The sequence below is a fragment of the Dromaius novaehollandiae genome, chromosome 4 (assembly GCF_036370855.1).
Source record: "Dromaius novaehollandiae isolate bDroNov1 chromosome 4, bDroNov1.hap1, whole genome shotgun sequence".
Classification (NCBI taxonomy): domain Eukaryota; kingdom Metazoa; phylum Chordata; class Aves; order Casuariiformes; family Dromaiidae; genus Dromaius; species Dromaius novaehollandiae.
Genome location: NC_088101.1, coordinates 61,724,824 through 61,796,912, shown reverse-complemented (window position 1 = coordinate 61,796,912; position 72,089 = coordinate 61,724,824). Strand labels below are relative to the sequence as shown.

The following is a 72,089-nucleotide window of genomic DNA, read 5'->3' as shown; positions in this document are numbered from 1 at the left end:
TGTCTCAAACATGCTGCACCTAAGCCATACTTCACCACCTAACCCTATGGCTGAGGTACTTTAGGGTAAATGGCTTCTGGCCTACTTGGTTCTTGGATGTGGGACATCTAAGAAAAACTTAAATTACTGCTGTGATACTTTCTTTGGTGTTTCTAATATCTGTTTTCTAGAGGGAGGAATTCTCACCTGTAGTGGAAATCTGCCTAATATTATAGGGAGTGTAGCATCCTGTCTTCCTTAAGCTGACTCCTGCAGTTTGGTATACTCTTGGCCTTCTAGGCTGAGTTCACACCAGCAGTATTCCAATTTTTGGATACTGCAGTGTGGTAGTATTTACAGCAGGCTTCACAGTATTCCTTGTGGATTTTGAGTTAAGTTGGTAATGTGATGTCTGCAGTAAGCAGTACAATGGAGCAGGAAGAAGATAAGGAAATGAGGAAGGAATACAGAGGGATAAGCTGCTTTTCCTTGCTGTGAGCAAGTGACACCTTGTATACTTCTAGAAAATGAATAAAATTCTATAAACTCGGTCTGCGTATAAAAGAGGAAATCCATTAAAAATTGATGTTTTATATCAGATGCAGATGTAACAGTGAGCCAGTCATTTTCACCAGATACTGTTTTCTGGTATCTTTGAAACGTGTCATTAGATGCTGCTATGAAAGAAAATGGCAAAGGCCAATAACTTTGTGTTTGCAGGCCCACGAAATATGTCAGGACGCTTGTTAGGGTTTTCTCCTTTCTTCTCCATCTTAACCTTTTAAATTTTATATCTTGCTAGGAAATTCAACAAGTGAAGACTCTTGAAGAACTAGAAGCCTTCATGCTTAAACATGGTGAGAATATCATTGACACACTGGGAGCTGAAGTAGACAGACTTGAGAAGGACCTAAAGGTAAGATGTAGCTGTTTATTAGAGAATGTTTATTGTGTAATACATTTTAAACAGTATCACTGCTTCTCCTTTTGAGGATTGTCTTTGATAATCCGAACGCCAGACTTCTCGCTATAGTTTTGTTAACTAAATTCTGACAAGCAGCAAGCTCTTACTTTGCCTTTGATCTGTTTGCTATGTATTTTGGTCAGAGTTTTTTATCATTGTACAACACACATCTCATGAAATGATACCTGATTGTGTTTTCATCAATGCTAGGGTAGTCTCAGAATGTCAGCTTGTTTACAGGCTTTTGAATTCTGTTTTAGTTATAAAGAAGCAAATTTCAAGTGGTTTTTAATCTGACAGTTAGCATTGTTTCAGAACTGATACCACTGTGTGATGAGGGCTCTAATTACTTGACCTTTTCTGCTCTTGGTAAAGCAATATAATGTTTATTGCTTTGTGGGTCTGTCATAACTTTTTAATCATTACATAAACAAAAATCCATAATCCTTTTTTCATTCTGAGTTTAAAAATCCTTTGGTTGAGACAACAGAGGATTGTTGCATTTTTGATTTCTAATTATTATGTGGCCATTAAAATCTTAATCTGAGAACTAGCTGTGGGTAATCAGAATAGCTTGCTTGCTTTCATTTTCTCTTTGTATGTTCCTTACATACTGTAAATAGAAACAATTTTGTTCTGAGTAGTTTTAGGACAAAAGATCGTCTTTTAAAAATCATATTTAATACATTATTTGTCTCAGTCTTTGGAAATTCTAGTGTTACATCACTGATGTGGATGGAGACTTAGCTGTGGTTATATATGACTCTAGGCCTGTGCTGGTACCTACCTGACTGCTAGTTCTGGACAGAATTGGAGAAGTATGAGATTTTTAGTATTCTCTACTTCTGAGTGTAATTTTTTTAAACATGTTTGGATCCCAGACCAAATGCCAGACCAAACCTGGAGTAGAGTTTGGGCCTCAACGAACAGGTGTGTGTGCGCACCCTGTGTAGGTGGAAAAGATGGTTATTTTGCATGTTCATGCCCTCTTGTGGTTGACCAGCAGAGGGAATATACTGAATCGTCTAAGGGTGATATATAGTCACAAAAAGTTGTTGGTGAAAACTTTTGTATAATATCTATTCTATACGTTTCCATAGTAGGTGTTCTGATTTAATATTTCTTTGCAAAATGCAAAGTTGATTTCCTTGATCTTATATGGTTGAGCATTTTCCTTGCCCAGAGTTGCAAGGCATGAGGCCTGCCAAATGTTTTCACAGGTTGAGGTCAGTTTTGTAGTATTTTCTAGAGTGAATACAGAACTGTAAGTATACTGATTGCCAGACAGATACAGTCATTCCACGACTGCCTTTTGCCTTCATCAGGAGACACTGCTCAAGAGCATGACCTTGGCTGCAGTGTAGAATTTTTGAGAAATATTCTGCTTTTATAAAGTTTCATCTCCCCAGAGTGGTGCTGTTTAAAAATCAGATTATTGAGTATAATTGCATCAGGAGATCTAGTTCTTCATGGTTTTTGAGCAGCAGGCGCATGACTAATAATTTTAAACATGAATACTAGTTTTTGGTGTATACGTGGATTTCAGTGGTTGTGTTGTTGTTGAATATGCTTTACTAAATATGCTAGTCAGATTCACATGCTGGATGACTTTGAAGTCAGTGGCTTTAAACCTCATGTGGATTGTACAACCCATGTAATGACCATAATGTTTCTACAGTATCAGAAGATGCATATTTCTTAACAGAAACAGTATTTTGAATCTTTGTAAATAGCTTCAATGGCATGGAACAAATTATTTCAGCAATTACCTGGTACTCAGGAAAGTGCTTGTTAAACATATGTATGTCATTTTAAGAAAGTTTTCTTTGGACAGTTTTGCATAAAAACTGATTGCCTTTTTAAATCAAAAGAGCTGCTTCATATTTTTTAATGCATAAGAACTAACTTAGCTGTGAAGTTGAAAAGTGTTTGTCAAATAAAAAGAGATTTAGTCTTTAAAATTGCTTATAGCATGGGATATATTTATTGAAGTTACTCTTCATTTTACCATAGTCCTTATGTTACCAGAAATAGAGATTTGTTTTCCATCATTTGTATCCATGCACAAATAAGTGTTTGAACATATTTAATAAAAATATTTTTTGTTTTGCTTTTTTTCCCCAGCAACGGAATCCTGATGTTCGTCATGTGGATTTGGAAATACTATAGACTTGACGGAAGAGGTCTTTAAGTTGCTACCGTTTTGGAAAGAAGTTGTGTAAAGGAATGAAAAGCTTCTGAAACTGCAGTGACCTCAGTACCATACCTCGCTTACTTTTGCTGTAGGCATCCTGGACTGTTAGCGCTGCTTCTGGAAGAACATTAGAGTTGCAGGCAAAAATTCCTATGGCAAAATCAATTTCAAAAAGCTACTTCACTTAATTTCCACAAGAGAATCTGTCTGAGTGAATTAACTGCAATTCAGAACTCGAGACTTGAGGTTCAGTTAGGCAAATATTACTGCCTGAAAATGTACAACATGCCTAGTTTTCCATTGTGTCCCTTTGCAATCAGTTTGCACTTTGTTAGTTTCTTTCAAGATATCATTAAAGGTTCTTGGGAGATATTAAGATTAGCTAGGAAGACTTTGTTCCAGTGGAACCTGCCAACCTTGAAGTAGTTGTTATTTTCCAACTGTGTAATTTTTTCACAGTTTTTCTTTCCTATGAGATGAGTTCTTTCTAACAGGCACTGGCCTTCTCTCAAGTACCATGACCTGGAAATCTGCGTTTTGCCACTGTTGCAGTTCACAACAGCACTTAAGAAAATCATTTTCTTTCCTCAGTGGAGTCAACTTTGTGTGACTAGCCAGAGTATGTTGAGTTACTGTGAAGAAATTACTGTGTAGGGATTTCGGTGAAGTTCCTCTGTTTAGATTTTGTTCTTTTTCCCCTAATTGTATATTACTTCTCTTATTTGTAAATATCTTCAGATGTAATCTGGGAGATATTTATGACAGTGCTTATTAAAATTTACCTGGCATTTTTGGCTTTTTATACTTTTAATAGGCTGTATTGCCAGAAATGGTCTTTGCTAGAGACACATTTGGGAGTTATAATAGTCAAAAATGTATTAGAAATATTTATAATTAAACAGAAATGAATACATTGTATTTTTAATTTATTTACCTATATGCATTATCTGTTGTCTGAATTCTGAACTGCTTGCTTTGTGTTTTTTAAGAATCAGCCTTGCTTGTCTGGGAGAATGAAACCAGTAGTCTTCAACAATCCTGAGATGAAGTGCTTAGAGCTTATAAGTTTGAAATGTGCAATTCTAGCACTATATAAAATAGACTTCTAGAATAAGGCTTTCTGCAGCAGGCACCCAAGTCAGTGGATTCTTTGAAAGTCAGTCTTTTAATAAAGTCTATGAGTACAGATCATGCAAACCTATTAATTGGAATGTAAATGAAATGACTACAGATAAATAACTGAGGAAAATTATTTATACACTTCAAAATATTTCAGTAAAATGAAAATTGCTCATGGGTGAGAGGTGGCAGTTAGAGCCTCCTAGTGACTCAGTTGCTGACTAATTTAATGACTGACTTGCTGAGAGAAGAAATATTGATATGAAGCAAGTTTTCAAAAATCAATTTGTTAATCTTAAATTATAAGCATTGCAGCAAATAGTAATTGTGGAGACCAATATGTCAGGATTGGATTAAAAGCTTTGTAATGTTTTTCATGTAAAATGACAGCAGTGAATTAGAAGAATTTAAAATAGCATGCCTTTTGACAATTGAAAAGCACTTTGCATGCTGGTCATTTTCAGTAGAATAACATTCCAGTCTTTCGTTTTTTTTAAAAAGGAGACTTCACATACTGTAATTTTGGGTGACTAGTACCCTTGTCCATAATTCCTTTTCACTAGTGACTTCTTCGTAGTGTATTAGCTTATTATGGCTAATCCAAAAGAAAGCTGCATTTACCTGTTTTTCTCCTACTGTAGAACTGGTTAGTATACTTAAGCCTGATGATCTGAAATGCATTTAGTGAAAGAGGTTAAAGGTAATTTGCAAATGTACTGTCTCAAGTAAATAAGAGATATGTTAGCATGTTATAAATCATTTATCTGCCTCGCCCCTGCCTATGTGAGCTTCAGCTCATCTTGGTATGCACTCTGCTGATGACAGTCTCATTCATGAAGAGCACTGAAATGTGATAATGCATATCTTTTTTCCTTCTTCCTTGAATATTTAAATGGATTTTGAATTTGAATAGACACTTAAAAATTGTTATTCCGAAGATATTAAAAGCATGAATAAAAGGGGTGAAAATGGGCAAACGTTCTTACTGTGGGGGATTAAGGGAGAGAGGAAATGTGATGTAAATGGTTTGTATGCTGGAGTTAGCGATGAATAAGTAGAGTTAGTCTGCACTTTGCAGGGCAGAAGTTTCATTCTAAATACTGAAATGTTCCCATATCATGTTTAAGAAGAGACATGAGCGTATGTTCTTGCAGGATGTCTGCTCCAAAGCCTGTAAAAATGATACTTTCGTACTTATTAGAGACGTAATTTGTATGAATTCTGACCTTAGTTTCCTTATCTGAATCAGAAGCATATCCATCAACACACTTTCTGTTAATATTCTGAGATAAAATTCAATTCCTTCTCTCCCAATTGCATTATTGATTATATCATCACGATGTGTTAAGTTTAAGAACCTACAACTTGAATGTTTTTGGTAATGTCGTAATTGCATAGTTTCAGGACCTTCTTTTGTTTTTAAAACTGACCTGGATAGTGGTGTGTTAGAAGAAAAGGCAGACTGACTGGTTTTGGCAGTCCCTTATGGGTTTGCATATCTTGCAGTTGGATGAAAATATTGGTTCATTGAGCCTGTCAGTTTGTTTAGAAAGGAAAGGTAATTTCAAGTTGCTAGAGTTTAATATATATTATAATTTGCAGATTGCCTTTTAACAGATTTGACTTTCTTTTTGTTTAAACAACAGCGGTCTTTATAGTCTAAAACTTGAGGTGATGTGGGTCCAGTACTTAATTTACTTTTCTTTTAGTGTTTTGGAGGACAATTTGTAGATAGTCCATTTACATGACAGAATCCTCTGAATTAAAAAAAAAAAATTGCAAAGTGTGGAGGAGTAGAGTTTTTCTTTATCACAAATGCAGTTACTTAATGTTCCTTTTAAATTCATTTGAAGGATTGATTAAGGAAAGGGAGTGACAGCTAACAAATTTATATTCTAGGATACTTTTCAGTAAAGCTTTAGTATTTTAAAATAATTTATTTTTGTAGGGTGTTTTGGCCTTGAGTATTATTTATTCACATTGTGTTCAAAGTACTATTGCCCTCTGCTTTGTGAAAAGATTGCTTAGATGTTGCATGATGTCTCGTAATTCCATAAAACTTTTGCTGCTTAAAAAAGAAAAGAAAAAAAAGTTGTAACACTTCAGTATGTGGAGTGATCTTAATATATTTTTGCTGGATGCTAATAATACATACTTTTCTATATGATGATTTTCTATAAAAGATAAAATTCTGAATTCTTTGCCCCCATGAATCAATTTCAGGTCTAAATTGTCTCCTTTATGCACTGTGAAATTCAACATGTGCTGCTTTTCCCCTTTCTAAAGTAATTTAACTAAACAAATATATGTGTGGGTGTGTGTATTACAGACTGCAGTTGCGAACAACTATGTAAAACATTCTCCACTGTTACCTAAGGATTTATTAAGCATGGTGTACTAGTAAATCCTTTAGTGAACTACCGTGTTGCAGAGGCACTGTTTGCTGTGTGTCCTGGTCTAATAGCAGCAGGGACTCAGGGAACAGGAAAACATTTTTAATGACAAGTTGCATCCTTTATCCTCTGTGGCTCATGCTTAAGCCAAAGGTATTTTTAGGCTCCTTTCTTGAATTCTCACACAGATTTCTTTTAATAACTCTCACTCTTACCTGAGTAAGAGTAATATCCTTACTTTGAGAGGAGGAAGCCATCGTGGGCATCTTGTATTTTAATAGCAGGGCTATATACTGCTCTTGGACTTTAGATTTTATACTAATTGCTTGTTTATTGATAATTTATTTAGAGCATGATTGCTGTTTTGAAAGCTCCAAATCATGTTGGCAAAAATTACCAGGTTTTTACACTTCTGCTAGGTGCAGGTTGTATAATATATATCACAAAAAATGAATTTCTTTTAAAGAGATTTTTTACTTACCATTGTGGGGGGCCGATGGAGGACATGAAAGAATTTTAAGGATGGTTTGTCTAGGTAATACACTGGTTGCAACTCTGTTCTTATTTGTTACCATTTTAGCTGACATCTGTTTTTTCCTTAACAAAAATTACTCATTGTGGAAGTACTTCTATTAATGATGAGTGCATTAAATACAGGTTACATGCAAAGAGTTTTTAAGCTCTTACGTGTTGCAAGAAATGTTGCGGTTTTTTTAAATTTTCAATCCTTTTTCTAAAGTTGATTTAGAGGTCTGTCTTACAGAAGAATCCACAGAAGCGTACTGTTGAAGACGTGAAAGAAAAGTACTTCATTTTGTGGTCATATGTTCTTAAGGCATTCTGGCTTGGCAGAATAGAACAATTGATTAGTATTGACTCCTGTACTAAAATTGAAGTTCTGTGCTTGCCTAAAGGTGTACATTGCAGAAGTGAATATAAAATGAAAATGCTTCCCTCCCCACCCCCCCAAAATATTGTGCTGCTTCTGTTCTTACTGTGAGCCCTAAATAGAAAGTACAACTGACATCTCTTTTGCAGTTTACCTGCTTAATGTAAATGAGAAATTGAGATGTACGAAAAAGATTCTTTTGTAGAGGGGTTGGGTAGCTTAAAGAAGTAATTTTTCCTTTCTTGTTCGTGAAACACGGAAATAATTGATATCAAAAGTAGACTATAGCTTTATTACAGGTAAAAAAGAAAAAAGAATCCATGCACAATGGACTGATTTCTGAAATGCATGCTCTTTGAGGAAAATAAAATGGGCCAGGAGCTCTGAATAGTTATGTGAACTGTAGAAGCTGCTGTCAGTCAGGCTTTGTTGAAGTAAAACAAAAAAAAAAAGAATACAAGGAAGAAAAAACAGGATGTTGAACATTTGGGAATAGGAAAGGATCAACACAATCTAGAAAATGTGGCCAGAAATGAGAGGCTGATTGAAGAAGAAAATGTTAACAGTAAGAAATGGCATTTGATTAGAATGCATCAAACAATGTAGTATTATAATTGTCTTTCTTTTAGCAATATTAAGATAGCTGGGTATGTCCCCCCCCTCCCAAAGGCTGATTCCCCCCCCCCCCCCCATCTCTGATCGAATTAACATCAGTGCCTCAGTTTAACTGTTTCCTAATACGGTATTCAATCGTACGGGTTTAAACCTGTTTTTCCTCTGAAAACTTAGTTCTATCCAAGAATGACGGTATAATCTCAGTCTGAAGATTTGTTGATGAATTGTGTATTTGGTGAGTGGAGGCCGAGTAATTTTAATTCTGGAAAAGGGAGTTGGAGTGGATGAAAGAAATAATGAATTGCTTTTTTCAGCAAAGAAACAACTGAAGCACAGTACAGATGATGTTTTGGAAAAAAAGGTGCAGTGTTCTAAGGACTGCAGAATTGTTAGAGTCAGCTTGCAAGCATTGTTGAATATGTTAGTCCTTATTTTTGGGTTGCTTAAATGTCTGTGGATAAGCAAGTTTTCTAGTTAAATCATCACGTTCTGCAAAGAAGTTAGAGAACATTCAAAGCATCATGTAAAAGGGATGTATTTTTTTTTTTAATACCACAGACAAAAAACAGATTGTGGTAGATAGAAGAACAGTTTTTCTCCCTAACCTGTATTACAGCAGGCTCTCAAGGACAATTTGTTTTTTGTGTGTAAATCAGAACCGCCAATTAAAATATAAAATCTTAGTTAATTCTTACAAGTCTTACACTAACAGTAAGCCTGGACAAATTTTTGTATTTCTAGCATTCATAGTACTGTTAGGGAGGTGTCTTTCCTAAAATACTGGAATATAGCCCCACACTCTTTAGCCTAAGATAAGTTTGATTTTTGTAACCTAAATTTAGACTGCGTTTATTAAGAGAGTTAGAGTTATTTCATATAAAAGCATTGGAGGTTGTGATCAGCTGCTTCAGATCTGAAGATGGAAGAAAAATGTACAGTGTTGCAGAAATGACAATTTATGGGTTTTTGGTAAGTTTCTCTTCAAAGTAAAGACACTGAAGAGAGGTGAGAAAAGTGTCTGGAAAAATGTCTAAAGCATTTGACAAGCAATTACCAAAATTGTGTTAAATGTGAAAGCCAGCAGCGAGGATTTTCACTGGTGGTAGAATTTTCAGTGAGTAGTCTCAAAATTGAAATGTGCTTTCCCATGCAGCCTTTTAATCAAATGTATTCTCCCTCCATTCTTATGCTTTCATGTACTGCTTTTTCATTCTATGTCTAGGTTATTTCACATTAGTGTGAGGAAATCATTAATTTGTGAAGTGTAGACATTTAAGTATTTCTCTGCTTTTTTTTTTTTTTTTTTTTTTGTAATTGGTACATTCTGTAAAAATCTCTAGAAGTTGTAATTATTCAGTAAAACGTTACATACGTGGTAAAGGTTGTGGTCTGTTAATTTCAGCAATTTTATATTTTAAAGGTAAACAATAGCACTGGCTTTATGCAGTTGATGTTGGTTTGCTACAGTTCTGAATTCAAAGTGCATATTGCAGTATATTATGGATGCATGACAAAGGTTGTATCCATCCACTTGTACTACTTACTAGTGCCTTTGCGATGTCAGTATATTAAAGTAGCACGCACTAGATACTTGAGCAACCTGTCTAAGATAGCCAAGGTATACTTACAAATACTTACACACAGTAGTATACTTCATTGGCAACTGTGCTTTTAAGCCTATTCTCCTCTATCCCCAAACAGTGAAAGTCCTTCCCTGATATAGACTAAACAGATCTTTGTCTGGCTCAGATGCCCACTGGTACTGTCTTCAGTTTGGACTACTAGTTCTGGTTCAGATCTCAAGGTGAGGTGAACAACAGGCAGTAGAAGAGTCAGGTATGTGGAGAATTTCTTGGAGAGGTGGGGTTTATATATTATACTTTTGGAATAACTAATTCGACAATCCCAGCAGAGCTGTCCCAGCCTCTTAAGAAAAAGCTGGAAGTTGGCTTAGAAAGGCTTTAATGTACTGGTTCCTTAAAGTGCCTCTAATACTGATGAAAGCTGTCTGGTAGATCTATCCAGTTATGGAAAGAACTGTTGAGCTAAAAAAAAATCTGGATGTGGTCATGAAGAGGAAACATACAAATGCAAGAAGCTTTGGCAAGAAAGTGGAGGAATAGGAAAAAAAGGTGGAATTTTTCTCTCAGTGATACTGATTTCAGAAATAAGGTAGACAATAAGGTATTTCAGGAAAGGTAAGAACATTGGCCTTCATCTGAACCTTGATAAGTTGATTGTTACAAGAAGTTCAGATTCTTCAACACATGGAGATGATGCTTTGGATATGAGTTTTTTGGATCCAAAGGTAAATGGGGATATGACTTTGTCACCTCAGCATAGACCATTATTGGGGGTGTTCCTCAGTGCTTACTTAACAATTGTATCTTCTGCAGAAGCCTTTTGATTGTGAGGATTGTTAGATAACCTCATTGCAACACTGGGTCTGGCATTTGGCCATCCTGGCTTGTCATGTGGCCTGCATTTAAATCACAGCAGGTGCACGTGTGCACCCACTTCAGGTCTGGCCTCCGGAAGATGAAGAAATCCAATAACCAGGTCTTGGAAAGCATACAGCATCTACCTTGATTTAAAAAAGCCTTCTCTCAAAGAATTTTCTTGCAGTAGGATTATACATTAAGGCGGTGTTCAGACTGATAAAGACCGCACGTCGCAAACTCATCTCCCATGCTAAGCAATGCAAGAGAGAGCACGTTAGCGCGCTCTCTTCTCTTGTGATGTAAACTGGAATATCTTAAAATTCTTGTTTATTTTGGTCTGTTTGTGGCATTCATTGAAGGGCCATTCATAAAATAATGATTAAATGTTTGGTGACAGGTTGAATGGGGACCTCACAGCTGGTTGGTTGGAGAAAACCGTAACAAATTTGAAGTTGAAGAATCAATTTTTGTCTTAAGCAAAAGATTCAGAAAAGTAAGCTTTCCTTTCTATCAATTTAATTTAATTTTTTTGAAAACCAGCGGAGAGGGTCATGATTTCTGCCTTCAGAAAACCCATGACAACTTGGCCTCTAATAAGTTACTCATATTAACTTAGTTAACTATTGGAATAGTTGTTAGTTATTTCAGTTTTGCTGTATTGAGGCTTAGCTTTCAATACTTGGGATCTTCTCTAGGTCTTTTTAAGCCACCTGATACCTAGGAAAATGTTATTCAGAGCTGTACACTTTCAAAAATCTTGGTTAATAAAGGATGATCTTTAGTGCTTTACAAAAGTTATTTTTCAGAAATACTGATTTTACAGCAGTTTGCTATTGGAATAAATCAGGCAGCTCTGAATACACAAAGCGTTCAGGATCAAAATGTTCTTCCAAAGCAAGCTATGGTAATAAAGAGAATCTATCTTGAATTTGATGCACCACATACAAATATATTCATATGTGAACTTGTGTCTCTGTACATCCTAATTATGTGTAAATATCTTTGGGTGTGGATTCACACCTCTTCATTGATTGCATACTGTGGGAGAAGATTCTAATGAATATGGACATAAAGAAGGAAATGTTAATGAAAGGCAGTAGTTTCAGTAGTCTGTGCATTTGAAAAGACCAAGTTTGTGCCATTCTGCCCTACATTTTCTGCTGACTGCAGTCAGAGGCAGCACAGAGAAAGGTTGATCGGACCTTGGCTGAACCCTCTATGGCTCTTGTTTTTTTAGTCATTTAGACTAACTGACACTAGAGGAGGAAGGTAAGGAAAACTGAGCAATGAAACTGTAACCCTCACAAGTATATTATTAAACAACATCCGAGCCTTGCAAGTGGATATATGAGCCGCAGAGTATATTACAGCGCAATTTAAAGAAGCTAACAAATGGAAGATGTTCAGTTCACAACAGGGAGAAGCTTGAATAGTTTTATAAGATAGAGGAATTGCTTTAGTATCCTCAGTCTCCAGTGTACATAAAGGAAAGTTTTCAGGTGACTTGGGTAGAGATGGGGATGTGTGATTTTTTTTCATTGTTCTTGGCTCACCTTTCATCTGCTTGAGGTACCTAATTTTGACTGCTGTATGCTCAGGATAAATCTGAGGTGTGTCAACACTTATCCTTTCCAAAAGCTGATGCTTAGGCAAGAAGTCCTGGGCCTAGTTCAGATGAAGCATTCCTCAGAGGAAAAATGCCCCTGGCAGCCCTCAGTTGCACCTGGCAGCCCTTTTCCAGCCCTACTCTGCTGTAGGAGAGGTCAAACTTTTGTAACCCCAGCCAAGCAAAAGTGAGCAAACAATGAAAATCATATCCCTCCATCTCATGTGTCTTTCTCAGTCTCTCAACCCTACTCCTGGGTTGAAGCCCTGGCATGGGCACAGCACACCAGGCGAGCCCTGAGGAAGGGCTCCTCAGGGGAGAATTCTTTTTGCACCCTTTAGTTTCTTTCAGTAAATATTGGTCTATTAAATAGATGCAGGAGAGAAAAATGTAAGGAGTGAGAGAAGACCAGCTTTGATTTTGATTATAGAAGATAGGCGAATGCTTGTATGTCTTGATTCACAGAGATAGGAAGTTGCTTGTACTTAAGGGAACGGGAGGATCAAACATCAGTTTTCAGAGAGGTGTTGTCTAGCTTCCTTTCGCCTTGCTTAGCTGTGTTAACAAAGCTAAAGAAAAGGATATGGTGCTCACATGCAACAGCAACTTCCATCAGTTTTGAAGATGGTTAAATGTTGAGTGGGAAATTTGAGGTAAGACCCTTGAAATATAAGACAGAGAATGGGATGAAGCCTTTGAAAGGATCACTATCTGCATTAGCTTGGAACCCAAATTTCACTTTTCAGTTCTGCGTGAAACTCATGAAATGCAAGTTTACTACCTGGAAAAAGGAATGAGGGACCAGAATTCCTCTGTCTTAAGAGGAATTACTACTGAAAGGCTGTCCTAGGATAAAATACCACATTGCAAGAAAATACCCTCTTGTTTGCTGTCTTTTCCTGTGCTGCCTTGAAGATGTTCCCTTTCCCTTTGGTAGTAAATATTAAGCAATGCTTAAATGAAACAAATGTTATTACAAACTGCTGTATCACTTTCGAAGATATAAAGCAAGTCTAATTTTTCACATGTGTAAGAACAAAGAAAAAGGAAATGAGAGACATCTTTTATTTTAAATTTACATTTTAAAGGGGAACCCTCTAAGGCAGTACAAATTAGGTACCTGAACTCTTGTTGTTGTACTTGGATTCTTGTTGTGTCTCTCCTCTGATCAGGCCCTCTATGTAAGTGTTAACATATATTTTTTTTAATAAGTGATAACTTTTTTTTGGTTTGTTTGAACTGAGCGTTATAGTTGTGTCCTAAACTGCTCCTACTCTATCTGCATGTAAAAGGTTAATGGAAGAGATGTTGTTTAACCCTCCCTTTCAGCTAGTCTTAGACTCGGCTTGATCAGAGCAATATACCACCCACAGGGTGCTTGGCAAAGGACCTCACTGCTTCTTCTGGTTAGGCCTGCTTGGTGCTTGTGCATTTTGATATGCCACCCATTCTGTGCCTTCCCTTCTATTCTTGGGACTGATTTCTTTGGTATTAATCAGTGGTATTAACGAACTTTGGTCTCCAATTGGTTTGATACAGTGGGTTTGGGATAGATGGAAATTCATTCCAAAAGTACAGCAGCTTTCCAAGAGCTCTATAGGCTTGGCAGACTTGGCAGTCCTTTCTGGATCATCAGTGATGTTCTGGCTAGGACTTGGTGGGTTTTGGAACGTGTTAAGACTAATCCTTTTTTCTTGAAGGTCAGGAAGCTAGTCTCTCCCAGGAACAGTCTTCCTGATGCTATGGATTGGAAAGCTAGCTTGTGTGTTTTCTTCAGTTTTCTTCTGTCAGGAGATTATATTAAAATTACTTGCTTCTCTGCTTCTAATTTTGGATTATCCTTTAGAAAAAGATCCTTCTTTCCATAAGTTCAATAAATATTTCAGTTGTCAGCTACTTTGGTTTTACGTCCTTTGCAAGAAGACTTTAGTTTTTCATTCGCATTACTACAAGGTTTTTAGAAGATTTAAATAGACTTTTTCTGCTGTATCACTGACCCTGTTCCCAAATGGGAACTAAATTTAGTATTAACTTTTCTAATGGGAGAACCCTTTGAAACATTAGGAAACCTGTTTCCCCCCTTCATTTTTCTGCAGACTGCCTTGTGTTTGGAGTGGCAATTATACCTGCTAGATGAGTGGGAGAGCTTAAGAGTTTTTAAGGGCAAAGGGTTTTCTAGGATTTCCCCAACATTGTGATGTAAGTTCATGTCAGATTTTTCTCTTGAGTCAGGTAATTAATCTGCTGGTGTGTATGTGTTTTTTCCCCTCAACTTCCTACATCTGCACCAGAAGCTGCTTTTATACACTTCAGGTGTTGAAGCATTCTTGGAGAAGGGGTTTTGTGTTCACAGAGCAAGGTCATATAGAATGACCTGCAGTTTTCCAAGGGACTTCATGCTGCAACACACAGAATTTCTCCCTGGAGAGGTGTTCATATATGAACTTATCAGGAAATAACTGACCCAGAGCCTTTAATTTAACTAGGCTCTGCTCTAGGAGCAGTCAAGCACCATCACTGGGGTTGCTTTGCTGTATCAATAACTGAGATTTATAAGATAGTTATCTGGATCTGTATTCACACTTTCCTCTTGCTGAAGCACCTGGGGACCGTTTACAGTCACCCACAGTTTAAGTGAATATAAAGTAAGTGCCAGGTAAGGAATGATGAGTTCTTTGTGTTCCTTTTTGAGATATCATCCACGTATCATGTTCACAAATCTTCTTCTTGCATGTTTTCTGCTGAGCCCCATCACTTGGTTTTTGCGATTTTGCAAGGACAGGCTTGCCTCTCCCTTTCATGGCCACCCAAGGCTCTAGAGCAGGAGGGGTTTGGGGCACCTGTGAATCCTCTGAGAGTAGAGAAGAGCCCTAACAATGCATAGGTAACACCTGCAGCACAAGTGCATACACATGTGGTAGCTTTGGCAGATAAGCAGCCCATTTTTGTTTTACCCCAAATGTCATGCCTCTCTGAGTAGGAATACTCCTTCTGGTGTGCTTACCTGCCTGGTGCTGGAGTAGCGAGGGCTGGCTGCTCCCTAAGGAATGGGGATAATGCCAGGATGATGCCTCCCAGCAGGGCCTCACCAGCCAGGCCCTGTCCCACTGCTTCCGAGGGAGCCAGGCAGCCCCAGCAGGGTCTGGATCGTTGGGATAAGGTAGGTCTGTGTGCATGCCAGGAAGCTGGTCCGCGGGTCAGGATCACGTCCAGTGATGATTAGGCAGGCTGAGGCCGGACTGGGGCCGGAGCCAGCACTGCTGCGGTGTCATGGGGCAGGGGCTGAGGGCTCCGGGCTGGGCAGAGTCGGGGAGGCCCAGTCTCAGGTCAGTCCGTATTCATCTTCCTGTCTATATTTATCTTCCTTTCCAGGTGAGAATCTGAATGTTTAAATAGAAGCTTTTGTTTGTCTATTTTTTTGGTTTTGTTTTTAGGAGCTGAGCCTTGGCTTTGATAGCAGCAGCACAGCACCACCACTGTCGAGCAGGAATGTGGTTGTTGGCCTGTGAAACCTCCCAAGTCAGTACTGATTTTGTGTCCCCGTGCATGCCATGTGATACAGGAATGGCAAAGCTATGAAAACAGACCATTGTTAAGGCAGCAAATTAAGGACTCTGAAATGAGGAGAGAGAGAACAGACGCTGCTCTGCAAACGTACCTTGGTCTCCTCGTGCCTGGGATCCCCCCTTCTCCTATCCCACGCTGCTGTTGCCTGATGCCCAGCCTCCTGCAGGGCATGGTGCTCCTTCCTGAGCACTAATTCTCACAAAAAAAACCCTGAGAAAAGAAGTGGAATCATCCCCGTTTCACAGGTGAAGAACTCGGGCACAGTCTTCAGTCTTTTTCCCTTTGGAAGCCTGCTTTGCCTCCGGAGCAGCCACTTCTGCCGAGGTGAATGAAACGTGGCTCCCGCTAGGGAACAGCAGTTGGTTGTCGCGGTGCATCAGCACAGGGAAGCAGAGCTAAGGTGCAGACAACGTGGATTCTTGCATAACTGAACTTTTGAGGGCTTGATATTCTAACTTCAGTAATCTTGTTTTAGCAGAAAGGTTTTTATAATGTAAGCTTCCTGGAGCTTTATGCAAGTGAGGTAAAAAAATAAATTTCTTCATACCCATGGGATTCAACAGCTGACTTGGACCTTAAAGGTCCACCTCAGGGACATCTGCTACTGGATTGAATACATAAACGACATTAGTGGTTGGCCGTGCTTCTCAGAGCGGAACCATTTTTTATCGTGGGGCATCGTAATGGAGCAGGAACATGGTTAAACCATATCTGCCTTGCCGGTAGGTTTAACAGGTATTTAGTAGAGAAGCGATAAGATGCAACATTACTGAATTACACTCCCAAACTGTGCTGCCTGTGCCCTTCCAGTTTTTCCCAGGCGTGGTCTCCTCCACCCCAGGGACTGCTTCCCTATCTCTTCTCTTTGCCTGCCCAGCCCCAGCCTCTTCCTCTCACACTTCTCAGCCTCTCAGCAGACTCCACTGTTAGACCTAATCTCTCTGGGGATCACCAAACCTTTCCAAGCTTCACAAAACCAATTCCTGCTTCTAGTTCCTTCCATGCCTAAGCTCTCGCCTCTTTCTCTCCTGGGGAACAGCATGCAGAAGCTGTAAGAGACTGAAGGATGTTACTGAGGCCGAAGTAGAGATGCTAAAACTGCAGTCACTACAAAACGAGTGTGAGTTATGATTTTTTTTTTTTTCTTCTCCAAAGGTGTGTACTCTGGTTGAGTAAGGAAAGTTTTGGGTAGAAAAGGCTTGTTCCTGCCTCTGAATCCACGTCCTTCTGATTTTTTAAGTTATTGCCCAAAAGTATGTGAAGTCAGAGCTTTTCAAAGAAAAGTTCATTATATATTTTTAAAGGGATAAACATTTTTTTTCTTTTAACCTCAGCCTCAGCGAACATTTGTCGCTGTAGAAGCCATAATTCCTTTACAAACTATTTGGAGTCAGGATTTTTTAAAGCATTTAAGGGAACAGGAGACATTCAGTTATCACTTAATTTTGAATTAAACTGGCATTTAAATTTCGCCACCTGAAAATCCAGGTCTTAAGATTGCAGATGGGTACTTTGAGTGTTTTTTTCTATCTAACAAGCATACAAATACACAAATGTTGTTTTACGTTGAGGTGAAAATGATATATTTACACTGGAATTCTCATAATCTTTCACTGCACTTGGCAGTAATTCATAGCAAAGAAGCATTTAATGAAAAACAATGCCCTGGCCTTTTATATGAATCTAAGTGTAAATACATTTATATTTACTGCAAATTGTGACTATTGTCACACTGGCATAATGATGTGTGTAGAGAACAAGAGACACAGCTTTAACCAGAGACTAACTTTTATTGTGCATTGTTATGCAACAGAACAAATGGAACTGGAAGTATGTGGTAATAAAACCAATATTCAAATTAGAATTAACACTGGAAATAGTAAACTTGGTAACAAATGTCTTTAATTAAAAAATATTGACTGTTTAAAAAATTCTCTAAGATTTTATATTTTTAAAGAAATGTGTGTTGCCACATAGAAAACAATTCACACATCCTATAGAAATTGTCACAAAAACTTTACTAATCTATATTACACTATGCACTTTTTTGTACAATATCTGGTATAGGTCTATCCCTAACCTGTATTTACTCTACACAGTACAATCATCATTAGAAAGTATTCATAGAATTAACTACACCATAACAATAAAAATATCAGGATTAATGGTTTTTTAATCACAGTTTCTCCACAAATATTTGTCATAGAAAATATAGCAAAGGCATGTTGGCACAGATGGGCGTGCGGTACTGCTACACAAAGTTTGAGAGAAGGCAGATACATAAATGACAGTAAGATTAAAGAGTGTGGAAGGATAAGACAAGAATCTCTTCTCCTGGGACTTTCTGGAGTGACATGACAGATAGCAGCTTCCTTCTGTTCCAAGCCTTCCACGCACATACAGCAGCGTGAATGGATATGGTGACTTACAAAGCACCGTGCTTAAATACAGGTATCTCGCTGTGCAAGGGCTTACGTGCTATCTATTACTTCAGGTCCCATAGCGTTATACCTAACCTCTTGCGGACATACCGACACTTCAGTGTGTATGGTTTTATAATTCCTCGTGTGCAAACTAATCAGAAAAAGCAGTTGTGAAAAGTTTTATAAACAAAATGGCTCAGGTCAAGAGGCCGTGGTAGCAGTTTAAAACAAAACAAAACAAGAAATGTTGTTGCACTCTATTATTTTGAAAGCAAATGTGAACAGAAAAGATGAGTTCCTGTCTTCTAATGCCTGTCTGTGACTGCTATTCATGTCACTGGTGATTGCACACAAGCAGCTGAGAGCAAAATTTTGTTTATAAAGAAAGGTCCAAACCTGTGAAGCCATTTCTAGTGCTAAAGTGGCTTTCAGGATCAAAATATACATTTGGTTATCTTGCACAGTATGAGAGTGCAGAATTGTGAGTGGTACCAGGAGGCTGGTGACACTTTTTTACACTAAAAATAAAGCTAGACTTACTAGTTATTTCAGCAAAGTCCTTAGATTATTGAGAGAGGTCCAGTAATTCTGTTCTGTGACTATTTAAAATGAAGTGTTTTTATTTTTAATCTCATACGATTAAATATTTGAAAGAAACCATCACAATGTTTACAAAAATACAGCATGATACATACGGCTGTGGACAAATTTACAGTATAATGTGGACTCACACATTCTGACATGTTTTACCAAGTAGTTCTGGCAAGTGTCACCACATTAAACATACACCAGCAAGACTTACACCATCTGAGCAATGTAACATCTTCTATTATAGTTCTTTTAAAAAAGTGCAAGTTCAACACTGAAAAGCTACTATAAGATATCTGTACTGTGACATTTTTGTACACTGAGTTTCTTCCCAGTAGGCCACTACATGCCACTGACCTTTTAGATGAAATCGCCTCCTGACTGTAGTGAGGGGTTCTGCTCAAAGCCTGCTGGCCTGGTAAGGTCTAATGGGACTAGATTGCGTATTCACTTTTAGGAAGTAAATGAGAGACTTAAAAAATAAAATGAAGAAAAACACCCACTGAATTAAGAGGTATTGGACATTTAAGGGCCTAAAGCATATATTGGCTTGGTTAGATCACAGCTGCGGTGGTGCCTGCTGGAGCCTGTGTCCTGAAGCTCCCTGCAGGTCCTGGCCGGCGGACGTGGGAGGGATGGCCCGGGATGGCCCGGCCCGGCCCGGCTCTGCTGGGGCAATGTGCCAAAGCCTGCGGGAGGCCGTGCCCCACGTAGACTGGCAGCGAGAGACCATCCACAACAGTAGGCAAAGAGGAGACAGATGACAGGAAGAAATTATCGTGTGGGTATGCTGGCACTTGAGAGACTGCCTCAGCCCTTCCTCCATGGTCAGGCAGGAGTTACAGCAGCACTTCGTGCCAGAAGGCCCCTCCTGATCCTTAAGGAAAGGGTTGGGTGTACCTTTCCCTGCCCAGCACAAGGGGAGAAGGTCTGGAAGCAGAGGGGAGCGGTGAAAAGGAGCAATTAGTAGCTTCCCTAACAGCTGGCACAAGGCGGATAGGAGAGCTGGGGCGTATGAGACACGTTCAGGAGAATCAACGTTGATGAGGTAGCACTAGAGATGATCAAATGTAGAGTGAATTCTCTTTCCAAAAATCAGTTCCCTGTATCTGTCAGTAAGAAAATGCTGCCTCAAAAAGAGCTGATTCAGGCTTTGAAGTATGCCAGCACTGGCCTGAGTGACCTGACAAAGGTAGAAGGATTGAAACATCCTGACACTGAAAAGAAAGGGTATTGTTTCTTTGGCATTGCGTGTTTCTAGAGTGTATCAATTTTTTCAAACTTCTGGAGTGACAATGGGCTCTTAAGCCTTTGAAGTTAAAAATTTTCAGTGGACTGATTTTTTTTTAAGTTGCTATCTGCTTCCAATACTATATTCTGTTGAGAATTGGCTTCAGTTCTAGCACAAATTCTTTTTTGTTGGTTTTTACAGCTCTCAGTCAGTCTGTATCCTATGTTTACCTGCCTTACAACCAAAAGGCTAAATTAGGCTCTTCTTACACAACCCCTCCCTGAGTTGCCCCATGGAGCATCCGACTATTAGGACCAGCACATTGCCTGATCTCTTATTTCAAGGAACGGGTACAAAATACAAATGAAAGCAGGAACAAGAAAAGGCAATTTAAAACCTCTAAAGCTAAGTAGTACGGTTGCAGAATAGGAACAGACAAAGCAGAACCTATCTTCTGAAATAGTAATTTATTTTTTAGCAATTTTTTTTAATGAAAACTGTCATGATTAACTCTAATATTCTAGAAATCTAGATAAATATAGTGTCTATCTGATATACAAAGCTTTTTTTTTTCTGTTAGAAGGGTCTGTTATTGTTTTGAGTCTTTGAAGGATTCAGCCGTCAACGAGCGCTGCTGTTTTAGGCAGGAAGCTTAATTTCCTGGCATAGTTGGCTAAAGGAATTCCCTGAATTTTCCATCTTGTGTGGTATTTTAAGGTAACATTTATAATTATGCTACTTTCTGTTATGAAATGGGAGACCACTTCTTTTTTGTCACAAGCATGCAGACTTGTTCTTATATCTCATACTCAGGGAAAGCAAACAGCATCTGGTTGCTGTGTCCAAGAGTCCAGATCTGGGCTTGTTATCAGTAGGCAGGCATGAGGGCGGCTGTTGTTTCTTTAGAAATTTTTGTAATTATTTTAATATCACCTTTCCTCTAGAACTATATGAAACGAAATTGTAGTTTCCCTTTAAAGGGGTTATGAAGGATTTGCAAATAATAGGCACTAAGAAGTCCCATAGGGTAGGTTTTGAAATGGGTTTCTTTCTGTTAACTGGGACATGATAGGATGGAGAAGCTGGAATGTGTGCTGTGTGTGTTCAGACATGCTTTGGACTCTTAAATGACTTCAGGGTACGTTCAACAAATAGTCTTTTCTAAATTAACTGGTTGCTACTGTGGTATGAGTTTCCTCTTACTGCCATCAATCGCCAGATCCGTCTTGCATACCTCTATTGAAGACTTCATCCTGTGATCCGGGATGGTCAGTCCCTTCATAATATGAGTTCCCATTGTGAAGGAAAGTCCCCACTGCACGCCCTTGCCGAGCGTGTCCTACTGCATCACTGAATACCTTGTTTATTTGCTCTTCAGATGGCATCCACCAGTCTGGGTTGGAAGTACAGTGCATTCTAATGAACTCTGCAGGAAAACATGCAAGGATGAAAAAAAAACAACCAGCTTGTCTTTGCAGCATCCGTTGTTCCCCAGATATCAAAAGTTTATGGGAAGTAAGAAACAAGGCATTATTGTTCTACTTATGCAGAAGTAAAGCCTTATGGGAAATGCCATGATAATGCTAGCTGGACCTATTTTATTTCTGTGCAAGTGTATTTTTCCCCATGCAATGTATATTGCTGTAACTGAGCTAATTGTGATGCACACGACCAGGAGATAAAATCCTTTCTTGCGGAAATAAAAAGAAATAATTCTAGGTGATCACTACAATTCAGGGTGTGCAATACCTGGAGAAGTTAATATGAAACAGGGGATGTATTTCATTTGAAACCTGCAGTGTGTTTGTACCTTATCGTGATTACTTTCCTGTATCTTTATGGTCTCCCTCTGCTGGCTGCTTGAACATCTGCAGACTGTAGTAGCCTTATGATGTGCCTGAAAATGTCATTACTATTATTCCAGTTTGGTGCTCTTTTCTGTTTGGAATATCTTTCATTTTAAGTCCTACTTTTTTCATCTCTCTGAATATGACACCTATTTTTCAAAGACTAAACTGGCCTTAGAAATAGCTAAATGAGATGAGAGGTCTAATTTGTCCTTTTGGAGCCAAGCAGTAGTTTTCAATGCACAAGAAAATGAATTGTACTACATGTAATTTGGCTATTTAAGTAGCTACTGCTTGCATGTATAGCTATTTGTACTAAAGGATGTATAGCTATTTGGACAAGAGGATTACATTTTTCATAATTTCTTCTCAGATTTTTGACATGCAATATACTAAACTTGCAGAAGGTGCCTGACCAATTCTGGAGATATAAATGCTAGTCATAGCTCAAAAATAGGCATATTTGGACTTTGAAATGTCCAAATATGATTTTAAATGAGGGCATCTTATTAGATATATTAGATGTGCTGTATCTTATATGGAACTTGAGCTTCTTATTTATTCTATAACATTAGTTATTCTCTCATGTGGTATTGGGTCTCCCAGGATATTTTTGAATTCTATTTTCTACTGTTGACAAGCCAACAGCACAATAAGTGGCGTTAAGTAACTTCACTGCTGTCACAACATCTTGAGACCAGGGAATACTGTGCTTTAACGTGAGTTACCATGCCTGCAAGGTATCTCATCTGTTGGACAATTAGGACATGATTTTTGTATAGCTCCTCTAGCAGTGTATCTGCAAAAGTGATAGCTATCTTGGTTTTAGATTCATTTCCTTGTACATCTGCACAGGCAGTGGTAATTTCTAGCTTGTTATGTTCATGTGAGGCTTCACAGACTGGTGCTTTTCTCAAAGAAATAGCTGCTATGTAAAGGAGCATTGCTGTAATTTACGCGTGCCAGGCTGCTTTAAAGCAGCTCCAGACATCAGTCAGTGGTAGGAATACATTTAAAATGTTTATAGAAGTTTAATCTACTCTGAGTGTGCAGAGAGAAGCAGTTTGTGCTTCCTGCTATGGTGCGAAGGCGTAATTGGACGTGCTGGGAATTAGTCAGACACAAGTTACCTGGGCTTGCACATGGGCAGGAGCTGGTGTCACACTCCTGGCATGGCAGCAAGTGTAGTGTTCCCACCCAGACACACAAGCCCGCAGGGACAGCTATCTGTTTTGTGCTCCTAACTGGTTCATAGACAATGAACATTTTGGCTTCCTCTTTAAGCTTCCAAAAATTAAGGAAATTGGCCTTTCCCTTTCTCCCCACAGAGCGCTCCACACATTCACTATGTTTAGTACCTCAAAAAGGAGAGCAGCAGTAAGCAAAAGATCATCTACAGGTGGCTTTACCGTTAGTGTTGGTGGGAAGCTGGGGGAAGAAAGGGGAATGAAAGAGTATTAACTCTGTGCTCATGTATAAATTATTAGAAGAAATGTAAAGCCATTTAGTAAATGGTTAATACACTTGTATTAGCCTTTAGTTTCCAGGAGAACTTCTGAGACCCTGAATCTTGTTCCAGACCTCTGTGCAGTACGATGTGTGCAATGTACCTTCCCTTCTATTAAGCTCTGATAAAGTATCATATAACAGGTTAACAGCTGTGGAGGCTCCTGTGTAGTAAAACAAAACAAAACAAAAATCTTGCCTTAATTCATCTGTATGTAAAAACTGAGTTCATTACCTGCTTGCATCAATATACCACAGCTAAAAGTCTAATCTACATGGCTTTGCTGAATACTTCTAATCCAAATGAGCAGAGGCTCAGCCTTATGTGTAACCCTTTTGGATTTCTGTTAGATGAATACAAATGTTTCTATCACCAACTGACCAAAATTTAGGTTTTTCATTACACTGCTTAGTAAAAACAAACTTGAAGTCAGTTCAACCTAAATTGTATTTATGTGCTTATAAAAATACTATGAATTTTGGCTTAATTAAAGAAATGCTAACCATATGCATCTATGAAATGCAGGCACTGATACAAAAAGAATGTTTTTAGCTGGGCTTTGAAAAGTAATATTTTGTATGTCGCATTATAAAGCCCAATAACAAGCCTTCCTATGAATTTTAGGAAGCCAAAGTGTGAACTGCCATAATAGATGAGACCCTTTCTCTCTTTAGCCCAGCATCCTCACTCTTTGTCACTGTGAAATGCTTGCAAACTCCCCCTCCTTTTGTTGTTAAACATGCAGGAAAGTTGTTCGCTATTTTTCTCACTTAATGCTGCATCAGTGCTCCAAAAAAGAAATTACATCCTTGACAATGTATTTGCGTACACTTTCTATCTAATTAACCTGTAGATGTTCTTGGCTGTAGCAAATGTTCAAACCTATTTTGAAACTTGGTAAGCTTTTGGCTCCAATGATGCATTGTGGCCTTGATGTCATATACTAACTATACTTTAGGCTAAAAATATTCCTTGGGTTCATTTTGTTGTATATCAGTGTCAAAGACTGTCACCCTGTTGTTTTCTTATAAAAAAGAGTAATCAAGATCCTGATTAACCTTCTGGGTGTTTCATGCCTACTAGTATCATGTGCTCTTGTATTTGTCCCCTCTCTTAAATCAGCAGCCGTGGTTTTTTTTTCCTGTCCTTATATAAATATAAATATACATGTATATACACACACACATATATATGTGTGTGGAAGGTTTCTGGCTGCTTGTCCTTTGCCTCTGAAACCCCTCCTAGTTCTGTGACTGTGAGCCAAACGCCTCTACTGAGCCAGAGCCAATGTGGTGAAATGAGATCACATATGGTGGACACTGAGCGAAAAGATGCAGTACCTCTGAGACATGTTACTTTTACGGGATCCAGAGGACGTCTTTCAGGACCTGTCTCTCCTGACTGCACTGACCTTTTCCTTTTTCCAAGGCCGCATGAGTACTTAAGCTCATCGGTTGTGAAAACAAATCTGATGAGATAGCGAAGTAGCCGTCTTCCGTCTTTCTTTGAAGAATTTACAGCCTCATCCCACTGTTTACTAGTGATGTAGACAGGATAGTTGTTCAGCAACTGCTTGCTCCCCTGAAAAAGTGAAATATTTCCATTGCATATTTTACAAGGCAAGTAAGAAAAGATGTCAGTCGTAATAAAAAATATGCTTTTTAACTAGCTGAGATACTGACAGTGAAACACACACTGTAGTCAATAAGCAATTGCTCTTACAGAGAATGAGTACTTTTAAAACTACATTTCCATTTTCCATACCAGAATTTGGTGAGGTACAAGGAATGCATTTTGAGAGAGTGGTTATTTATAATTTGCACTTTAACAGGTAGGTTAAAAGTGTTAAGAACTAGTGGCTAGAGATACTGTTTAAATATAACCTTTTTTCTTAATGTATTAAAATGTATAAAAAAGATCTTTGAAGAGAGTGATCAAACGGATCATTTCATGGCAGCTGACGCTTTACTTCAGAGATGACTTTTTTGCTCTATTTTTATTATAAATTTATTACTTCTGTAGAATACACCTGAAACTTGACAGCAGTTACGTTACTGTGAAAAATATAAAGCAAATAAATAAAGCAACTATGAAAACCTAAAAGCTTCATTACTATTAATGAATGTCATATTAACTCAAATTATAGCTTTACACAAATGCCACTATGTCAGCTGGAAACAAATTTTACTTTTAACCTTCATAATTTGTGTGCTTCAATATTCCAACATTAAATGAGTGCTGTGGGACTAATTACAGGGATTCCTGTAACCTACACACATTTATAAGCCCTCCTTAGTCAACTGTACCTAAGCAGTATTACTTTAATTCTTGCTGCTGATAAAATACTGTAGCTCAGGACAAGTCAATTAACCTAAGATGGTACTGTTAATATTCTTATTCTCAAGTAATTAAAATACACACACACACAAAAAAGCCCACACCCTCCTAGAGACTCATTCACTTTTACAGCTACTCGTTCATTGAAACGCACATCTGGAGGCCCGACTAGTAAAAGCTTCCTACAGCGAATAGCTCAGGCCGGGGTTAACCAGGAACAAATGGCGTGAGCACCGCCTGACGTTCGGCCGAGGCAGGCGGCTGTATGCCGCGCGTGTGGTCAGCTGCTGCGAAGTCATCCTCTTGGTTTCCAGATCTTCACTATCTGAAGACTGTTTTAAGGAGTACCCTTGCTGTTCTTCATATGCTTATGAAAGCATTCTGGGAGACAGCTTAGGAGCATCTTTCATGAAGTTTTTCCTCAGGTATTTGCTTTTAATTTTTTGCAAGTTTGATAAATACCTGGAAGGCTGAATTTAGCCGAGGCTGTGAGGGGGCTGTTAGAGAATTGGCTCATATGACTTAAGATGTCACTGCCTCTCCCCTAGGGTGTTAGCATTGCTGTGATCTTCTGCTTCTTTTTGCCTCAGTGCCAAGCTAGCTGGCTTGGTTTAAATTGCTGGCAAAGGCAGCTGTAAGCAAAGACCAAACTCTGCCAAGGTAGCCAAAATATAAAGGATGAGATGGGCTGTGTCCAGCTGATGTGACCCTCTCCTCCACCCAAAATCTCTCAACCCTTCATTCCCCCTGTTGCTTTTAAGTCCAAGTGTTATAATCCCCAAGGGAAAGACCCTTTACCTACAGTCGAACCCTCTTATGATTTGAGAGTTTCTCTTCACGCTACATTTGTCATCTCTCTCTGATGTCTAAGGGACAGGGTGAGTTCCTCTCTCTGCAATCATGACACAACAAGCTGCTTTAAATTATGCCAGGTAAGTATGTCCTTGTGAAGGCAATAATGCAGCTGAGGAGCTCTGCTGCGGAAAGGATGTTCTCCTTCATCCAGCTCAACTCTTCCTCCCCTGTGAACCTGGTGAAGCAGGTGCTACAGAAAGCTCTTTGGTAGTATTATGCTCTTATGCTGAAGCAGTATTTCTTTGGCTTGCTCCATCAAAGTGGTAACACACAGTACTGTCTGATCCCCATGTTGTCATTTACTTTTTTCAGCAGCTTGCTCAGCATCACTTCTATCTAAAGCTAATAATTTTCCCACCATGGATTTCTGAAGCCTACTTTTTTCCCCCTATTAAAAGAAAAAATCTAGCAAAGCAAGAACCTTTCTTATGGACACCAATACAAGGTGCAAACTCTGGCTAACTCTTGAGACTCCTCATCCTGCTCTTGAGCCCTGCTAGGTGGGACTGGACTTCTCTCGTGCAATGCAATGCTAGTTTGTAATTGCACAGTGTGAGGCTACAGGCTTGCTTATGTGTGTTAGGGATGGATGTTCATATGTGGCTTTGCTAAGTAGCAAGTTATCCTAAAAAGCTACTCTTGTGTTTAAGTGTATTGTATTAATGGAGATACGGTCTTTTAAATCTAGTGTAGAAGGCCCTACATGCAAATTTCATGAGGGCTCACATTACTATTAACTGGGGAGATGGTAATAAATTTTGTGTAATTTCCTCAGCCCAAAGTTTATTATACTTCTCTCTCACTCCCATTGAAATTTAGGATATTTTCCCTTGTTCTTCTCCAAAGGTATGATATAGCGTTATGATGCTCTGTTAAACAATTACTGTGTTTCTGCTGCAGATACACTTTCATTGCTTCCTGTGAAAGTAAAGCACTTCTGGGCAAAAGATTCTTAGCAAATATCTCATGCGGTTTGATGTGTGTCCAACTGTCATTAAACTAAAACAAACAAAAACCTTATGGAAAGGAAATAAGCTGATCCTGAAAGAACTGAAGTACAAATGTGTTCATGCTTATATTTGTATATGATTAAGCTTATGAATAAAAGATTAACATCTTAGTATGTGTTTAATTGAATAAAAAATGTTGTCACATCATGACAAGCTATTCCATGTGGGACCTTACAGAACAGCCTCATTTCTGTAGTGCTTGAAAATTTTCATTACGCAAAAGAGCATAGAAACGGAAAATGAAAGCTTGGAATACATTTGAGTGGTAACAGCTAATGATACATATATATTATATTTTATATATATATATATATATATATATATATATATATATATATATATATATATATATGAATCTGCACAGGATAAAACTGAATGGAGAAGCAAAGGGAGGCAAATCCTGAACTGCTGCAAAGTGTCTTCAGTGAAGCTCTAGCAAACTGGGCTATGTGAGACTTGTATTGCATACAATTTAGGTGAGGAGCAGTGCAAGGTTAGACTAGACCCATATCTTCCCTCTTGTGATTTTCTTTGCCTAAATAATGGCCAGTGACATGTATACACTAAACATTTGAAAACATGCATGGTAAGCGCCTCAAATACAGACAGTCAAGCAAGAAAAGTCTCAATGCTGACAGCCACTTCAGTTGGGGCATTTTTACAGGTCTGGATAGAAACACACTGGCGCAAAATTGACATGAGTTGCACTACAGCTGCTATCTAAATCTATGCATCTATCTGCTAGATAAGGGGAAGACTTAAATTTCCAGCTTTTTCACTGCAGCACTTTCAAAAGTAACATAATTACAAAAATCTCCAAATTCTTTATTAAGCATTAACTGTCAATGCCCCTCCAAAGACTATCGCAAGTCTGTATTATGGGTCTGGCTGTAAAATGAAGCAAATGTGTATTTCAGTTTTAACCACTGCAATAGACAGTATGAGCCTGGATTAGACAACGTGAGGCTCCACGCAAAGGTAGAGGCAGGCCCCCTTTCTTCCCTCCCAAGCGACCGGGCCTCCTCGCCCTGCGACCCCAGCCGGACCCTCGGCGCTGCGCTGCCTTCCTCCTCCCTGCCCGCGGTTCGCAGCCCCTCACCCCGGCCGTTCCCGCCCCGTTTGCAGCCAGCACGCGGCTACCGCGACCGAGCTAACTGGGCGCTTGCAGGGCCCACACATGAGCTCATCTCCCAGCCCCATGGAGGACCTTCCCCAGACCAGCCCTAGTCTAAAGGCCACCTGTAAAAGTGATGTTTCTGGGGAAAGATGAGAGAAAAATTATCCAGAGCAACACGAGTGCAGTTGGAGGGCATTATGCATTGCTCAATAAAGTCATCTTAGGTTAAGTTAGTGATAATTCTCTTCCATTCGGAGCATCACTCTACCTAGGAATGACAGCTTCATAAAGATTTTACATAGTTTTACTAAATATATTCTTCAGGCACCTACTGATTTATTTGCCTACATGTTTCCAATGAATTTTCAAACATAAAGATAGGTAGCTTGTCTTCACTGTATACTACCTCAGTCGGATGGTCTGTTGGCTGTGGTATCATAAGTTGGTTGTGATGCTGAAGTACAGTCTTCAAATAATCTAAAACAGTCTGGCAGGGCACTGCATGAAACAAATTGCAATTACTGTATATTAGCTATCTAGCACAAAATAGAACAACAATATTAAATCAAGCAGTGTTCTTCAGGATCTGTTTGGTATTTCTCTGAGATTTATTTCAAATAGGAAATATTCCTCATTTTGTTTTGTGCAGTCATTTCATTCAATAAACGTACAACAGATGTTGTATTCCTATGCTGAGAACTCTGACATTGCTTTTATTTTCTGCCCACTAGTTTTCAAAGGTTTTTCTAGTTTGAAATGATAATGATTACAAATACAAATTAGGTCAGCAGTACTGATGATAAAAAAATCTGTAAATGCCATAAACAGCCCAAACCATACAAAGGAGAAAACATTTCTTAGACCTAAATCATGCACTGATTAACATGTAAATATGCTCAAATGTTTTCGAAACTATAGTCTGATTAACTACACTGAATAGATTTAATGATTCATATACTTTCATGTCTTTTCCCTCCCTCCCCCCAAATTTGTTACAAAACTAGGTGTTAGGCAAATTGTTTTATTTCTCTTGCTCTTGTCCTCCCCCCCTCCATTCCCATCACTCTCCTCCTTTTCAGTAGTGGCACCAACATCCTATTCCCTTCTGCCGAGGTGATAGGTTAATTAGGGCTGATTCAATTACGGGTCTCTCTTAAGCAGATGCTGCCACATCCCTGATTAACTCTGGAGCATTTCTGAGATACAGTACTTTTCTCCTGAGCCTGAAACATAGTAGGAGAATTAAACAGATATTAATGCAACATTAAGATTGACTTTTGACTAAACAAGCATCATTTTTAAGGTACCTTGTCAGTCTCACAGTTTCTAAGAGTTGTTTTAGTAAAATATTAGAGATCTTCCTAGCTTCAGCTAAAAATCCAGAAAAAATATTTCAGTGTTCCTTCTTTCTTATTTTTTTGGTATTCAGCCTTTACAGCTGTAAAAATCTAGTATTTTTGGGCTGTTTTTGTCTTCAGCTGGCAATCAAAAGGAAAGCACTCAAATCACTGAAAATGTATTAAGGTAGGATATTAATTTGCTCTTCCCCAGATACTTGCACTGTTTCCTGGGCGTTCATAGTGTGCAGTAACCACAACCCTGTCCAGGCACTTTACTCTATTTTGCACATGGACTATGCAATGTTACGTTTAGGAGTCCGGATATGGAAGTCAGCGCAGAGTGCCTGATATGGATAAATTCATATGTCATTTCATCACATGCTGACTTTTCTGTAAAGACCATCAGTGTATTTACCCCTGCTTCATTTGATATATACTTTACCATATGAGGTTATAAGGTGGTGTGTTAGATAAAAGTTAGCATTTCGAGTGACTGGCACCTGCTTAATTTCTCCAGTGACTTCACTGCTTATTGCTAGGCCAGTGCAGCGCCTCAGAAGTGTGGTTGCTACACAGTGACAGCGCAGAAGTACATAAGCAGGGGAGCGTGGATGATATTTTTGTAGGAAAAAAAGCGCTTTTAAGTGCCATCAGATGGTTTTAGAAAACGTTTCAATTCTGAAAAAGTCAGAAGGGCCGTCAAGCTTCCTAATCTCACCAACATATTCTATAACCTGCTTGTAATGAGAACTGCGTATTTAGCATACAGCAGAAATCAAAAAAAAAAAATCAATACAAGTTCCTAGGTGGAATAAAAGAGAAAAATGTGATAACCTCAGAAAATGTTTTAGTGCACTGGACATTTGGAGGAGGTGTGTGCATCATGAAAGGATTTGGCTTTTTTTCCAATTTTATATACAGGAAAGGTCACGGGGGAAGAAGAAAAAAATGTTTTTTCCATGTGGATGGTCTGAGGGATGAGACCATATTTTGGGAACCTTTTCTCACACTTTGTTCAGCACAACCAAGTCTCTGGTCAGTATCCTGCACTGTCTGACTGTCAAAGGGGACTGGATGAACTTGCCTGGGGAGCCTCATCTGAGAAGGATGGGGATTCAGCTGACAAAGGCTGATCTTCTTCAGCACATGGTGCTCATCATAATGATGACGATAGGGATAAACTATACCAGTGCTATCCAAGCTTCTGCTGAAAATAAAATACTGACTGAGGGCATAGACTGGGCAGCAAGAAAAAGCTCTGTTCAATGATCCTGCTGAATAGCACCAAGTTGGAGGTGCAGCATCCCAGTAGTTATGTGAGCGCAAGTGGAAATTGTGCCCTATGCAAAATATACCAATTTTGTATGCGTTTGCTGTCTGATATGGCCAACATAAGATTAAACTGGGAATGTCCATGCACAGGTTACTCTATTAGTCTAGTTTCCAGGGAAGAGGCTCATGGATGACTAAGGCTCAGTGTCCTGGGCAACTTCAGAGTTCCTGTGCTGAGGTGTGGATAAATTCCTGGTCAGGTGGAAGTTAGCGCAGGCAACCCCGATCTCCTGGTACCTTTTTGGAGGTGAAAGTAATGATGGAAACGGGCCAGGACAGGTGACTGTACTATTACCTGAAAGAAAAGATGTCTGATACTTGCACACGGAGGATAGCTGAGTGTTTCTCAAGTATCCCTTTCCTGCTGTTGGAAATCACTGCCCTGTCTAAATATGTCACTTTTTATTTAGCAAGTTTATTGGGCACATAATTGCCAAAGCATCAGCAACACCTGGAAGCTTGGGAGTTCTTTGGTCTTCATGAACCTGGGTTCAAAACAGTCTGTGAAGTTTGTATTTGCTTTTCTGGTGATCTCTACTACAAAAGTCCCTGCTGATATTCTGATAGCTGTCAGCCATCTTTGGTACCATTACCTGCAATTATGTGGTGCGATGTGAGGCCCTGAAAGAGCACAGAATACAATGTGTCATAAATTTCCAGTTCTAGGATCTGATCTTACAGCAGGGTGATCTTTTACCCGCTATTGGAAATTTCACCACAGACTTTTCAAAAGTATATTTACCTATGTTCTTCCAAAGGGAAGGGGCACAAGCAAGAAGACAACAGGAAACTATTGTGTCCACAGCACATGAAGAAGCACAGCTCTACTTTGATTGTATCCAGACGATAAAATGCTGGTGGTTTCTCACTACTGGCCAGAAATATGAAGGTACCAAAAGGTAGCTCAAGCTTATCAACACTTCCTCTTCATTAAAGCAGTAATGTTTCAGGCACAAAAATGTATGATTTTGATATCATTCTAATCATTGGAGCATATTTTGAGGACTTTTAACTCATAAAACCTGCATACCTCATACAAACTATTGGGTACAAATAACCTCAGGCTTTCAAAGAACAGACACTATTTGCAAAGTTAGACTTCTTGGATTGCTGTATCAACAGAACCCTAAAGGAAATCACCAAAAAGGCCCAAGGCCTGAGCGCCGAAACTTTACTTTTGCATCTATGTCCGTCTTCTGGTTCTGCAAATGCTCTCTTTGCTGAGACATAAGAGCAACTGTTTCCTCCAAAGTCTGTAGCAGATACAACCTTTTAAGAGTCTATGGCTCCCAAATGGGAGTGCGAATAATCATTTAAACCTACTTTCTTATTTATTTTGCTTTGATGTGATCGCTAGAGAGTTAAGAAGATCATAACCTAAAGAGCTGATTCTCTGCATGCTTATGCATCTATGCATGTCAATGACACTAACAACAAGGATCCCTGCTTGCTGTAACCAATGGAAAAGATGCTAATGTAGAAATAATAGTTGCTTGCTATGATTTAACAGAAAGCCTGAGGGCAGGTAGTAATTTTCCTGCCCATTAAGAAGAAGTTTCCATGGTCTTTATTCTCTAATTGAGAGTGTAAATGTCAGTGACTTGGAGAAGGCAATGACAGTGGCAAAGTCATCTGGCCCACAGGAAGTGAAAAAGGGGATCTGTGAGTAAGCTAAGCAGAGAGAACGAGGTGATACAGAACATTTTGTATGCTGGGGGAAAGCTGGTCAAGTGCAGATGCTAAGCAGTGAATAAACAGGACATGCATAAGAGGTGGCAGGTCTTCATCGCTTATTGATCAAAGATTTAAGACTTCATTGTTATTCTAGGCAGGAAACTTTGTTAACATATGCTGTAACAAGTGCTTCTTTGGCATAGCTTGTCATAGTTTTCTCTGTGGAGTATCATAATTTCTAATAAGTAGTTGAACGGTGCCAAACTGTGCTGATTACTAACGCCAGGGTGTGATCTGCTAGCCTGTCCTGCACTGTACAGCACCAAAAGATTAAATCCTCCTTGCACCAGACTCTATCAACCAGGAAAACTCAAGTCGTCATTTTCCAGTGACGCAGGCTCTACCCTTTAGTGCGTTTAGTGCGTACTATTCCTCCCTTAAAAATGTCAGCCTCATTTCTAGTCTGCACGTGTATCATTTCATTTTCGTGGATGACAAATACAAAAAGGCCTGTTACATACTCATAGTCAGTGGTCAAATCATCTCTCAGTCTTCTCTTTGTTAAGCCAAACAATTTAATTCCGCTCTCTTTCTAGGCAAGTTTCCCAGTCCATTGCAACTTTCTGTGGTTCTCAGCTGAACATTTCTGAGTTTAACACTAACCCTCCTGAGCTGCTTGGCTTCTGCGTGGGCATCTGCATCCAGTGAGAGGCCTGTCAGTGCTAAAAGCAGAGTCCCTACACCCACCTATGGGTTTGTGCATCCAAATGTCACACCAGCCTTTTTGGCCACACGGTGCAGCAATATTCAGCCAGACATCCACCACATCTTCCAAATCTTTCTCTGCTTCCAGTGGCTGAAACTAAGTAAAGACTACGGTCTTTGTGCCTAAATATATGGTATTACACTGGGTTGTTTTAAAGGCACAGTGTTTGAGTCTATAACCTGTCATCTTCCTCACTCACTGCTAGCTCTAGCAGCTCTAAACTCTTAGTAATGATTTTATATTTTCTCCCAGGACACAGATGAAAATATTAAAAACATAGGCTACAAAGAGCTCCACAAAGGATCCCTCTAGAAATTCAGCTGCCTCATGACAATTTCCTATTTACACGTGTTTTTTCATTTTTATCACTCTTTGTTCCTGTTCATAACGTTATGTAACACCTTGAATACCTCCACAATACTTTCATCAACCAAACTTTTCATCTCATCAAAACGATAATTTGGCAAGACGTTGACTGGTACTAACTCCATTATTTTCTTTTAATACTCTGTTACTGAATCCTGGATAAGCTGTGCAGTTATTTTTCTGGGATCAGTATCAGGTCAGCAGGCCTACAATTGTCTGGGCCATCTCATGTGTCCTTTAAAAAAATTGATACAATATTTGCACTTCTCAAGCTTCTGGAGCATGCCAAATATTCCAAAACTTAATGAATATCACAGTTAGGGCCCTCTCCCTCTACTTCCATTTTTGTTTTAGCTCCTGAAGTGAGTTGTCCACATCTCATGATCTTTAAAACACCACGTGTTGGTAGCAGCTGCCTGATGTTCTTGAGAAGATGTCGATGAGCACTTGGTGATGCAAAGCTGGTGTGCCTAAGCAGTTACCACGGTGGCTCTCTGGGAGCTGGCAGTCTCTGAAAGAGCAACTGCCCATGAAGTGGCTCTTGAACTGTTTTGTCTCACAGCCTGAACTGTATTGGCCTGAACTGAAATCAGCATCTATTCGCCATTTCTAAAAACAGTGGCAATTTTGGTGCTGACTCACAAGTTCTTTAGCTGCCCCTCTGCCTCAGACTGTTCCATAGTATGGACAAAACCTACCATTTCCATCTAGTAATGGACCAATATCATCATTAGGACTCCTTCTATTTTCTTTAAGTGGCCCGGGAAAGAACACCCCCAATCAATCCTAACGCTGCTGCCCGCAGAATGCTCCAGATGATTTTTCGCTCCCATATTAATTTTTACAGCTCCTACCTCCTGATTTTTATTGATTTCTATCAATGTCCCCTTTCCTCCACTTGGTATATTTCTAGTTGTTCTTCGCCTTCCCTCTAAGCTCATTGTTTTTATAACCAGCCCGGTTCCTTTTCTCCTAGACATCCTTTTTGGGCCTTCAATAAAATGTTTTTAAATGTTTCTCAATTATCATCTACTTTTATTTTCTTTATTAATTTCAGCTCTGAAATTAATATTGTTTTTGATTTTATGAAACCAACTTTTTATAAAGTACCAAGAATATTTGTATTATTAGTTTGGGCTGAACTCTTTTTGCTCATTATAAAAGTAACACAGTCATGATCACTTGCACTGATCTCTGCCAAAATGAGTACTCTTATTTATCCCCCCCCCAACAAGGCCTTCAGTGCAGTACACGCAACGTCTGTCTCTGCTGGTGTAACAGAGCGCTACGAGGAGATACTCGAGCTTGCTCTGAAGAAGGTACCCATGAAACTGCACTGACCCCGGAGGGGCTCCTCGGGTGCCGGGCAGCCCTGGCGAGGTGGGCTTGCGTGCCTGCAGCCAGGCCGGCCTCCCTGCCGGCGGCCACCCACCGCAGCCCGCGGTGCCCCCGGCTTGGCCCCCAGGAAGCAGCCACCGAGGAAGCTGGTTATCCTGGTCACGGATGGGATTTTGTGCTCGCAACTGACACCAGCCAGTATTCCTCCTCGTGTCTCACCTGCCAGAGCACTAACCCCTCGGCATTCAAGACCACTTGCTCATGAACGGGTAGCGAGGAGGAGAAGTGGGAAGTGTGTGCACATAGCCCCATCCCACTCAGACTGACGGCTGTTAGTTAAGGCTCGCCCAGCACTGCTGGGTGTCCTCCCTCGCTTGACCTTGAGCAATTCTTCACTCAAGTTCATCTTAGGGCCATTCTGAACTGATGCTTGGCTGTCAAAAAGATGTAACAAATAATACAGAACCTGCTGATGAACTAGGTGGTAGTGCGAATTTCTTACAATATAAACTGAGACCCTGCTCTGCCTGAGGTTTGGACAAGTGTGCAGAATAGCATGGCTTGTATCATTTTAGCTCGTGCACTGATTTATTTCAATAGTGAGTAGAAAGCTCGCTAAAGCTGCATGGACAGCCTGTGAAGGGAAGTTTTTGGAGTGTGGTGAGGTGGAAAAAAGAGAGGAGCAAGGAGAGATGAGGGTTAGTAAAGAATAACTGATCTAAGCATTCAAGACCTGACAAATTCAGATTTTTGTAATTTGATGGTAAAACAAAAGCAGCACACATCTTTAGGGAGAGCAGCCAGCAGAAAGCCAAGAGCAGGGGAGTCAACACTACATGCAAAAGTGCAAAAAAGATTGGCTAAATTGACCTACAATGCCTGCCAAAAGCAGAGAGGGAAAAAAAGACAGCAAAATATCCCTTTATTTTTAAAATGTCCATCTTAGTTGTGCTTTCCAGGTGGAATGCAAAACCTTTTTACTTCTGTAAACCTGTACCTGAAAACCATTCCCTTTCTTTTCCCTTAATTTCCTTGTGCAAAACTTTTCTTCCAGGAAGAAGAATGTGCCCCTTCCGTATGCCCCTGCACTATAAACCTCTGCCTAAACAGTAATAGAAGGAAAAAAAGACAAAAGAAGGCAGCTGTGCATTTCCCTCATTTAAGGTACGCTGCCACATGCTCCTGTGGCTTTTATTTCTGTCCATGTTTCTTCATGTTCCTTCTACTCAGTGGAAGCTGCCTCTCCTCGTCCTTTAAGCCTCACTTTCATTGCAAAGACTTCAGGATGGGGACCTCACCTGCAAAACTCTGCATACATCTATATTCCTAATAAATAATAATGAAATGAAGGAGTCTACGATGAGCAGGGGCAGTAGTTTGTGTCACTAAAATGCTAACTGCTGACCTGTAAAACACAAACTGAACTTGCAACAGATTTCTCCAGGGCTTCATCAGTCTTGCTAGGTTGAATCAGAATTTTCCACAAAATTCCCAATAGCTTTTGTTTCCCAAGGTATTTAACGAAAACTTTCCCACACAAATTCTCACAGATTTTTACAAGGCCAAATCTAATAGTAAAGCTCAGAGAAAACAGATTAATAAAGTCCTGTTCTGCTGCAGTTACGTGCTTCAGTAAGTGTTTTTGTACTCAGAAGAGAGTGGTTTAGGAAACTAACGTAGCACGCTGAAGTTGAAAGCGAAGCTGTGCTACAACACGCAAATTCAGAGGGGCTGTCTTGCAGAACAGCCCGTGTAAAGCACTCGGTGGCTGCACAGGCTCGCTTACTATGGTAACTCCCCACTTTGAAGCTGAACAGCAGAACAGGGCCAGAGATCAGACCAAAACATCCAGAACATCAAGGGAAACAAAACAACCCAGTTAAATCTAAGTCTTACATGCAGTTTCACAAATAACTCTTTAATTTTATTATTGGGAATGTCCCAGAGCCCTAATAATTATTGAACGGAGGAAAGAGATTAGGTCACATTTTTCTCCTCCTATAGATGGGATTACTTTGCTCTGTTCTTTAAGGTCTCAAAACTTTAAAGAGCCAAACTCCTTCCAGGAATTACCTGATCTATCAAAACAAAACAAAATAACACACCGAATGAAAATGTTTCTCTTTTTTCAGTTGAAATGAAAACTGAAAATGTTTAGTTAATGTATTTGCCTAAAAAAACACCCTGGGAAAACTGCACAAATTCCAAAGTGTCACATTGCTCCAAAACAAAAGCACTGAAATATGATTTTTTTTCTTCATTTATTCCATATCTGAAACAATTGCGATTTCACACAAATTTATGCATTGTTTCCATCAAATCAAATGGGTATTTTTTTGAGAAAAAAAGAACAAGAAACAAAACATATGCAGTATTTCACCCATGTAATCATTTTTCTCCAGTGGTGATCTGCCAAAGAGTGGTAGGCTACAGCCAAAAAGATGTTACAACACTGAAGGGCTTCTATAACTGCATCAGAGGGCCACAGGGAAGAGTGCTGATGACAGAAACATCTTATTTTCCGTGTCCAAACGATGTAGGAGTATCTATTTTTCCTCTGTAATATTTGTTACAAAAAAATGTCATTGCCTTCACATTTCGTCAGAAAACACTCTTCTTCCTGGCATTCTTTTTGTGAGCAATGCAAATGGTGTTTTGCAAGGCTACAGTTAGAGCTGTACTGTGGCAGCTATTTTTAGAATGCAAAATCTCATGGATTTTAAATGGGCCTTTGCATATGGAAAGAGAAAAAATGCTAAGTATTTCAGGAAGAAAAGACAAAATGATTCAGAGACAGTTATAGAATGGGAGGGACGGGCTGGTTCTTTTATCATGTTCCTGGAGTTGCTACTGGCAGGCTCCGGCTCTGGGCTCGAGGGCACTGTGTGCATTTCCTACCGGGCCCCACTGGGCTCTCCCCTACGAGCCTAACAGACCTGCTCCCTCAAGGTGAAAGGCAAAAAACACTAAGTTAACAAACCCCTCTTTCAGCAACTTGAAAGGACAGTATAACAGCCTCCATGCTAATCTGGTGGCCTTTAAAGTCACTTTTCCTCTGCATCAATCTCACCCAGCCTGAGACGTATGAATGAGCAGGGAAGGCAGTCTGCGCATTCACTGAGACCACTCTTACATGACCGATGCGGACAAACAACACCGAAATCCTCTGAGGAGGCCTTTTTGTGTCCCTCACGAGGCCCGCAAAAGTTGCCTTGGTCAGCAAAAGTGCTCTGGTCAGAAAATCAGCATTGCACCTCTTTACATACAGAGTTGGGTGTTTCAAGTTATAAGGAAATTTGTGGCAGCCTCTTGGATAGCGGAACCTCACCAGAGTAAAATCAACTTTTGAGACAAAAAAAATCATATATCTCCTTTACTCCTTTATCTGATTTTCGACTAAACTTGCTCAGTGGAGGCTGTGGGGACTAATAGGGGAGCTTAGACCATGTCCTAGCATGTAGCAATACCAGAATGGTAGCTTCTGTGGTCCTTAACGGTTCCTCAAACACTTGGTTCATTCTAATCCTATACATATATATATATAAAATGCAGACAGCAGTGGATGCATTTCACAGTGATGTTATGCTAGCTAATGAAGTCATACATCCTTGCATATTTATTTTAGATTTTTCTGTTTCTATTGATAAGCCACTGACAAAGTGGCATTCATTTCATTATTTCTGGGTAGTGAGAAAGGACTATATTCATGTGACTTTACCCCCTTTTAAAGTGAGATGAAGTGTAATTGTGATGGCCCAGGTAAATACTGTCTGCTTAGCCTGGCATTAATCCTGGCAAAATACAGGAAATCACACATGGGATTCAACCGATTAAGAACTAAAGAACATGAATATAATTAATGTCAGTCAAAATGGTTTTATGGAAAGTCGATCTTGTCAAACTAACCTGACGAGATTACAGGTCACTCTTTGATGAGATTACAGGTTTGACTGATAAAGTTTAGCTGAATAGATGTAACATACTTAGACTCCTGAAAGGCATTTAAGTTACTATGACGGTGTCATTCTGATTGTAAAAGCAGCAATATACAACATCAGTAGCCTATAACATCTATTGATGAAGAACTTGCTACTGACACTTCAAGTATTTGTCAATGGGAGATCATCACGAGCAGAAGAGTTTCTAGCAGGAGTCTATGAGGATTGATAGTAGCCTCAAAACCACTCAACATTTCTAACCAGGACCTGGAAGTTAATGTAAAAACAATCAAAAAAATTCTGGATGATTCAAAAATTGGTGAACCAGAAAATAATGGGAAAACAGGGCAGTCAAAGCAATCTGGATCAGTTAGTAACTTAATACAGACAAATACAAAGTTACTTGTCTAAGAAAAAATGCACACAGAAGGAGAAGCTGTCTTCTGGGAGCTGTCTGGGGGCTTGTTGTGCTCAGTCGCACAACCTAGGGCCAAATAAACAGGGCAACGGCGAATAGGAACAAAGACTATTCACTCTCAGTCAGGCAGACATGAACATATTACATATACTGCCAGTGTCCAAATTTTAAAGAAATGAGCAGAGAGGAGAAAAAACTTATAAAGAACAATTTAACTCATTTTGGGAGGTTTAAACAGCTCCATTTGCTTAGTTTATCTAAAGATGGAAATTAAGTCAGCTTTCAGTAGGAAAGTCCCTTTATCTGAAAAGAGTACCTGGTACTAAATAGCACTCCATTTAGTGGAGCGATGCATGAAAATCAACAGATAAAAGCTGATTTCAGATATTCAGGCAGGGAATTAGGCACACATTTTAAAAAATGTGATTAACGACTGGAATCAACTGTCAGGGAAAGCCGTAGATCCACTATTTCTCTGAGTCTTCAGCTCAGGACTGGAGACTTTCTGGGATATTATTTTAGTTAAATATAAGTTATGCTTTAGTCAATGTCAGAGAGAACTTACTGGATTCTACATAGATCACTGGATGAAAACTCTAGGTCAGATTATAGACCCTAATGATCGTTTTTGGTTTTATATTTCTGAAAATGTGTCTCAACAGGAGATGAAGTCCAAAGGATTCCCCTTGTCACATAATGCTTCCATGTGGTGTATGAACCCCTGAATCCAGTATGTGTCCACTGTGTACGAGTTATGGGGACTCGGGATTTTTGGAGGCAGTATTCTAAATATGGAGTTTTCTCTGCCCTGGACAATGTCGGTTACAAGATTTGCTGGTAGCAGCTACAGACCAGTACACAAAAGAACAACCCCATGTAGTACAAATAACTAATAACAGAACATCAATAGCTGGGGAGAAGAACGGTGAAAACTACTGTCTCTCTCTTGATTCCTTTTTGCTTGGATTTTGAAACTGCATCTGCATTTTCTGACAACAGTTTGTTGCTGTCTTTTCCCCCTCCACATAGCTAGCAGCTTTGGAATATTTTCTCTCACTTGCAGTCCAGCTAAGTTATCTATGTTTTTCTCTCATCTAGGGATTAGTTCAATGAACTTTGCATAGTGCTGATCTAAGCATTTCAAATTTCAGCTGGCAGCATCGCAACTCCCTAGTGTGTATAGACGTGTCAGAAAAGAAGTTTGTTTTATACTTATTTATTTTATCTTTACTAATTTCCAATTGCTTTTAGTATTATTATTTGAAGTGCATTTTTGCCTCTGCTTAAAGTCAAGAGAATGTGGGGTCAAAACACATTGTTCTCATCTGATACCACTCTTTGAATATCTCAGTGTCCCTTAACAGTGGAAGTTCTGTGTTTAAAGGGGCATGGAAGGATTTTTTTATAGAGGGGTTTTCTACTGGATATGGTATTCTGCTTCTTTCTCCCCCTTAAAGTGACTTAAGTCACTTTCTCCCACTTAAGTGACTGTTGAACTGGAGAAGTCATTGTGGAGCCTTTTCCAGATTTTATTTGAAGATGACCGGGAAGACATTTACGCTTTTCACTGAGCTAAGAGAGGTTTAAGAAACACTGTTCAAGATAAAAGCTGAATCCATTTTGTTAGAAATATGGACATAACTTTGAGCAGTTTCTTTAAGAAACCAAAAAGGACCTCCAAAAAGGAATTAGGTTTATAAACTGCAACATCACTTAAACTACAATACAGCTAGTTATGTGGAAAAGTTAAAGTTTCAGATTACCATGACAAACCGACTGGTAGTTTGGGACTTGGGATTGCAAGTACACATATGTCCTGAACATAGCTCATTAGCCTAGGACTCACAATTCATACAGATGAGTATCAGCAGGTAACTTTATGGTGGGCACAGCCATGGGAATTTTGGTTGAAGACAAATTCCAGTGTTCGATAACTGTGACTGCAACCTTTAACAAAATGACTAGAACTTACAACAATCTATCACCCAAACTATGTTTATCACTGACTTAAAATATTATATGGCAGGGGATTATTTACCTGGAATGCTCTCCAATTTTCTACGAAGCTCCTCATTTTCTTGTTGCAATGAAATTACCTCCTGCTCTAGCTCTTGACATCGAGGGCAGTACCCTTCTTCCTCTTCCTCCTCTTCCTCCTCTGGAAGCGTAGAAGATGATGGGTGACCATGCGATTCAGAAGTTGCTGGAGATGTCCATCCACCTAAAGTGTGTACTGGGGAGGTTGAAAGTGGATCCACATCTGCCAAATGGCTAAAATCATTTACTGATGAGGTGTTCTGAGACGGGAAGCTCCCAGAAAGCAAATAGTTCTGAAGGGAATCAGTAAAAACTCTCAGAAAGGCTGAGGTCTGCTGTTTCTTTTGCATATACTGCATCTCTATGTCTAAAATGTCTGACGTCTGACTATGGACCATTTTCCCAAGCTGACATTGCTCTTGTCTTTCGCTATAATTTGGATTTTCCTGCTTTATACAAGAAATCATGGACTGAGAGTGATTGTTGTCCAGTAGTTTTCCACCACAATTTAAAAGACTTAGAACCCGGCTGCATTGTTGGGCAAAGGCATCCAGAATCATACGACTCTCTGAAACAAAAGAAAAGATGAATCACAGAAACCCAATGCAAAAGGTTATGCCAGGCAGTAGCAGCTAGATGAATGTACACAACCATTTACAGTAGCATGCATTTTATTTTTGAACACATTAAAATTATGGCTTCTGCTTTAATACTTCTGCAACACTGTGATTTAAAACAATCTTGACTTTGCTTCTATTTTGAGAGTGCCCTTGTGCCCTTGCTGTTAATCAGAAATGCATTGTGATGATAGTCACTGCTTAGTGCCATGTTCTTTCAATGGGATTAAGACAGGAAAATGGGGAAGAAAACACAAATTCCCTTCAATTTGCTACAAGCAAAAGTTCAAATAAGTATTGCTTCTGAAGCCAACTTCAAGCTGCTTGTTGGCATTGCCTGTGCACGTTGCAGGACTTTAGGCTACGCTGTCTTCCTATGCCCTGTTCCCTACTTCTCTCCAACAAAGCTCCCAAGCTTTGGTTTTCTTCCCTTTTATCTTTGCCCTGTGCTTGATATTGTACCTGGACCACTCCACATGAACTCAAGTTTGTGGACTTTGCCTCTCTGCCTTTTGCTCTAGCTTCTGAATACGCCCATGTTTCACTGATTCAAGAAGAATGCGTGCAGGACCCTCTTAAACCAAGGAAAGGCATCAAATGTACAGCATGAAGCTCTTCTGGTGAGAGGACCAATTTTTTTCCATGCTGTTGACTTCCTGTGAATTTGTGGACAGCCCAATATCAGAGTGGAGTGCAGTGCAGAGTTCTTCAAGGTACTGTAAGATGACCAGGAACTCTACATGGTGCTACGCAGCAGCTTCTGGAAGTAACGGCTCTGTTCTGGAAGCACTATAAGCATGTGACGCAGCACCTAGTCAGACTTGCCTTTAAGGATAGACGGTGCCAAGTATCAGGGAATAACAGTAACTGTAGCTACGATCTAAATGTAAATAGCAGGATTTTTTATTTTCGCAGTGTCTATGTATGTAGAGCCAAACCGCCATAATAGTCAACCCAGCATGTAAAATGACCAAAATACCTCTGATCTATGCTAAGACACATTAGACTCCCTGATAACAATAACGCCTTCAAAAAACTTATTTACAACTTATTTATAGCTGAATTCCTCCAGGTGTCTAAAAAGACATAACTAACATTTTGTGTAAGATTAAAAAAACCCCCCAACCAACCAGACTGGTTTAAGTGCTGCCAATTCTGGAGAGCTCTTCTCAGACAGGCTTGACTTTCAGAAAGTGACAAGCACCTTTACTCTTGAAAAGGCAACCAACTACAGATGCATCCCAAACCTTCATGTATCTTAGCTTGATTGTTTGAGATGAAAACACGGCCTCATCACACAGATAATATGTAAAGAACAGAGGCTTTCAGCATCCAGTTCCTTACGAGGTGGCACTTCTCATGGTGCTTCCCGTGATCCAGGAGATATGCCTTCTGCTGGAAAATCTACTTCCTACTGAAGTAAGAAGTACAGCTGTCCTGAACAATATCTGAAATAATACTGATTCAGTTTTTTACCATCCTCCAGCCATCTACAATGGGGGAAAAGGCTGAAGCAGCATATAAATACTTAAGTCTTGAACATAGCTGGGGGAGAACGCTCCTCGCACAAACCCTGAGGATGTGATCGTCTGAGGACTCAAACATAAACCCGGGCATGGGAGCTGTGCTGGCAGCAGCAGTGGGGAGAGGTGGAAAGAATAGGCCAAGGGCAGCAGGAAGAGCCCAGCAGCACGGGAAGTACCGGGGAAAGCGCTAAGACCAGTTAAGGCAGCTTCACTACCCATTCCTCCTGCGTCCATGAGTCATGCCTCTCACCCTGCCTCTGTGCTCAGACTAACCAGGAAGGACTTCTCCAGCACATCCTTCTTTAATTAAAAAGGTAAATGACGCACTCCAGCCACATCAGAAAACCAAAAGCACAGAGATGCAGCCGCCCCCTCCTCAAGCGGGCAGAGGCACGCTGCAGTGAACGGCTGGGTTCTGTGGCAGCCCTACACTTGCTCACGCACAGGTGTTCGGTACCCTCCTACATGTGGTAACCTCTCCCCTTTACTGTATTAACCTAACGACAGCTGCCCTTAACCCTTAAAATGCAAGTGCAAAATAATATAGCGCAGCACAACAGATGTAATGTAAATTAAAAGCATGGAACCCCAGTGACATTGCAGCTTTCTGAATGGGTCCTACGGATAAAACAAAATGAAATCAAGAAACTAAAGCATCACTAATAACCTCAGGTTGCATTTTCTTTGCCTTATTTCTTTACTTCCCACGTTGTCCTTTTAAAAAATATGAAAGGATGATATTGATTGGAACTTTGCAATCCTACTACAGAGCAGTTTTTCATTCATTTTAATCCTATAATCCGATTCTAGACCTGAAGTCGTATTTACTGTTTGCATTTTAATCATTATGGTCCCTGTTGACAAAACAGTTACTCATTCTTTGCATATCCTTGTTGCAAGGGGACAAAATATGAATGGAAAAGCTGAAATGGGATTAGATTAGTATAAGAGATATTATACTAATAATAAGGTTTCTTCTAAAATACGGCAAAAAGTAACCTGACGTTTCAAATACCAGTTCTGAAGAATATTATAAGACACATTACCATCAGTAAAGATAAAATTAATGATTAGTTTTGTTATAAAATTGAACGCATTAGGCACATTCACTGTGATAATGGCTTAAAATGTAACTGAAATTTTACACAGAAATGACAGTATTGATTTAATCTTCAGTTCAGTATCAGATCTACTACAAAGACACAGTAACAGCAATTACTGATTTTTTTCTTAATTTTAACCTATACTAAAAGATAAAGAAATGAAACTCACGACAGAGCAGGGTTTCTTTTGAAAAGCTAGCACAAAGATTCACAAATGCTTTTCTGTGGGTACCGCTGAGCAGCAACAGTGGGGGATGCTCTCAACACTGGCTCTGGAAACATCCAGCTCTGTGCTGAAGCACGTACTGCTTTGAAGTGACTTGTACACCAGTAGCAGTATATGTATCCACAGCCTGAACTACCCTAAATGAGAATGATAACTGCAGTTATTTCTTGTGATGGGAAAAAAATAAAAACAAATGCTGCCCATTTAGCACATATTGTGGTAATCAGGATTTCAGCTTTTACAGACTGACTGTAATTAGAAATGCAAGCACTGTGCAGTGTCTAATCACTAAGAGATGGGGAAAAGTTGTTTATATGTGAATGCTACTGAATAATCACTGATCTATGATTCTTAATTGATTTAATGTAATGTATATATTTTCTAAGAATGGAAGATTCTATTGAAGTGACTGTGATGGACTAAAATAGTGTAAACAGCTTATTATAATCTTTTCATGATATCCCTTTTCCCTATTATGATGATCACCAACCATGTAATTCTAATGTGTCAGACCCTGCAGTCTTTAGTCTTACAAAACTTCTGTTGACTTTAACTAGACTTTTGCCTGAAGGTGGACTTGCCAGATTAGGACCATAAAGTGCTAATAGATCATGATTAAATTGCTAAAAGTATGAGTATTCCTAACTAGATTATTTCTCTTGAGAATGTGAGCAACCAAGAGGAGACTATCATGTGGCAAATCACGTACCAATTGCTGGATGTAGCATTCATCTTTACAACTTTTTCTCGCTGATGCTGAACTATGTGGTTTCTCAGCTATTCAACTGCCAGACTGAAAACAGGGTTTCAGTAAGAGCAAATGTCTAAAACTCAACTAGACAAGTTATGCTGATGCATCAGAAAAACCGACTGAAAGGGTTGGTAGGCTTAACATTAGCTTTTTCTACACCTGGGATTTCTTTTCAATACCAAGACTAGACAATTTTATTAATAAAGCACTCTGTTGGGTCTCAATGGATCTGGATTCAGGTCTTGGCTTTTCTGTAGTTTCCTTTGTGAACTTGGGCAGATAGTATAAAAAAAGTCTTGAAAACTATTGAGAGGGTCTGAATACCATACATTCTCTCCTGAGGGGAATATATTCACTTGTATTTAATTTTCAACAAGAATTGAAGGTCCGGGTTCCTTGGCAATTTCAATAACCTTACTCTTCACATCGCAGTGTTTCTATCATAGACATACCGTAAGATGATTTTTATTTCTTGGTTTGTTAGATTGTTATTTTCTTCTTATTATTACTACTACTTTAGATCCTGAGGTAGCTCTCTACCTCCCAAATGGCTTTGTCCATGTATACGAACTTTTAGGACAATGCTGCAACTAATCTATGCCTGAGCCACAAAACTGAGCGCATTTGACACCTCCCACCCTGGTTTTAAGGGATGTTTTCTTGGGTATTTTGCATGAAGACCAGATACTCTGGCAGATGAAGATTCCAAACATTTGGCTATTTCAGGACTGGTGTTGTGTGTCTGCTTCCACGTGGGGGCTTCCAGATTCTTGATTAAAGCCAAAATGATGATCTTTCCCTATCTCTGATTACTTAAAAACTTTTTTGTGTCTGGAAATGATAGGACTTGCTTGACTGGTCTTGTTAGACATGCCAGGTTCTCAGCACTACAATAACAATAGTGCAGCCTCCTCTAAGACAGCTCTGCTCTTCTTTCTCCGCTTTCCAAGAAAGCCCTTCTTAAATCTCAAAGCACACTGTAGGGCCTACATGTTCAATCATGCTTGCCAGAAGCGGAAGGAGCTTCTTTTGTGGACTATGATACTGTTCAATGTACATGCAACCAAAGACTACAATATGCATTGTTTTCATACCAGGAGAATAATCTCGAAAGACTAATAAAGGATTAACACGCTCAATGAGAAAATCTGATTCTGGGTATGTACCCATTACTCTGCAGCAAGAGTGGGCACAGAAACCCTATTCACTAATGATGAGGGGAAGGTTGTTTCTAGTGCAGCTCCCCATTTCTAATATTTCATAGCGTTACCTCCTCCTCCTTGTAGGATGAAATTTCTCAGACTAGAGAAAGGCTACTTCTCAGACTAGAGAAAGGCTACAGGCTTCTTTCCCTCTCTTTCTTACCCTGGTGAAACCAGTAACAACTCCTTTTGAATACAGCTGAGACAGATGCAGCAGGAACGTAAGGGACACCTATTCAAGGAGAAATGTCTTAGAGACTTCCACCCACATTGATTCAAACGGTCCAAGTTACAGCTTTGGAGGTGGAGGCAGGCCAGGAACAGAAAAGGCATGAAGTCAGATGGCAAGCAGGCCGGAGAAAGCCTCGCTCCACACTCCAACGGTGAGGACAGACTGGGGATCCTGGCCTTCGCTCCCCAGACAGTTTGTGCATGAAAAGCTAGATAGCCAGAACAGGTAAATAATCCAACCTCTGCTATGCTGTGGCCAGGCTTCCTCTCGTTCTATTATAGCTTCGAAGGTAGGGTGGAGAACACCTGCTTTTTTTCCTTCCCACAGCCCCTCTTCCTGCAACCATCCGGGACTGAGGTGGTCAAGGCATTCTCCTGGAGTGGGACTGAGGAAGAAACCATTCATTCCTGGCAAGAGCTCTACTTGTTAGGAAACTGTTCAAAGTATGGAAGCATCCTTATTCCTTCCCCAGTGGCTATGTTTTAGGTGCCCACTCTCAAAAGCAAACTCAGTGCTCTGAATGTCAAGGGGCCAGAAATGCCCCATGTAGCCCTGCTTCAGGAATCAGACCCTAAATGGACTTCAGCCGTCAGACTTAACACTGCCATGTCTAAAGATTAAGGATCAAACCTGCATTAAACATTTAAGTTACTAATACAGAGTTAGGCATCCCAGAATGGTGTTTGTACCAGCCAGCTTGCTGAGCTAATAGTCGCCTACGCAATCAAAGAGGTATCATCAAAAGGAGGGCAGCCTCTGAAACTGTGAAACAGGTAACCTGCAAAATTGGGATCTACAGCCCTCCATCCCTGCCTTCATGCTTCAGGTAAGCATCTACCAAGTGCTAGGGCTGAGCCAGGTGGGACCACTGCTTCAGTTATGGATGGTGACCATACCTGCCTTTTGCAGAACAGCTCAGTGGACCCGGCCCTGAATTCCCAACAAGGAAAGGATCCTTCCCTTTTTACAACATCCACAACTTGGGAGACAATCCTCTGGCAAGGAGGTGCTCTGCAAGGGGCACAACCCATGCCTCTTGCTGGTGTGGGGCCACAATGAAGAATACAGGAGCCACTCAGGCAGAGGTGCTGCGAGCGCTCTGTGCTTTACCCGGGGATGGCGCTCGCACAAATGTTGCTACTCTCCAGGGACAAACCCCCACTTCTGCTTCCCCAGCCTGAATCATTAAGTTGGCTCATACATCCGTAACAGGACTTCGGGGCTCTGGATGGCAGTACTTCACCTACAGCCTTGCGTTCCCCACCAGCCAGCCCTAGGCAGCTCCCTGCACAGCATACTGGCATTACAGCTCACCCCAAGACAAGGCAGCTGAGGTTTCCCTGCTGCCGAGCAGGAAGGCTAGCTTAGGCCATCTGAACTTCCTAGACAGGTAAAGCAGCTACACTTCACAGGTTACAGTAACCAGGAAGGTCTAGACCTTGCCTACTGCTTTATCAGGCTCTGCTTAGGACTTGAACAAAATTCCACTTTGCATAAGTACCCTGTAGCAGGTTTTTGGTTTGCTGTCTTCTGTTTAGTTTTGCTTGGTAGCTAAGCACTAGCTGAAAGAAGGGTATGTTGGAAGCCACGTAGGAACCTAAAGTAAATGTAAAGTAAAGGACAGTATGGATATGCAGGAGATGGGGCAGGGACTTAACCTGTGCACTTCATTGCACAACTAGTAGCTCATTCGCTATCCTTTTTAGCAAACAACTGAAATCAGTGACAAACTTTGAAGCCTGCTCTAGCTACTGGTTAGTAGGAGGAAGCCCAAACTTTTGCTCATCAAAGCACAGAGGGCTTTGCTGTGAATAGGGCCTTGTACATCATCTACAGGCAGCTGAATGTCTTCCATGGCATAATCCACTTCTGTGAAGAAATGCAGGTGTCACATTTATCAGCAGTGTTTTGATTGCGGGCTGCGAAATCCTGAGGCAACACCGTTTAGGCATTTAAAAGTAGCTTCAAGAGAAAGAAAATATGATCTACTGCCATGGTCATGGAGCTATCTATCAGAGCAGTGAATTTTCAGACTGATCTATTCTAGAATTAAACTTTTTTGGTAAAGTACGTGAATTATTTGTAACAAGACATGATAAATTCATTCAGTATATGGCTGCTTCTGAGTGAAAACATGCATTAAAACATAGCCATATATCCTATTAACTAGCATATCTCCCTGTTTAGTAAAGAAATGTCATCACATTTGTTACAAAGGCAAACAGCAACATACCAAAACAGCATCCAATTTTTCTAAATAAATAAATCAATGATGTGTCAAAAATTAACAGATGAGTTAATATACCCGATGTTATCAAAACCAGATGGTGCTTCATAATATTCATCCTGTTCAGTCAAACCCTGAATATATTCTGGACCATCAGTATATAAAATAGGATGCTGCTATTTGTGATGGCAAACAAAAGCAATCATGCCTGCCAAGCACATACTATAACAGGCAGCATTTCAGCTCTGCTAGACAGAAAGTAATTAGAATGCTTTTAATGTCCAAAAGAATGATGCTGATAGGCTGCCACAGATGTGTAGATTTATGAATATTTATATGGTGGTTTATAGCTGACACTTTTATCAGTTGAAGAAGATAAAATATCTGCCTGACTCAAAAGCTTGACAGTCAGGTTAATAAAATCTCATTAAAGAGAATGACCTATGCAATTATATAGGATTTATTGTAATTCATTTTTGATTGTACTCTGCTTAAAGATGCAATTTCCCATTTCCTGATGCCAAATTTAGGTTGCATATCAAGATCTACGTGGGTTTTAACTCCAAGCCATCACCAGAAGAAAGATATGTGTTCAGCATCTCGGTATCTTACACCTTTAAAGAAGAAGGAGGAAAAAAAGAGATATATTTTGATCTCCCGTTCCTCACTGCATTTTATGAAAACAGTGCGAGGAAGCAGACGATCTATTTTCTTTCTGTTAAAATCGCCACCTCTCCACCACCAGCCGCTTTCCGCCGCGGCCGGCCCCAGCCGAGCCGCCCTCCCCGGCGGCGCGGGGCTCCCGCCGCTCCCCGCACGGCGGCGGCACTTCGGGGGGGGCAAACGCCGGGCGGGCGCCTTCCCCGCCGCCTCGGGGGCGCCTCCAGCGCAGCCCCGACGGCGCGAGGCGGCCGCCAGCCCCGCGGCGGCGGCGCGGGCGGGCGGGCGGCGCAGGGCAGCGCGCCCCGCGGGAGCGGCCCGGGGGGGCGCCCGGCCCGGCCCCGCCCTGCCTCCGCGCCGCCCGGCCGCGGCCCCGGCCCCGGCCCGACGGCGGGCTGCCCGCCCCCGTCGCGCTCCCCGGGCGCCCGCGGGAACTTTGGCTGCCGCACCCGAGACCAGCGCCGACCGACGGGCGGGCGCTCCGCTCGCCGGGGCCCCCCCGCGCGCAGCCCCGCGGCCGGGCCGGGGCGCGGCGGGGTGCGCGGCGCCCCCACGGGAGGCCGCGGCGGCCGGGCCGGGCCCCCCCGGCGGCGGGGCGGGCGGGGGCCCCGCAGCCCCATCCCGCGGCCGCCTCCTGCGAAGTGCCCCGCGAAGTTGCGCGGCGGCGGAGAGGGAGAGGAGTTGCGGGTACCTGCGCTCAGCTCCGCGCCGCTCCCGCTGCTGGTGCCGCCCCCCGGCGCCGGCGGGCAGGGGCCGTAGCGGCCCGCGGAGCTGGGGGCCGGCGGCGGCGGCGGCGGCCGGGGGGGGCCCTGGGCAGCGCCGGGGGCGGCGGCGCGGGCGGCCCCGGCGGGGAAGGCGCCGTGCGGCGCGTAGGGGAGCTGCTCGGCGGCGGCGTGCGCGAAGGGCTGCCCCGCTCCGCGGCCGCGGGGAGCCTCCACCATGGTGGGTCTCTCGTAGCGCTTGGCCAGCGCCGCCCGCTTCCCCGGGAAGGTCTTGAGGACGCTGTAGGGGCTCCGCTGCTTGTAGATTTTGGGGATGCTGGGCCCCTCCTCTGCCGCCTGCATCTCCTCCTCCATCATCATCATCATCATCATCCCCGGCCCCGCTCCCCGCTCCGGGGCTGTGTCTGCCGCCGCCGCCGCCGCCGCCGCGGCTCGTCTCTGTGGCACCGCGGAGCCCCGGCGCGGCGGGGCGCCGGCCTGATTGACAGGCGGCCGCGCCAATGCCTGGAGGGAGCCGGGCGCCAGCCGGCGAGAGCCGGGGCGATCTCCGCTAATGGGAGCGGCGCGGGAGGCGGGTCCTGGCGGCGCCCCCGGCCCCCTCCCCGGCCCCGCCGCCGCCGCCGCCGCCGCCGCCGCCGCCGCCGCCGCCGCAGGGCAGGTGAGCGCGGGGCGATGGGGCGCCCCCGCCGCCGCCCCCCCCGGCCCCGCCGCCGCCCTGCGCCCGGCGCGGAGCCGCCGCCAAACTTTGGCGCCCGCCGCCGCCCTCCGCCGGGCGCGGAGCCCCCGCGGCGGGTCCCCCCTCGGCCGCCGCCGCCGCCGCGCGGGGAGAGCCCCCCCCCCCCCCGCTGTGCCCCGTTTATCAGGGATGCAATAAATAATGCCATAAATAAAAGTATTTGGGAGTCCAGGACCTGTCAGAGTTGATTAGGGCACAGAGGACATTTTCTTTCTCATTATGCAAAAGCATTTCATGGCGAAATAAAAGAGGTTTCGCTGTAACTCATGCATGTCAGATTTCCAGGAATCCGGGAGATTAATCACATTTAACATTATTTGCAACGCCCCCCCCCCCCCCCCCCCCCCGCCCGCCGGCTTTTTGCAAACTGCTTAAATGAGGCGGACACGTGGGGCGCCGCCGTCCCCCTCCCCGCGCCGCCAGCCCAGACCCTTGCAGGGACAGTTAGGAAATAATGAAATGCTGGTGAAAGACAGGAAGAGAATGAGATGCCATCGAGAGACGTTTCTGAGAAATGGTGGAGATCTGGGTGAGATGGGAGACAGCTGAAACTGAATGATATGTTGAAGAAAAATAAACGATAACAAACCGCTCACTCTCCCCATTCTTTTCTGCGAGGCAATTTTATATTTCGCATTAACATTTCCCTTCTTCTGTCCCACTTCTCTCCTGCTTTTGCTGCTATAATTTATCAGGATTACAATAAGCCCTCTGGCTTTTGGAAGTAAAATTACAGAACACCTTAGTTATATTTAAGCGGTGGCGGTGGGAAATCATTTCTCTGTCATCACGTGGAGTTTTGGCTACTTATTGTGGTCATTGCTCTCCCGTTTCAGTTTTATTTATTTAGTTGGACTTGGGCTCACTGGAAATGAAAAGCCACCCTTCTCCGCTGATGTAATTAACTCCCACAGTCTTCAGCCCCGCTCCTGCAAACAGCAGAGCTAACTTCTACAAGCTGGGCGTTTATTTCGTGCAGGGAGTACTAGGAGCAGGGCTGCTTCTGATTTTGATTTTTTGACAAGTAGAATAAATCAATTCTCTGTAGTGGCCAAAAGCTTCTAAATAAAGGCTACTGTAATAGAAATCACTATTTTACTTAAGCTAAATCAATCTTAAGTCTTTGTTTGCTGGCTGACTCTTTGATCCCCTGTGCTTTAAAAACTATTGTAGTATAATGCAAAAGAGAGAATGGAAATTAGGATGATAGAAACTGCGCTTCCATTTAGGAGTGAAGTGCTTTGATGACAAGCTTCAGTATTTTAGTGTTGGCAAGCTGCTGAAAATGGGCATGAATGTGGTTGAAGAGCCCGGTCGGCGTCCTCCTCCTCTGGCCCCTCTGCCGCAGTGGTGGCCGAAGAAGCGCCCCGTCGTTGCAGGGCCCCGCTGCACCTCCCTGGGCTCGTGGGGACCCCTGGGGCCCTCAGCACGTCCCCGGAGAGGTGAAGGCAGTCACCTTCTCGCAGGCAGCTCCTCTCTTCTTCCAGACGCAGACTTCTCAGGGACCCAGCTTCCACCGTGGAGCCGGCGTTCCCGTGAGCCGCCTGCGGGACGCGTTTCCTCCTTCTCCCTGCAGCTGGATGAGCTGCCCTCAGCGACGCGCTCCGGTGCCACGCGGCACAGCCCTGCTGGCTCTCTCACGGGGTCTCCTTTACTGCACCGTTTCTTGCCTCCCTGGTGCGTTGTGCTTGGTTAGCAGCTCAATTGTTCTTTTTCCACCATGACAGCAGCTTGGCCAGTTCCATGTGTTAATTTAGTGCTTTTGAACTGTGCTGGCCTGAGAACTTTGGGAGACGATGCGCATAGTTACTCTAACCCAGAAGAAGATACAGCACCAGAGACCTATGCCAGCATCCTTGGATGGACATCAGCTCTCTTCTCCCTGGCTGAGGGTTTTCTAAGCCATTCCCTTTCCATGCCCATTCAAACCACTCTCCCCTGACAATGATAAACAGAGGCGTCAATTAGTGCTGGTTATGTTTTAGTTTAATCTACTTAGTTAATTTTACAAATTAATATTGATCTGCAGCTATATGAGGTCAGCATGGTAATGAAATTGTATAAAGTTAATATTAGGTTCTTAATAGCTAGATTCAAATGAATTCAAATGAACGGCCCAAAATTAGCTCCTTAGGTGTTAACTGTATTCCTAGGACTCATTATTCTGCTTTAACCCCCCCTGCTCCATTCCTGGTGAAGGAAAGGACCCTCCCTTACCACAAGCCTCTTGTGAACCAAGATAGAGAGTACAGGTTGACACGTCACATCCTCAAAGCTGTTTGCTGCCTTCTTCTATCCATCCAGAGTCCCTGCAACCCAGCTGACTCCTGGCAGATGCTGGACTGTGTGGGCATGAGGAGAAAAGCAGGTTTTTGAGTAACAGGTTCTAAAACCACTTAAATGAGTCCAGGGGACGTCACTGGGGATGAAAAGGGAATACATACTTTATGCACTGAATTTCTTTCTGTTGAGTTTTTTGACAAGTGCACATCACTGGACCCTCAAAAGGACTGGAGTTTCACTCCAGTAACGCAGACACTCGTGGTGTTTGCCTTTGCAGTCCTTACAAAGTCTTTGCTTTTCCTCTGCTCTGCTCTCTGTGATTCTCATAGGAATGTAGACCTAACAACTGTGGGGGTTTTCTTTTTTTTCATCCTTTTTTTTCTTTCAGGACTATTTACCGGAGTCACCGCGAAGGGAGTCTGGCACCGTGACCCAAAGGCTGTGTGTGGAGTCCACATGAGAGCCTCAGGAAGCTCCTCCGCAGCTGGAGCCCTTGCAACACAAGCAGTTAGCTCCGGTGGTCACACCTTTGTGAGCTGCCTGTTTTAGGGGAACACCGTTTTACTCATAAACTACCTACAGGTATGCAGTCACTCTTACAGGTGGACTAAGCTGGCTTTGAAACTCAGGATGAAGGACTCGAACCGGCAAAAGAAGCAGGCTGGGGACAAACGATGGTACCGAAGTACGGGGTACTGGCTCAGAGCAGTTGTGGGCTGCCCCTTGCTCTGCGCCGGGGCCTCTCCCTCCACCACGTCTTGCTGCGCCTGAGCGGTCTCATGAACAACAGCATGTAGTCCTTAAATGATTACTATTGATCAAATATTTATTTCTGAATTACAGCCCCATTTTGGTTATGCACTGGATTAAAACAGGTAACACATGGTTCTTGCTGTGACCATCTTACAGTCTAAAGAAGACAAGCCCTAGCTGACACCGCAGCTCATTTCAAGTAAGCCAAACCCCCTCATTTCTCCTAGTCTGTGCCACCACTTGGGGCTTGACCCTGAAGGGATGGTTGTGTCTTTAGCTACCTGCTTTCCAATGCAAGCTTGTGTCGTGTTACTGACGCCGTGGGCTCGGGATCTGTAACAGGATGATTTCAGAGTACTCTGAGAGGAAAAAGGATGGAGCGCAGGGAAGTAACTGACCCTCAGGAAAAACAGAAAAAAAACCTAATCAAAACAAAGAAGAAACCATCAGATCACATCAAAAAAGAAGAAACCCAACATTGCTGCAATGTATACTCTTCTGCTCCTAGATATCACTACAAAGAGAATATTTGTCAGTATATAGAAAAATACCCAATCTAGACAGAGGCTATCAATCATTGAACATGCCCGTGCTGAAGGTGCGGTGAGGTACTCAAAGAACAAAAGCATGATTCATCTCCATCTTCGGAGCAGGGGCTAAATCTTGCTCCACTTATTCGTGGGAGCAATGCTACTCTAATAACTAAAGCAAGCAGGATTCGGCCGTGAACTGCCAATATTGCTCTGCACATTTGGAGTGTATGATGAGAGCTAAGATTGGCAACTCTCCCCTGTAATCTAAACCACTCTGCAAGCAGGCCAGCCATAATTTGCTGCCCTAAACATTTAACCCCAGCTAGTTAATTTAAGCTTAGCTCAGTTGCTCATGTTTATGGATAAAGAAACAAAAGAGAGAGCATCAAAAGGAAAAGATGACTGTGGAATTCAATATTTCAGCAGCTGTTGATAGGTAAATGTTATTGAAGTGTGGCATTCAAAACCAAAGGCCTGCATTTATGATAATGAGCCTAACAAGGAAATGAGATTGACACAGCAATTCTCTGTTTTTGTTGTCCCCTGAGGTTAGAGATTATGCAGTGCATGGTTCTGTTTTTAGCCTCTTTGGTGATTCCAACTGTGAGAGACAATGCTGTGCATATTTGTCAAGGTTGCACTCTAATCAGGTGACTCAGGAGCTTTTTGAGGGAGAGCATGAACTGCTGGTCTCACTTAAACCTTAATCTGCATCCCATGTCAGAGATCCATCAGCCAAACGATGGGCTTTTAGTTCTTGGGTTTCATTTATGCTTATTCAGTTCTTTGTGGAAATGCTAGGAAATAATTGAAATATATCTATCATAGTTACACTGTATTTTGAGAATAACTGGAATATTTCTCAATGACATTAATTGAATTTAAAATGTTTTTGTCTTTCTAATTAGTTCAAGATTGATGAGCAGTGGAAAAGCCATTTATACACAGGCAGATATCTATTTCCATGCTATGTCTGTATCTTAATAAAATGGTAGCTAACTGAATTCTCGTGCTGAGTAAACAAAGGTAAGAAAGAAAATAACCTATATGTTTAGGAAGGGGAAATATCCTATGTTTTAAATGGGATCGTATTGTGTAAAAGAAAAGAACTGGTCTCCCTGAGGGCTGGAAATGGATAAATGAATTATTTAAATATAGTTAAAGGACACACAGGAAGAAGTAATGGCTTTGATACCTGATGTAGGAAAAATTATTAATATTTTAAGGAATCAATTGTGGACACGTGGAAAAGCTCATTTTAATTAAAGATAGATTACATAAAGCAGTTTGAAGAAGGGAGCAGTAGTGTGGTGAACTTGTTGCTGAGAATTTTTTAGAAATATATCGTGGATAAAGCAGTTGACATAACATGTCCAGAACTTCAGACTGCTCTAAAAACGTTTCACTGCCTGTGTTGAGGTGGTTTTGGACAGCTTCACCCTCCTGCAACGTGAGCTCTTGTGTGGGCCGCCAGCCGGGGGCCCTGGCGCTGGCCGGCTCCCTGTGCAGGGCTTTCTCTTTGCAGCATTTCAGCCTCTTCTCGTGGTGTCTGGCATCTGGAGGGTGGCACCGGGGAGGTCTGCCTGCCACGTACCGGCGGCCGAGCTGCAGCGTTGCAGCGTGCGATCCAGCTGCCCCGTCCGTCTGTGCGCCTCCAGCCAGCTCTGCTACGCCCTGCCCTTCGTGTACTCGTAAACCTCTGTTATTCGGGATCACGAAAGGGGGTCCTCGTAGAACAGGAGAAGTCGCATGGAACTGAGACTTAGCGCAGAAAACAAATGTTGGTTTCCCCAAGTAGCGATGTTACTGACATTTTGTGTTGAAGTGTTACATTAGGGCCTAGCACTTAGGCAGAAATACTGTCAGATTTTGTCAAGCAGGTTGTGCATACCAGTAGCAACTGTTAAAACACAGATGGGACAGCTTGCGGAAAGTAGCTGAGAGCAGAAGTTTTCTTGAACTCATCTAGCTGGTGAATTTGTAGGTGGTTCAAACATTACAGGGTATACATGATCAGCCAAAGGAGAGAGTCAACTAGGCTTAATTTAGTGAAAAACATAGGCTTGGCAGATGCCTGAAGGTACCACTGGTGCTGGAAGCACGGGGAGGACACCTGGTTCTTTGCTGAAGATACGCTTCACCCGAGAATGGGTGCCTTTCCCAGCCTTAAACAGCGCATATTAGGAATTCAAGGGTGTAAAGTCTTCCCTGCATTTGCCTTCATCACTCTTCCATTCTCGAGCAGCCCCTAAACCTTACATTAAATCATGACAATTTAACAGCTCATTCTTAAATGCACAGTTCAAACATTTCACCAAGCTGAAATAAAGGACTTCCTCTACATTAATAATCCTGTAGAAGGAACACCGGTAATCCTGTGGGAAACCCAAAGAAGCTGTCCTCAGGGGCAAAATAATTGCCTACGCTCCAGAAAGGAGAAGAGCAATGGACAAAAAATTAAATCTCCTGAGACCTCGGTTGCACACAGAGTAGTGCAGCACAAATTGACTCAACGGGGAGAGGTGCTAAAATCTTTAGAACGCAAACGGAACCGAATGCTATATTAAAAGAAAAGGGGTGGGGGGAAGACTAACAGAGCAAAAATGCAAAACTGTGTGGGAGCAGGGCCAGGAGACTGCTGTGGTTTCAAGTGAGAAGAAATTCTGTCACCCTGCAAGGGCTTGTGGGCCTGGGAACGTGTCCATAACAGGCTGCGTCTGTTTGGAAAAAAAAGGCAAAAACCTGTTTGCTCGACGATAAATGTACAGATGTTGTGTTTGCGGAGGCTGAACTTCACCTGGTGCATCACTCACATCTGGCCCTCTGCACACAGATGCATTTCACCAAAAAAAGTGTACAAAGATGATCTCAGAGCAGCACGATGAATAAATGGCATGCTATAAAAATGTGTGCTTTTACCTGTTTAAATGTGAAGAGCATAACATAAAAGTGATAGTATGAGCCTGTGGTTGTCCCAGATAATATTATGAAAATATCCCAAGCATACATCAGCTTCACTTTTGTGATTACTCTGTCATTAGAATTGCTTCATGTCCTGGCTGTTATTCAGCATCCTACTTATTCTGTAATATTTGTTTCTTTGCTGTGTGACAACTGGTTTAAGTCTTAAAACAGGAGAGATACTTGCCTGTTGGTATCAATGGAGAGGCGACAGTTAACAGTAGCTAATACGCAGACCCAGAATAACTTAAGTTTTAATTCAGGAAATCTTATATTATCTATCATCTCTGGAAATATCTGCTGTTTTTGGTGCAGATTCTGCCACCTTTAGTAAGAGTAAAAGAGATCAGAATTTAGGTCATTTACATTATTTTAATCTAGACTGGCATTCAAAGATTTATAAAAAACTTCCTTGCAGCTGGTAGGAAAGTGGCTTGAAGGAAGACAGTATTTCTTGCTCTCCCTCCATAAATATCCTTGTCACTTATATAGGATTTAGCTTGTTAAGAAAAAGAAGGGTTGGTGTTTTTTTTCTTTTCTTTTTTTTTTTTTTTTGTTTCGATGCCATTCTCCAAACCCTTAGACTTTTCAGTGCTGTGTTTTTTTGTCATTTTATTTTGGTGAGATAAAAATCCTCCCTGATCAGCTCTTTTAAAGATGGAGGAAATCATGCAAAATCCAACGATGGGCATTTACCTTAATTAATTGTTGATTTCAGACCATGCATATGTATGAAAGCAAGAGATTGTGGCTCCTGTTACACAGGTAACAAGGAAGATAGCTGTTCAGATTTGATATCAAATATGTTGCGCAGATACATCTGCTTAAAGTGTGAACACAGACACATCCTTTCTTTTTTTACACTATCTTGCAGACACACACGCATCAAGGAAATTGGAAAACTAAATATTAAAATCTGAAACTTGTAATGTTAAAATTTTGCAGGTTCATCAGCATCTGATTAAAAATGCAAATGGGGCTGGATGCTGTGAGATGCTGACCTGAGATCGAGCTTTCCGAAGACAGGCTCTTTCTGCTTTCCTCAGAAGAAAGAAAGAAGAGTTGGGACATTTTATTTACCTGAATGAAACAAAAAATGTGTAAGAACTGTATAAATATGTATGAATACATTTTTAATTATATATATGCTGAATGGTTTAGCTGTTGTTCAGCAAATACATAATTTGTTAATTTTGCCTGTTTTCATTGAATAATTTATTCTTCAGATCAGCTTTTTTTTAATATTCACTAGATGATCGGCTGATCAAATCCTATTAACTGAATATGCTATTTGATGTTTTTTGCCCTTTTCAAAAATCATTTAGTTTATTGGAAGAACACTGCTGTGATTTATTAGTGGCGTTTCCCATCCAGTCCATGGTGACATTCTTCCGGAGTAACGTCTGAAGACAGTAGATTTCTTGCTCCTGTCATAGGATATTAACCTTTTGTAAACCTGATACGTATTAGATTTCTTTGACCAGGGAAATAAAACCCCATGTCCAACAGCACCCTTGTGTGTCACATATTTGTGACAACATGTGTATGATGTGCTCTATTTTTCATTTGATGACTGAATATCAAATTATTTAGATTAGCTACATCAATCAATCCTACATTCTGGTTGATCCAAGTGTCTCTCCTGCACTTTGTTCAGTAATACATCTCTGCAAAGGATTTCTTCTATCCCCTAAAATTGTCATGTAGCTTCAGAGAGAAACCCTGACATTACAGTGCAGAGCAAGATGCAGAAAGGACAGCGTTTAATCCTCTACAAGTCAGCCTTGAAGTCAATGATCTTATAGGCCTTTGTAGCTAGAAAAGGACTTCTTACACTTACCATTTGAAAGGGGAGATTCCTAGCTTTATATTGTACTGTCTTCATACCCAGGGAGGTCTTAGGAGATCAGGATGTTAAGCCATGATATCATTATGTTTGGAAAAAGATTTTATATTTTTATAGTATTATTTTACATTTGCATAGTTTTAAAAGCTTCTGAGGATGTACTTTTTCTCTTAAGTTACTCAAGCCTAAATACTCAAATAAGGCTACTTAGGAAGGAGCACAAGTTCATTGAGAAAAAACTTTTTCAAACAAATTCTCTATAAATCTGCTCTATACGACAACAGGGAGTGACACACAAAAGCGCTGAGAGCACAACTCTGAAATGACCTGTGTAACTTTGTTTGTGCCATTGCCAGCCAAGACTAATGCCAACATCCAGTGCTCAGATCTGAGTGCCACAATCTGTGTGCTACAGTCTAATATATTCCATATTTCAATATGCATGCATATGTAATAGGCTATATAATATTCCATACAAAAATTACATTAAGAAAATGTTAAAGTTGCCTAATTTGGCATTTAAAAGTCAGGAAATAAAATTAAAGTTGTACACGCAACATTAACTCTGTTCCCTAGTGCATTTCCTATGATACAGTCTAATTACATGATCAAATATTATTTCTCAGATTATACAGTATAATATCTACATTTTTTCATCTTGCAGAGTGCAAAGTGAATTAGACAGGGCTCAGCTAGATAGCTATAAATCTCCATATGAAGAGATTCTAAATAAACCTGGACTCCTCAGCTTGGAAAAAGGATAAATGAAAGAGATCTGACAGGGGTTATAAAACCATGAGTGGTATGGAGAGGGTGAATAAAAAATGATTATTCACTATTCCTTCCATTGGAAAAGCTGGGGGACATTTAATCAACTAGCTATTTTAAAACAAACTTTACATGAAGTACATAGTCACTCTCTCTTAGACCATTGAGGAGGTCAAAAGTATAATGTATCCAAAAGACATTAGAAAAATTTATAGAGGACAGAGGTCAAAAGTATAATGTATCCAGAATATATTAGACAAATGTATAGAGGACAGAGACATTGGTGACTGTTAAATGTGAGGTGTGGGTACAATGTCCATGGCAAGAAGTCACTAAAACTTGGAAGGCCAAGAGTTGGGAGGATCTACCTGGAAAAAGTGCATTTCTTATTTCTTCTCTTCTGTCTCCAAATGAATTTGGAGAATTTGGTCATTGCTGACCACTGTTGGAAAAAAGAGTAGTAGTTAGCAATATTTCCATACAAAAGAATATTAAATATAGTGATTAATAATAATAATACGCAGGAGATGACGCACTGCCTGGATGCCTGCTGCGTGCCCATGCGAACATGCGCCAAGAGGTAGTTTACATGTTACAGCACTGCCTCAGGTATGGGGAAAGGCTGGATACTTAAGAGGGGCTGTTTTCATGTAACAGGGGAGTGTATGTCAGAAGAAAAGCATGTGGAGATGGCAGCCATGTGACAGACCATAGTCACAATAACTGCCATTTGCCTCGCATATATTATCTGCCTGCTTCACCTGCCGTGTGACTAATAATTCATTTCTACCAAGAGTCTTTTTCTCATGCTAATGAAGTTCTTTAAACAATTGTTGCTAAAACTGAGTTGGTAGAGAAACGGTCCTTTCTTTTTCCAAAATGCAGAATAGTCCTTCCTTCATTCACTGACAGGCCTAAAATGATGGTGTTGTTCCACTGGCAGTTTTAAGGTCTATTATTTCACTCTTCACTGGATCTAAGGTTGGTATTTTATATAGTTAAAGATCAAGAGCTATTAGTTCAGGGGCATTAGTTTTTGTGAAGAGTCTTGACAGATAGCAAGGTGTTATGTATAATTACCACCAAACAATCTATAATTAAGAGGTTATGTATATAGAAAGGTTATTTGGGGAAATGATATTTTGTAAAATATATTAATGATAATTTTTATCTTCCTCAGAAGTCTGGTATTCTTTGTGCCTTTGCAGATAGAGCAACATAAAAACAGTGTCAATTTTCATTTAAAAAAGCCTGAATTCTTAATTTCATCTGTGAAATGTCTGTAACCATCTGTAATGCTGATCTATCTGTAACATCTCAGGATTACATCTGGGTGAGGTATAAAATAAAAGCCAGTCTGTCTTTATCAAGGGAGGAGTTAATTTTCTGTACATGGGGAAAAACAAGCTTGATGCTTACATCCGCCATGCTACAGTGGCTCATACAATAGAGTTTTGAAGCAGGGAGGGGGAAAATAAATGTGAGAGGAAAGACAATCTTGTGGTGAGAACACAAACTTGAAGTGCTGACTGCATGCAGCTCTCCCATTGTTTGGTGCTTTCCTGTGTGGTACAAATGAGGCTATTAATAATTTGGGGGGCTGATTTCCTTCTGTTCTGCCACTTAGGTAGGGTGTAAAGTACATGCCCTTTAGAAACACTTTGCACTGGAGTAAATCACTGCATGACACTCACAGCGCTGGGGAATTTGGCTCTGCGTCACATTGCTCGTCTTTAACGTGGACATCACAAACATCCTTTTTGTCTGTCTATTTGATTTATCAACAATATTTCTTTTTTTCTCCCAAATTAGAGACCAAGCATTCCCACAAAAGCTAGGTAAGAGGCTGCCAGTTTCTCTGCAAGAGACTCAGCTACCAGCTTGCTGGCTGGGGTGATGTAGCAGGGCCAAGCGCTGTCTCTGGAGAGCACGGCAGCCTTGGTCTCCTCGCCGTCCAGCCAAGGCACCTGTGTGAGTCCTCTATGGACTCTTTCCATCTTGTACAGCTGAATTTCCTTCTAAAAGTCTTGTTCAACACTCGGCTCTAGTGGCTGATATTCCCTCCAGGGCCAGGGCTGCAGAGCACACCTGCCCTGCGGGGTGGGCATAGCTGGAAGCAGCTCGCACTCTCTCTCAAGATGATGCAGCTCCAGCGCCTGTCCCCTACTCAGTGCCATTACAGATGTGCCTGGGTGCTGTCTTTGGCACCCATATTGCAGGTGACAACGTCACTGGAACAAAACACTAAGACGTTTGTGCTGGAATAGTTACTGCATTGGTGATATCCATGGGTGGAGCACTGGAGCAGTTCTGAACCTTCTTCCTATTGAAGTTGCAGCATTTTGGGATGAGAAATCCAGTTTTAGGTCAGCTAGAACAGGATCAAAAATTTCACAGCATGTGTTGAAAAACACTGAGCTAGTACAGTTACTCTGCTAGTTAATGTGTTAAGACACACTGAAGAAAAAAACTTTGTTCTCATAGACCTTATGCTTAATCGTATGCCATATGTCCTGTCTCAGTCAGCGTAAACCTGGTATCACGTGTACTGCTTAATTCACCAGAAGTATGGGTGTGCGCACAGACTCCAGGACGCGTTTCCCTAGTTAGCTTGTGGGTGAAATGCTGAATCAAGCTTCCTGACCAGCTAACAAGGCTGAAGTTTTAAACATTTTAAATTGCATTTGAAACCCCACTTGGTGCCAGGTATTATTCTAATGTCCTTTCTCAAATACGTTCCCATGTGCTCTACTGTTCATTAAAAATCCTCTCCACTGAACTGGATGGGCTCTAAGAAAACACTACCTACCTCTTCAGCCTAGTGTTGGAAAGAGTACCATGTACCACGGTATTGTCTGTGGTGGGAGGTTTGTGCATGTTAATCTTGGTGTGCTGGAGTAGGGATTTATGGCTAACCAGCTGTCGGGCACTGATGTCCAGCGTGATGTGTTTCACACCAGCGGCTGGCTCTGTCCAAGGCCGCTCGCTGCTCTTTGAAAGTGTGATCCTGCTTTGCGCTTGACGTCCGTTAGCACTGTTTGTGCAGTCTGTGTGGAGTTAGTTACCGTGTTACAAATCCTAACTTAGTGCTAGTTAAATTCCTTACATAGCCCAGACCAGTCCTTATTCCAGAATGAAAAACAAGCTGAACCTATGCATATTTCCATTTCCCTCCTCTGCCTTCTTACATTTCCTCTGCAGTTTGCTTTTCCCTTATTTTGTGATATTTCACTGACGAGCGGTCTCTCCCTTTGCCCCTCCCTGCAAACAATCTGGGGTCGCAAAATTCATAGGGGAAGGCAAGGCCAAAGATTTTGGACTCTGACTAGTGTCTTTTAATAATCACACAGACCTTTTTAAGAATCACGTGACCTCAGCGCTCGGCCTGGCCCTCCCACCAGCGTTGCTGTGCCCACTACAGGCACAGCGAGGAAGGAGTATGGTCTGCAATGTGGCTGTCTAGTTCACAGCCTGAGCCTGCTGGTTCTGTCTACAAAACAGCAGAAAAAGAAGTAATATTGAAAGGCCTGAGACTGTACAATCTTGCGCCTGCAGGTTAGGATAACTAGGGACTGCTTATTTTGAATATCAAAAAGAGAACGGATATTTAAAGAGGCAGGAATGTATGGATTCATTTTTTTCAGACTGATAGAAGCCATTAAATGTTTGCAAAGCAGTTTTTCTCTGTAACATTACACCTAATCGGAACAAATTAGCTGAAAGATATGATTGCAAGAATGATAACAGCAGGATTCTCTATGAGCAATTTACAGAGGTTTTTTTTTTTTTCTGCTTCTTCATAAAGGAAAGAACACTTAATGTATAATTTCTGTGGCATCATAAATGTATACTTTAAGCAAATAAAAGATGACATAACTCTTGCCCTTAAAAGCAACTTAAGTTAGATGATGAACCGACACAGATGAGACATAACTGTGAACCACTGCATTCTTCAGGGCTGGCATGCTTTTTGTAGATTAAGACTTTTTTAAACACTAGGATGAACCTGATTATAATAAATTGCTGGAAGTTATACAGCCCATATTCTATGTTAAATGGGTCAAATGTTAGTACTGGTTGTGAGAAAATAAGCAGAAGCTATGGAGAGAGCATTAATAAGACATTCACAGAGAGAACTTCATGTAGCTGTATCCCCGCTTTGATGGCAACAGCAGGGTAGTGGGACAGCTATCAAAACTGCTACTTGAAAGCATTAAGACTCTGTGTGAGGAGACGAACATCCCAAACCCTAAGTATTAAAGCTGTCCCCACCAGAATGCACACTGACATCCAGCCAGACTGTAATACAAATGAAGTGGCTCCGTTACTTAGTCCTTCTGTGTTGGATTTCTAAATTTGCTATATTAAATAGACCTCTGTTATTCCTAGCATCGTGCCTCACTCTCATTGCTACAAAGAAGCTACAGAGCAGATGTAATTTCAAAAACACTGTGCAATCTTGCACTGTCAGTATATGGTGTAGGCTTATGTGGCACTCAGTTCTTCTGAAAAGCAAGGTTTAAGAGATTTGCCCAAGACTACATAGCAAAGCTGACAGAGCAGAGCATGATTTAGGATCAACCACCTACCTTATGGCACTCATTTCTCCACCCTATGTTGCCTTGATCATGCTAAGTTGGCTTCAGCACTAGCAACAGGAATTGAAGTTGTTGTTTATTATCCTCAGCGTAGTAATGATACCTCAGGCCACAGTGACAAGTAATTGAAACAACAGGGGTCTTAGAGATACGTAAAAGCAGAGATCTTAATATATACAGAAACCAGCACCGACAAATAGGATGTGTGACTAATAAATTGCCAACTATGTGGACTATAGCATTAGAGCCAAAATTCAGCCATCCGAGACACTTCCACAATGCCTGCTTCCTACTCTTCAGAGTGTGCATCTCCGCCAAGCTGAGGCTGAAGTAACAGCAACACTAATAATTAGTCAATCACACATACATTTGCTTGAAGGGTTTTCCACTTGTAAATCCTAGGCAGGTAAAGAGTAAATTTAACACAAAGGTGTGAGAACAGTCACAGTTAAGGATCTAGTGCTGTGCCTATAGCCTAAAGTTGATGAGGAATTAACCAAGTAAACAGTGATCTTTAAAAATATTGGTGACTTATTGTATCATGTTATGCTGACCTAAAAGTATGTTGTATCATACTGACTGAAGATTTAGAGACTGAAAACAAAATGAAGTATTTTCTCCACAGTTGTGTTTGTGCTGAACAGATGCCATGGAGTCCTTTGTGGTATGAGCTCTGAGGAAGCAAGAATACAGTTTCCAAAGTAAGTCTTATGCCATCAGACCCACTGATGTGTATTTCTGTGTTCTTCATTAAATGAGATTGCATTTGATATTTTTCATTTGTCCTTATGATCTATTAATAACGCTTTACCTATCCATCAGTCCATATTTTCTGCATCATTTTACCCAGCGCTTTCACATTTAAGATGGTCCCAGAATTTATAGTACTATTCCATGTACTGTATGCATTTTGGGCATATATTTTATGCAGCTGAAATATATCATACTTAACAGAAAGTTTTGCAAAACCATAGTCTCACATTGTAATGAGATACAGAGAGATTAAGGCTATTTTAGTACTTTGGCTACTGGATGGCAGATGAAGGGCAATATGATTAAATGCAAGATAAAACTGTGAGCAGAGTGATAAAACCAGACAAGCACATGAAAGATTCTTCTGTCAGAGGTTTTTCTTATTTGTCATGTAAATATTGCCTGAATATGCTATTACTGAAACTAAAGTTTGTAATTTTGCACCTAGAAATTCTCCATTAGAGGTAGCGTTTCATTTATCATTACGTAATTGTCTTTGGAAGAATAGGAAATGTGACACAAAGTCATATAACAATAATCTCCCTTAACCCTCGCTAACCTGACTGTACTGTTTATTTCCAGTAGCATCTAGCATTTACTAGGGCTGAGATCCAGCAAGGTACCACAGGTGCTGCCAGTTTGGGCTCTCCAATGTATAAAATCAATAGCTGGCCCCAGCAAAATGATTAAAAAAAAATTCAGATTCCTAGGCTCTCCTGTTATTCAGTGGGATGCTATATATATAAAAATATATATATGATATATGTTTGATGGGTGGTTAATAAACAGAGCTGGGAAGTGCCAAGAGTTAGCTGGTACGGTATACTGAGCAGGGGGGATGTATCCAAACATCTTTGCAAATTGTTTCTGCCACTAAGGTGCAGAAGAGCGGAGAAGAAAAATAAAATCTCTTAAAGGAGTGGAGGGGAATTAAACCGTATAGCTGCTGATGTAGACAAAAGTGAACACTATTCTCCGGCCTGGTGGTGAGGCCTTCTGCTTGAAGAGAGGCTAGTCTCCCTTCTTGGTCTCTTTAGAGAGGTTTGTTTGGTTTCGTTCTTGTTTTGCATCCACCAACCACCTAAACCCTTCTATTTTCCAGTCTGGAAAACCTTCTATTTTCCAGCTCTTCATCCTCGTTGGAGAACAGGACGGCGCTCTGTGCAATGCTGTGCCATTGGCTTAGCTCGGGGCTGCTGGTGCGGGAGGCCCGGGCTGAGCGCAGCCACTGAGCTCATACAGCCTCTTCGGGGAAATTTGACTTCAGGTTTCGGAGGCAAGGTGATAGCCAGGCACATCTTGGTGACAGCCAGAAAACCTCTAATGTCACAGCTCCTGCATATACCTAAATTTCGGTAAATCAGAAAGCTCATCACCAAAATGTGGGTGCAAGATGATTAGTTGTCTAAGGGACTTTCTGGATTGCTTTTACGATCACCCTCAACCCATCTTCAGTTCACTCTGATGTTTCTCTGAGTCTTGTCCAGACAGTTTAGATTTCCAAACATGAAGTCTTAGGGATGTTCACATTAAGCAATGGATCAGGGCACAGCTACCAACGGCTCTGCCGGCTCTGGAAAGGGAACCAGTATAACGGCATCATCCGTGTGGTGCTGTGCTTGAGCCCTGGTTGTGTGTGACACTACAGCAACCGCGGCTGACCACTGCCAGGACCTGAGGGGATATCTGCCTGCTGCTAAGCCTTGGAAAGGTCCCAGCTTGCCCAGCACTAGCTCGGGGAACCCTGTGTCACACGTGGGAGTGTGGTGGGCTTCGATTCCCTCAGCTTCAGCATTGCTGCAGAAATTGCCCTAACTTTGAGGGTGTCAGTATGTAAAGAAGGGGGGATCTGAACACTTAGGGACATCTCTCTGGTAAAACAGAATTTGTACCAGGAAAAATAAGAGCCCCCATTGCCAGCAGTATTCTAGCTCCATTTTAATATCGTGCTGCAGAAACCCGGTCTGATCCAGGCTTTCTGGATGTGGCTGGAGCGCCTGAGCCTCACACTGCTGGTGCATGGTATTTCTGACGAGGGACTAGGCCTGCCGGTGCTGCAGAGCTCCCTGAGGGGCTGCAGGGGCTGCCCGCCCAGCTACGCGGCGCTGGAGGAAGGAGTATTCACCATAAGTTGCTCAAGTAAGTCGTAGACTCTATGTAAGTTGTAAGCAAAATTTGCTGGCCAAAGATTTCAAACAATGAATACACTTGTTCATAAGCTATTTGTGAACAGCGGAAAATGACAACTGTGATTGGTCGAATAGGCTTTTTTAATCTGACACTAATGGATATCTGAATAAACTGGATGGCATGACTCATTCAATCACGCTGTAGAAATAATCAAAGGGGATGAAAAAGGATCCAGTTCTGAATTTTTCAAACATCTTCCAGTGAGTTCACTACAGATGCATTAAAATGAGGTTTCCATCCTTGTAGGTCTCCTGTCTCCTGGTTGCTTTGCACACAGCAGAACTAGGACATAACTATCTCCCAGAGCTCACATGGGAGCTGTGCAATTCCCCCTTCTGTATTGCATCCATCACAGGCGTTTCTCATCCCTGGACTGAATCTAAGCAATCTGCATGTGACCTGATGCCTGTCCCCTGCCATCCCCGTTCCCCAAGGCCCTTCCTGCCTGGGGATGGAGGCTTGCTGTGCAGCCCCTGGGTGTCTTGGTAACAAGTCATCTGTCTGCTCTTGCCAAAGTTCTGGGGTCCCTGATGGGTATATGACACCCAAGAGGAAAACACAACTATCACTATAAAAAATCTGATCTTTCCATGTCTATAATTTGTTCCTGTGTTTGTGTGTTATTGCATTGCATTAAGCTCACTCTAAAGAAAAAGAGCTACAATTCATAATCAGAGAGAGAGAATAATGCTGGGAATCCCAGATTACTGAAAAGGAGAGGAAAAAACAACACAAAATTGCTGCCTGAGATGATTAAAGACACTTCAAAATTTTACAGGGAACAGTCTGCAAAGTGGCTACTGAAGATGGTGAGAGACTAGGCAGAAAAGGAGTTGGTTATCAGAGGCAGGAGTTGTGGGGGCCTTCTTTGAGAGAAAGTTGCCATATGAAATTATCCTTGTCTCCAAAAAAGGTGCCAAGAGCAGAGATAACAAATAAACATATAGATGATCTGTGTCCCATGCTTCATTCAATCAGGCAATGAAGATAATTAGAAAGTATGGGAAAGATTGATTAATGGCCAAGACAGACATTGAGTTGACCTTTTCTTTATTACTACGGCAGTACATTTAAATAGTCTCCACTTACTAGGGTTTAAAATAGAAAAGTGAGCTGTTATAGATATAGTAAATGTGTAACTAAGAATGGATGATCTAACACCCCTATTCTGTAGCTTGCTGCCCACCTTTAATGTCCACACCATCTCATCTGAATATGAATTATTTTAATTTTTGAATCCATTCTCCAGCACCAGTACTAGCTACAATGTTAGAGACAAGAAATTATTTAATGGCAGTAAAATATATATAGTTTTTAATGTTTTAAAATTGGAAGTATATAGACCTCGGGGCAAAAGTGACTTTGTGAATTAGCATCAGTATTGTTACTCAGGGGAGTAAGACCAAGGCATCAAAACAGTCTCCTAACACTGGGATCCCCAGGCTCATGCTGAGATTTCTCGGTGGTGTCTGCCGCTGGGAACGCCTGGCATACCTATGGCTGGGTAACTGTGTCTGCTACTTCTTCGTGTCAGAGCTCTTGGCTCAGTGGCCCACAAGAGAGGCCACAGGATCTGCCACACGACCGTTAACAACACCAGGCTTTTCCAAACACAAGGAGCAGACTAAAGTCTCAAGAGGGAAAAGCTTTGCCAAGGCATCTTTGAAGGTACCAGCCAGTCTTGTGGCCACGAAGGAAGAGCTGGCAGGCAGACAAGGGAGCAGGTGCTGCTTGCAGGGGGCCCTGGAGGAGCGCTAGCAGGAGGGGATGCCACACAGCGGTGGCTCGGGAGGCCTGGTGGTGCCCACAAAAAGGGGCCCTTAGCCAAAACAGGCAACGTTCCCAATGGAAACAGCACACGCCACACGTAGCAGAGGCCCGGTGGACCTGTGCTGCTGGGCTGATGGCGTGGGCAGAGCTGGCTTGCTCCCCTGGCCACAGGTCCCACCAAAGCAGCAGACGTCAGGGCACAGCAGTGCAGCCCCGAGTGCGCCGGGAAGCTGAGACGCAGGTGTGCCCAGGGAATATCTCCCTTTGGAGAAGGGTTTAATATGTCTTCTTATGCAAAGCACTCCGTGCTCCGGTGAGAAATGCAGCCAGTCAGGCTCTATAAGATGACCCTAATAGCAAATGTAAATGAGAAGCAGAGTCAGGGAAAGACACTACTGGGCAGCAGCGTGTGGGAATGAATGACAGTGTATTTTGCCTGAAGGCAACCCAGGGCAGCAATTTTGTCAGATCTCACACAAAGAGAGCGCGATGTCTATCCAGCTGTCAGCAAGCGGCATGGTCCCGCACACCGCCGAGCCCGCTGCAGAGGGCCCAGGTTCCCCACCTAAGTCTGCTGAAACCTGCTAACGATTCGCGGCATGTTCCCAACAGCTGAACCAAAGAACATTGTGTAATGCTCAAGGCTGTCTGCTGAATAGTTCTCTTCCTGACCCTGGCCTGTCTGTAGGAAAAAAAGAAGGAAGTTAATTGGTAAAACTGGCAAGGCATTTAGAAAAATATATATATTTGGAAAAAAATCCACATAAAAATTGTTCTGGATACCATCTTGTGTGGTATAATGGAGATGAAATCAGTGGGTTTCTACTGAAAGTGTTTCTGCAAAAGTTTACAAAATCTGCAGGAAAATTACATTAAGGAACGTTTAAAACTATAGAATGATATTTGAAGCAAAACATGTTATGAGTGTTGTTCACTTGCACTGGTTAATCCTCCCCCCACCCCAAACTGGAGCACTAGCCTTTTAACTTTGTAGAGTTGAGGACCATTCACGTATTGTATGCAAAGTTTTCTTCTGCGAGGCATCTCTATCAAGTAGAAATAATCTCGATCATTGGAGCAGACATTCAGCTCAGGTTAACCAACAGAACTCCTCCGACGTCAATAAACCCGCCTGGATTTACAGTCGCAGGAGATCTGGACCACGTATTGTTTGGAAAAAGTGAGGTGCACATTTATTCACAGTTTCAAAGGTAGCAGTGTGATCTGCTCCAGGCGGACGTACCCTCGCCGTGCCGGGCAGCAACACTGAGGTCCTTCCTGGCAGGTTCGGGAGGGCTGGGGGCTGCTCACCGCTGTCACGTGCAGGATCCGCTCCTCACCGACTGCTAGCAGGAAGCAACCCCAGCATTTCCCAAGGAATGTCTCTTTACCCTATTCCATCAGAAACGCAGTTGAAATGGCAATTAATTGGTTCTGGGATACCCTCCAATGCAAATGGCCAGATCCAAAGCCCTCTATTTTGCCGGCTTCAAAGGGCACCAGCTTAGTCTCCACAGTGCTATTTTCAAGGATGGTGCTAGTGCTTTATATGCATCTAGGTCACATTTCATCTGTGACCACACATGCGAGCTGTGATCCTGTGCTGGTTTCGAAACGGGTGTAGGGCCACGTGGAGCACTATAGAATCAGCGTTTGATGTCGCCAGATGCAGAACACTTCTGTCTAGTGCTGAGCATTTTCCGTGGAGAAAACTGAAGGGGCTCAGCACCTTGGAAGGTGA

At 41.5% G+C, this 72,089-nt stretch overlaps 2 protein-coding genes across 6 annotated transcripts in view; one reads left to right on the top strand and one right to left on the bottom strand.

The window, feature by feature from the left end:
* The window catches only part of SLC30A9 (solute carrier family 30 member 9), a 42,365-nt gene extending 32,832 nt beyond the window's left edge, over nucleotides 1-9,533 (top strand). For all 4 annotated transcript variants that reach the window (XM_026093572.2, XM_064511213.1, XM_026093570.2 and 1 more), the window contains exons 17-18: nucleotides 782-895; nucleotides 3,068-9,533. In XM_026093572.2, the coding sequence (XP_025949357.1) occupies nucleotides 782-895; nucleotides 3,068-3,112 (159 nt within the window). In that variant the 3' untranslated portion in view covers nucleotides 3,113-9,533. The remainder of the gene's footprint in view (nucleotides 1-781; nucleotides 896-3,067) is intronic.
* An 8,013-nt stretch (nucleotides 9,534-17,546) lies between these two features.
* BEND4 (BEN domain containing 4) lies at nucleotides 17,547-51,634 on the bottom strand. 2 transcript variants are annotated; one of them, XM_064511211.1, is made up of 5 exons: nucleotides 51,127-51,634; nucleotides 41,893-42,459; nucleotides 29,089-29,180; nucleotides 24,704-24,944; nucleotides 17,547-21,435 (listed from the first exon to the last, which is right to left on the bottom strand). In XM_064511211.1, exons 1-5 carry the CDS (start codon nucleotides 51,527-51,529, stop codon nucleotides 21,218-21,220), a joined length of 1,521 nt encoding a protein of 506 aa, XP_064367281.1. In that variant the 5' UTR covers nucleotides 51,530-51,634; the 3' UTR covers nucleotides 17,547-21,217. The 2 variants fall into 2 exon arrangements, with proteins under 2 accessions (XP_064367281.1, XP_064367282.1); XM_064511212.1 differs by having other exon boundaries at nucleotides 21,302-21,435; nucleotides 24,775-24,944.
* Between the last annotated feature and the right edge of the window lie 20,455 nt (nucleotides 51,635-72,089).

Excerpts from the sequence above, each read along its gene's own strand:
- BEND4 (XM_064511211.1), bottom strand. The coding sequence starts at position 51,529 with ATGATGATGATGATGATGATGGAGGAGGAGATGCAGGCGGCAGAGGAG. Across the intron at positions 42,460-51,126 it reads CGGCGCGGAGCTGAGCGCAG|AGAGTCGTATGATTCTGGAT; the intron begins GTACCCGCAACT and ends CTTTTGTTTCAG. Across the intron at positions 24,945-29,088 it reads CAACAGACCATCCGACTGAG|GGGAGCAAGCAGTTGCTGAA; the intron begins GTAGTATACAGT and ends TCACTTTTTCAG.